We start from the raw sequence: 66,781 nt of genomic DNA on the forward strand, positions 1-66,781 counted from the left end.
GAGGGGAATCGAGTCCAAGTGCGGAGGTCAGTGAGGGGAATCGAGTCCCAGTGCAGAGGCCATTGAGGGGAATCGAGTCCCAGTGCAGAGGCCAGTGAGGAGAACCAAGTTCGAGAGCAGAGGCCAGTGAGGGGAATCGAGTTCCAGTGCAGAAGCCAGTGAGGGGAATCGAGTTACAGTGCAGAAGCCAGTGAGGGGAATCGAGTCCCAGTGCGGAGGTCAGTGAGGGGAATCGAGTCCCAGTGTGAAGGCCATTGAGGAGAATCGAGTCCCAGTGCAGAGGCCAGTGAGGGGAATTGGGTCCCAGTGCGGAGGCCAGTGAGGGGAAACAAGTCCTGGTGCAGAGGCCAGTGAGGGGAATCGAGTCCCAGTGCGGAGACCAGTGAGGGGAATTGAGTCCCAGTGCGGAGGCCATTGAGGGGAATCGAGTCCCAGTGCAGAGGTCAGTGAGTGGAATTGAGTCCCAGTGCGGAGGCCAGTGAGCGGAATCGAGTCCAAGTGCAGAGGTCAGTGTGGGGAATCAAGTCCCAGTGCGGAGGCCAGTGAGGGGAATCGAGTCCCAGTGCAGAAGCCAGTGAGGGGAATCAAGTTCCAGTGCAGAGGCCAGTGAGGGGAATCGAATCCTGGTGCAGAGGCCAGTGAGGGGAATCAAGTTCCAGTGTGGACGTCAGTGTGGGGAATCAAGTCCCAGTGTGGAGGCCAGTGAGGGGAATCGAGTCCCAGTGTGAAGGCCATTGAGGGGAATTGAGTCCCAGTGCAGAGGCCAGTGAGGGGAATTGAGTCCCAGTGCAGAGGCCAGTGAGGGCAATCGAGTCCCAGTACGGAGGCCAGTGAGGGGAATTGTGTCCGAGTGCGGAGGCCAGTGAGGGGAATCGAGTCCCAGTGCAGAGGTCAGTGAGGGGAATCGAGTCCCAGTGCAGAGGCCAGTGAGGGAATCGAGTCCCAGTGCAGAGGCCAGTGAGGGGAATCGAGTCCCAGTGCAGAGGCCAGTGAGGGGAATCGAGTTCCAGTGCAGAAGCCAGTGAGGGGAATCGAGTTACAGTGCAGAAGCCAGTGAGGGGAATCGAGTCCCAGTGCGGAGGTCAGTGAGGGGAATCGAGTCCCAGTGTGAAGGCCATTGAGGAGAATCGAGTCCCAGTGCAGAGGCCTGTGAGGGGAATTGGGTCCCAGTGCGGAGGCCAGTGAGGGGAAACAAGTCCTGGTGCAGAGGCCAGTGAGGGGAATCGAGTCCCAGTGCGGAGACCAGTGAGGGGAATTGAGTCCCAGTGCGGAGGCCATTGAGGGGAATCGAGTCCCAGTGCAGAGGTCAGTGAGGGGAATTGAGTCCCAGTGCGGAGGCCAGTGAGCGGAATCGAGTCCAAGTGCAGAGGTCAGTGTGGGGAATCAAGTCCCAGTGCGGAGGCCAGTGAGGGGAATCGAGTCCCAGTGCAGAAGCCAGTGAGGGGAATCAAGTTCCAGTGCAGAGGCCAGTGAGGGGAATCGAATCCTGGTGCAGAGGCCAGTGAGGGGAATCAAGTTCCAGTGTGGACGTCAGTGTGGGGAATCAAGTCCCAGTGTGGAGGCCAGTGAGGGGAATCGAGTCCCAGTGTGAAGGCCATTGAGGGGAATTGAGTCCCAGTGCAGAGGCCAGTGAGGGGAATTGAGTCCCAGTGCAGAGGCCAGTGAGGGCAATCGAGTCCCAGTACGGAGGCCAGTGAGGGGAATTGTGTGCGAGTGCGGAGGCCAGTGAGGGGAATCGAGTCCCAGTGCAGAGGTCAGTGAGGGGAATCGAGTCCCAGTGCAGAGGCCAGTGAGGGAATCGAGTCCCAGTGCAGAGGCCAGTGAGGGGAATCGAGTCCCAGTGCAGAGGCCAGTGAGGGGAATCGAGTCCCAGTGCAGAGGCCAGTGAGGGGAATCGAGTCCTGGTGCAGGGGCCAGTGAGGGGAATCAAGATCCAGTGTGGACGTCAGTGTGGGGAATCAAGTCCCAGTGTGGAGGCCAGTGAGGGGAATCGAGTCCCAGTGTGAAGGCCATTGAGGGGAATTGAGTCCCAGTGCAGAGGCCAGTCAGGGGAATCAAGTTCCAGTGCAGAGGCCAGTGAGGGGAATCAAGTCCCAGTGCGGAGGCGAGTGAAGGGAATCGGGTCCCAGTGCGGAGGCCATTGAGGGGAATTGAGTCCCAGTGCAGAGGCCAGTGAGGGGAATTGAGTCCCAGTGCAGAGGCCAGTGAGGGCAATCGAGTCCCAGTGCGGAGGCCAGTGAGGGGAATCGAGTCCCAGTGCGGAGGCCAGTGAAGGGAATCGGGTCCCAGTGCGGAGGCCAGTGAGGGGAATCGAGTCCCAGTGCAGAAGCCAGTGAGGGGAATCGAGTCCCAGTGGGGAGGCCAGTGAGGGGATTCGAGACCCAGTGCAGAGGCCAGTGAGGGGAATCGAGTCCCAGTGCAGAAGCCAGTGAGGGGAATCGAGTCCCAGTGGGGAGGCCAGTGAGGGGAATCGAGTACCAGTGCAGAGGCCAGTGAGGGGAATCGAGTCCCAGTGCAGAGGCCAGTGAGGGGAATCGAGTCCCAGTGCGGAGGCCAGTGAGGGGAATCGAGTCCCAGTGCGGAGGTCAGTGTTGGGAATCGAGTCCCAGTGCGGAGGCCAGTGAGGGGAATTGAGTCCCACTGCGGAGGTCAGTTAGGGGAATCGAGTCCCAGTGTGAAGGCCATTGAGGGGAATCGAGTCCCAGTGCAGAGGCCAGTGAGGGGAATCGAGTCCCAGTGTGAAGGCCATTGAGGAGAATCGAGACCCAGTGCAGAGGCCAGTGAGGGGAATTGGGTCCCAGTGCGGAGGCCAGTGAGGGGAAACAAGTCCTGGTGCAGAGGCCAGTGAGGGGAATCGAGTCCCAGTGCAGAGGCCATTGAGGGGAATCGAGTCCCAGTGCAGAGGTCAGTGAGGGGAATTGAGTCCCAGTGCGGAGGCCAGTGAGCGGAATCGAGTCCAAGTGCAGAGGTCAGTGTGGGGAATCAAGTCCCAGTGCGGAGGCCAGTGAGGGGAATCGAGTCCCAGTGCAGAAGCCAGTGAGGGGAATCAAGTTCCAGTGCAGAGGCCAGTGAGGGGAATCGAATCCTGGTGCAGAGGCCAGTGAGGGGAATCAAGTTCCAGTGTGGACGTCAGTGTGGGGAATCAAGTCCCAGTGTGGAGGCCAGTGAGGGGAATCGAGTCCCAGTGTGAAGGCCATTGAGGGGAATTGAGTCCCAGTGCAGAGGCCAGTGAGGGGAATTGAGTCCCAGTGCAGAGGCCAGTGAGGGCAATCGAGTCCCAGTACGGAGGCCAGTGAGGGGAATTGTGTCCGAGTGCGGAGGCCAGTGAGGGGAATCGAGTCCCAGTGCAGAGGTCAGTGAGGGGAATCGAGTCCCAGTGGAGAGGCCAGTGAGGGAATCGAGTCCCAGTGCAGAGGCCAGTGAGGGGAATCGAGTCCCAGTGGAGAGGCCAGTGAGGGAATCGAGTCCCAGTGCAGAGGCCAGTGAGGGGAATCGAGTCCCAGTGCAGAGGCCAGTGAGGGGAATCGAGTCCCAGTGCAGAGGCCAGTGAGGGGAATCGAGTCCTGGTGCAGAGGCCAGTGAGGGGAATCAAGTTCCAGTGTGGACGTCAGTGTGGGGAATCAAGTCCCAGTGTGGAGGCCAGTGAGGGGAATCGAGTCCCACTGCGGAGGTCAGTTAGGGGAATCGAGTCCCAGTGTGAAGGCCATTGAGGGGAATCGAGTCCCAGTGCAGAGGCCAGTGAGGGGAATCGAGTCCCAGTGTGAAGGCCATTGAGGAGAATCGAGTCCCAGTGCAGAGGCCAGTGAGGGGAATTGGGTCCCAGTGCGGAGGCCAGTGAGGGGAAACAAGTCCTGGTGCAGAGGCCAGTGAGGGGAATCGAGTCCCAGTGCAGAGGCCATTGAGGGGAATCGAGTCCCAGTGCAGAGGTCAGTGTGGGGAATCAAGTCCCAGTGCGGAGGCCAGTGAGGGGAATCGAGTCCCAGTGCAGAAGCCAGTGAGGGGAATCAAGTTCCAGTGCAGAGGCCAGTGAGGGGAATCGAATCCTGGTGCAGAGGCCAGTGAGGGGAATCAAGTTCCAGTGTGGACGTCAGTGTGGTGAATCAAGTCCCAGTGTGGAGGCCAGTGAGGGGAATCGAGTCCCAGTGTGAAGGCCATTGAGGGGAATTGAGTCCCAGTGCAGAGGCCAGTGAGGGGAATTGAGTCCCAGTGCAGAGGCCAGTGAGGGCAATCGAGTCCCAGTACGGAGGCCAGTGAGGGGAATTGTGTCCGAGTGCGGAGGCCAGTGAGGGGAATCGAGTCCCAGTGCAGAGGTCAGTGAGGGGAATCGAGTCCCAGTGCAGAGGCCAGTGAGGGAATCGAGTCCCAGTGCAGAGGCCAGTGAGGGGAATCGAGTCCCAGTGCAGAGGCCAGTGAGGGGAATCGAGTCCCAGTGCAGAGGCCAGTGAGGGGAATCGAGTCCTGGTGCAGAGGCCAGTGAGGGGAATCAAGTTCCAGTGTGGACGTCAGTGTGGGGAATCAAGTCCCAGTGTGGAGGCCAGTGAGGGGAATCGAGTCCCAGTGTGAAGGCCATTGAGGGGAATTGAGTCCCAGTGCAGAGGCCAGTGAGGGGAATCAAGTTCCATTGCAGAGGCCAGTGAGGGGAATCAAGTCCCAGTGCGGAGGCGAGTGAAGTGAATCGGGTCCCAGTGCGGAGGCCAGTGAGCGGAATCGAGTCCCAGTGCGGAGGCCAGTGAGGGGAATTGAGTCCCAGTGCGGAGGCTAGTGAGGGGAATCGAGTCCCAGTGCGGAGGCCAGTGAGCGGAATCGAGTCCAAGTGCGGAGGTCAGTGTGGGGAATCGAGTCCCAGTGCGGAGGTCAGTGAGGGGAATCGAGTCCCAGTGCAGAGGCCAGTGAGGGGAATCAAGTTCCAGTGCAGAGGCCAGTGAGGGGAATCGAGTCCAAGTGCGGAGGTCAGTGAGGGGAATCGAGTCCCAGTGCAGAGGCCAGTGAGGGGAATCAAGTTCCAGTGCAGAGGCCAGTGAGGGGAATCGAGTTCCAGTGCAGAAGCCAGTGAGGGGAATCGAGTCCCAGTGCGGAGGTCAGTGAGGGGAATCGAGTCCCAGTGCAGAGGCCAGTGAGGGGAATCGAGTCCCACTGCGGAGGTCAATGTGGGGAATCAAGTCCAAGTGTGGAGGCCAGTGAGCGGAATTGAGTCCCAGTGCAGAAGCCAGTGAGGGGAATCGAGTCCAAGTGCGGAGGTCAGTGAGGGGAATCGAGTCCCAGTGCAGAGGCCAGTGAGGGGAATCGAGTCCCAGTGCAGAGGCCAGTGAGGAGAACCAAGTTCGAGAGCAGAGGCCAGTGAGGGGAATCGAGTTCCAGTGCAGAAGCCAGTGAGGGGAATCGAGTTACAGTGCAGAAGCCAGTGAGGGGAATCGAGTCCCAGTGCGGAGGTCAGTGAGGGGAATCGAGTCCCAGTGTGAAGGCCATTGAGGAGAATCGAGTCCCAGTGCAGAGGCCAGTGAGGGGAATTGGGTCCCAGTGCGGAGGCCAGTGAGGGGAAACAAGTCCTGGTGCAGAGGCCAGTGAGGGGAATCGAGTCCCAGTGCGGAGACCAGTGAGGGGAATTGAGTCCCAGTGCGGAGGCCATTGAGGGGAATCGAGTCCCAGTGCAGAGGTCAGTGAGTGGAATTGAGTCCCAGTGCGGAGGCCAGTGAGCGGAATCGAGTCCAAGTGCAGAGGTCAGTGTGGGGAATCAAGTCCCAGTGCGGAGGCCAGTGAGGGGAATCGAGTCCCAGTGCAGAAGCCAGTGAGGGGAATCAAGTTCCAGTGCAGAGGCCAGTGAGGGGAATCGAATCCTGGTGCAGAGGCCAGTGAGGGGAATCAAGTTCCAGTGTGGACGTCAGTGTGGGGAATCAAGTCCCAGTGTGGAGGCCAGTGAGGGGAATCGAGTCCCAGTGTGAAGGCCATTGAGGGGAATTGAGTCCCAGTGCAGAGGCCAGTGAGGGGAATTGAGTCCCAGTGCAGAGGCCAGTGAGGGCAATCGAGTCCCAGTACGGAGGCCAGTGAGGGGAATTGTGTCCGAGTGCGGAGGCCAGTGAGGGGAATCGAGTCCCAGTGCAGAGGTCAGTGAGGGGAATCGAGTCCCAGTGCAGAGGCCAGTGAGGGAATCGAGTCCCAGTGCAGAGGCCAGTGAGGGGAATCGAGTCCCAGTGCAGAGGCCAGTGAGGGGAATCGAGTCCCAGTGCAGAGGCCAGTGAGGGGAATCGAGTCCTGGTGCAGAGGCCAGTGAGGGGAATCAAGTTCCAGTGTGGACGTCAGTGTGGGGAATCAAGTCCCAGTGTGGAGGCCAGTGAGGGGAATCGAGTCCCAGTGTGAAGGCCATTGAGGGGAATTGAGTTCCAGTGCAGAGGCCAGTGAGGGGAATCAAGTCCCAGTGCGGAGGCGAGTGAAGGGAATCGGGTCCCAGTGCGGAGGCCATTGAGGGGAATTGAGTCCCAGTGCAGAGGCCAGTGAGGGGAATTGAGTCCCAGTGCAGAGGCCAGTGAGGGCAATCGAGTCCCAGTGCGGAGGCCAGTGAGGGGAATCGAGTCCCAGTGCGGAGGCCAGTGAAGGGAATCGGGTCCCAGTGCGGAGGCCAGTGAGGGGAATCGAGTCCCAGTGCAGAAGCCAGTGAGGGGAATCGAGTCCCAGTGGGGAGGCCAGAGAGGGGATTCGAGACCCAGTGCAGAGGCCAGTGAGGGGAATCGAGTCCCAGTGCAGAAGCCAGTGAGGGGAATCGAGTCCCAGTGGGGAGGCCAGTGAGGGGAATCGAGTACCAGTGCAGAGGCCAGTGAGGGGAATCGAGTCCCAGTGCAGAGGCCAGTGAGGGGAATCGAGTCCCAGTGCGGAGGCCAGTGAGGGGAATCGAGTCCCAGTGCGGAGGTCAGTGTTGGGAATCGAGTCCCAGTGCGGAGGCCAGTGAGGGGAATTGAGTCCCACTGCGGAGGTCAGTGTTGGGAATCGAGTCCCAGTGTGAAGGCCATTGAGGGGAATCGAGTCCCAGTGCAGAGGCCAGTGAGGGGAATCGAGTCCCAGTGTGAAGGCCATTGAGGAGAATCGAGTCCCAGTGCAGAGGCCAGTGAGGGGAATTGGGTCCCAGTGCGGAGGCCAGTGAGGGGAAACAAGTCCTGGTGCAGAGGCCAGTGAGGGGAATCGAGTCCCAGTGCAGAGGCCATTGAGGGGAATCGAGTCCCAGTGCAGAGGTCAGTGAGGGGAATCGAGTCCCAGTGCAGAGGTCAGTGAGGGGAATCGAGTCCCAGTGCAGAGGTCAGTGAGGGGAATCGAGTCCCAGTGCGGAGGCCAGTGAGCGGAATCGAGTCCAAGTGCAGAGGTCAGTGTGGGGAATCAAGTCCCAGTGCGGAGGCCAGTGAGGGGAATCGAGTCCCAGTGCAGAAGCCAGTGAGGGGAATCAAGTTCCAGTGCAGAGGCCAGTGAGGGGAATCGAATCCTGGTGCAGAGGCCAGTGAGGGGAATCAAGTTCCAGTGTGGACGTCAGTGTGGGGAATCAAGTCCCAGTGTGGAGGCCAGTGAGGGGAATCGAGTCCCAGTGTGAAGGCCATTGAGGGGAATTGAGTCCCAGTGCAGAGGCCAGTGAGGGGAATTGAGTCCCAGTGCAGAGGCCAGTGAGGGCAATCGAGTCCCAGTACGGAGGCCAGTGAGGGGAATTGTGTCCGAGTGCGGAGGCCAGTGAGGGGAATCGAGTCCCAGTGCAGAGGTCAGTGAGGGGAATCGAGTCCCAGTGCAGAGGCCAGTGAGGGAATCGAGTCCCAGTGCAGAGGCCAGTGAGGGGAATCGAGTCCCAGTGCAGAGGCCAGTGAGGGGAATCGAGTCCCAGTGCAGAGGCCAGTGAGGGGAATCGAGTCCTGGTGCAGAGGCCAGTGAGGGGAATCAAGTTCCAGTGTGGACGTCAGTGTGGGGAATCAAGTCCCAGTGTGGAGGCCAGTGAGGGGAATCGAGTCCCAGTGTGAAGGCCATTGAGGGGAATTGAGTCCCAGTGCAGAGGCCAGTGAGGGGAATCAAGTTCCATTGCAGAGGCCAGTGAGGGGAATCAAGTCCCAGTGCGGAGGCGAGTGAAGGGAATCGGGTACCAGTGCGGAGGCCAGTGAGCGGAATCGAGTCCCAGTGCGGAGGCCAGTGAGGGGAATTGAGTCCCAGTGCGGAGGCTAGTGAGGGGAATCGAGTCCCAGTGCGGAGGCCAGTGAGCGGAATCGAGTCCAAGTGCGGAGGTCAGTGTGGGGAATCGAGTCCCAGTGCGGCTGTCAGTGAGGGGAATCGAGTCCCAGTGCAGAGGCCAGTGAGGGGAATCAAGTTCCAGTGCAGAGGCCAGTGAGGGGAATCGAGTCCAAGTGCGGAGGTCAGTGAGGGGAATCGAGTCCCAGTGCAGAGGCCAGTGAGGGGAATCAAGTTCCAGTGCAGAGGCCAGTGAGGGGAATCGAGTTCCAGTGCAGAAGCCAGTGAGGGGAATCGAGTCCCAGTGCGGAGGTCAGTGAGGGGAATCGAGTCCCAGTGCAGAGGCCAGTGAGGGGAATCGAGTCCCACTGCGGAGGTCAATGTGGGGAATCAAGTCCAAGTGTGGAGGCCAGTGAGCGGAATTGAGTCCCAGTGCAGAAGCCAGTGAGGGGAATCGAGTCCAAGTGCGGAGGTCAGTGAGGGGAATCGAGTCCCAGTGCAGAGGCCAGTGAGGGGAATCGAGTCCCAGTGCAGAGGCCAGTGAGGAGAACCAAGTTCCAGAGCAGAGGCCAGTGAGGGGAATCGAGTTCCAGTGCAGAAGCCAGTGAGGGGAATCGAGTTACAGTGCAGAAGCCAGTGAGGGGAATCGAGTCCCAGTGCGGAGGTCAGTGAGGGGAATCGAGTCCCAGTGTGAAGGCCATTGAGGAGAATCGAGTCCCAGTGCAGAGGCCAGTGAGGGGAATTGGGTCCCAGTGCGGAGGCCAGTGAGGGGAAACAAGTCCTGGTGCAGAGGCCAGTGAGGGGAATCGAGTCCCAGTGCGGAGACCAGTGAGGGGAATTGAGTCCCAGTGCGGAGGCCATTGAGGGGAATCGAGTCCCAGTGCAGAGGTCAGTGAGTGGAATTGAGTCCCAGTGCGGAGGCCAGTGAGCGGAATCGAGTCCAAGTGCAGAGGTCAGTGTGGGGAATCAAGTCCCAGTGCGGAGGCCAGTGAGGGGAATCGAGTCCCAGTGCAGAAGCCAGTGAGGGGAATCAAGTTCCAGTGCAGAGGCCAGTGAGGGGAATCGAATCCTGGTGCAGAGGCCAGTGAGGGGAATCAAGTTCCAGTGTGGACGTCAGTGTGGGGAATCAAGTCCCAGTGTGGAGGCCAGTGAGGGGAATCGAGTCCCAGTGTGAAGGCCATTGAGGGGAATTGAGTCCCAGTGCAGAGGCCAGTGAGGGGAATTGAGTCCCAGTGCAGAGGCCAGTGAGGGCAATCGAGTCCCAGTACGGAGGCCAGTGAGGGGAATTGTGTCCGAGTGCGGAGGCCAGTGAGGGGAATCGAGTCCCAGTGCAGAGGTCAGTGAGGGGAATCGAGTCCCAGTGCAGAGGCCAGTGAGGGAATCGAGTCCCAGTGCAGAGGCCAGTGAGGGGAATCGAGTCCCAGTGCAGAGGCCAGTGAGGGGAATCGAGTCCCAGTGCAGAGGCCAGTGAGGGGAATCGAGTCCTGGTGCAGAGGCCAGTGAGGGGAATCAAGTTCCAGTGTGGACGTCAGTGTGGGGAATCAAGTCCCAGTGTGGAGGCCAGTGAGGGGAATCGAGTCCCAGTGTGAAGGCCATTGAGGGGAATTGAGTCCCAGTGCAGAGGCCAGTCAGGGGAATCAAGTTCCAGTGCAGAGGCCAGTGAGGGGAATCAAGTCCCAGTGCGGAGGCGAGTGAAGGGAATCGGGTCCCAGTGCGGAGGCCATTGAGGGGAATTGAGTCCCAGTGCAGAGGCCAGTGAGGGGAATTGAGTCCCAGTGCAGAGGCCAGTGAGGGCAATCGAGTCCCAGTGCGGAGGCCAGTGAGGGGAATCGAGTCCCAGTGCGGAGGCCAGTGAAGGGAATCGGGTCCCAGTGCGGAGGCCAGTGAGGGGAATCGAGTCCCAGTGCAGAAGCCAGTGAGGGGAATCGAGTCCCAGTGGGGAGGCCAGTGAGGGGATTCGAGACCCAGTGCAGAGGCCAGTGAGGGGAATCGAGTCCCAGTGCAGAAGCCAGTGAGGGGAATCGAGTCCCAGTGGGGAGGCCAGTGAGGGGAATCGAGTACCAGTGCAGAGGCCAGTGAGGGGAATCGAGTCCCAGTGCAGAGGCCAGTGAGGGGAATCGAGTCCCAGTGCGGAGGCCAGTGAGGGGAATCGAGTCCCAGTGCGGAGGTCAGTGTTGGGAATCGAGTCCCAGTGCGGAGGCCAGTGAGGGGAATTGAGTCCCACTGCGGAGGTCAGTTAGGGGAATCGAGTCCCAGTGTGAAGGCCATTGAGGGGAATCGAGTCCCAGTGCAGAGGCCAGTGAGGGGAATCAAGTCCCAGTGTGAAGGCCATTGAGGAGAATCGAGTCCCAGTGCAGAGGCCAGTGAGGGGAATTGGGTCCCAGTGCGGAGGCCAGTGAGGGGAAACAAGTCCTGGTGCAGAGGCCAGTGAGGGGAATCGAGTCCCAGTGCAGAGGCCATTGAGGGGAATCGAGTCCCAGTGCAGAGGTCAGTGAGGGGAATCGAGTCCCAGTGCAGAGGTCAGTGAGGGGAATCGAGTCCCAGTGCGGAGGCCAGTGAGCGGAATCGAGTCCAAGTGCAGAGGTCAGTGTGGGGAATCAAGTCCCAGTGCGGAGGCCAGTGAGGGGAATCGAGTCCCAGTGCAGAAGCCAGTGAGGGGAATCAAGTTCCAGTGCAGAGGCCAGTGAGGGGAATCGAATCCTGGTGCAGAGGCCAGTGAGGGGAATCAAGTTCCAGTGTGGACGTCAGTGTGGGGAATCAAGTCCCAGTGTGGAGGCCAGTGAGGGGAATCGAGTCCCAGTGTGAAGGCCATTGAGGGGAATTGAGTCCCAGTGCAGAGGCCAGTGAGGGGAATTGAGTCCCAGTGCAGAGGCCAGTGAGGGCAATCGAGTCCCAGTACGGAGGCCAGTGAGGGGAATTGTGTCCGAGTGCGGAGGCCAGTGAGGGGAATCGAGTCCCAGTGCAGAGGTCAGTGAGGGGAATCGAGTCCCAGTGCAGAGGCCAGTGAGGGAATCGAGTCCCAGTGCAGAGGCCAGTGAGGGGAATCGAGTCCCAGTGCAGAGGCCAGTGAGGGGAATCGAGTCCCAGTGCAGAGGCCAGTGAGGGGAATCGAGTCCTGGTGCAGAGGCCAGTGAGGGGAATCAAGTTCCAGTGTGGACGTCAGTGTGGGGAATCAAGTCCCAGTGTGGAGGCCAGTGAGGGGAATCGAGTCCCAGTGTGAAGGCCATTGAGGGGAATTGAGTCCCAGTGCAGAGGCCAGTGAGGGGAATCAAGTTCCATTGCAGAGGCCAGTGAGGGGAATCAAGTCCCAGTGCGGAGGCGAGTGAAGGGAATCGGGTCCCAGTGCGGAGGCCAGTGAGCGGAATCGAGTCCCAGTGCGGAGGCCAGTGAGGGGAATTGAGTCCCAGTGCGGAGGCTAGTGAGGGGAATCGAGTCCCAGTGCGGAGGCCAGTGAGCGGAATCGAGTCCAAGTGCGGAGGTCAGTGTGGGGAATCGAGTCCCAGTGCGGAGGTCAGTGAGGGGAATCGAGTCCCAGTGCAGAGGCCAGTGAGGGGAATCGAGTCCCAGTGCAGAGGCCAGTGAGGGGAATCGAGTCCAAGTGCGGAGGCCAGTGAGGGGAATCGAGTCCCAGTGCGGAGGTCAGTGAGGGGAATCGAGTCCCAGTGCGGAGGTCAGTGAGGAGAATCGAGTCCCAGTGCGGAGGCCAGTGAGGGGAATCGAGTCACAGTGCAGAGGTCAGTGAGGGGAATCGAGTCCCAGTGCGGAGGCCAGTGAGCGGAATCGAGTCCCAGTGCGGAGGTCAGTTTGGGGAATCGAGTCCCAGTGCGGTGGCCAGTGAGGGGAATCGAGTCCCAGTGCAGAGCCAGTGAGGGGAATTGAGTCCCAGTGCGGAGGCCAGTGAGGGGAATCGAGTCCCAGTGCAGAGGCCAGTGAGGGGAATCGAGTCCCAGTACGGAGGCCAGTGAGGGGAATTGTGTCCGAGTGCGGAGGCCAGTGAGGGGAATCGAGTCCCAGTGCAGAGGTCAGTGAGGGGAATCGAGTCCCAGTGCAGAGGCCAGTGAGGGAATCGAGTCCCAATGCAGAGGCTAGTGAGGGGAATCGAGTCCCAGTGCAGAGGCCAGTGAGGGGAATCGAGTCCCTGTGCAGAGGCCAGTGAGGGGAATAGAGTCCCAGTGCGGAGGCCAGTGAGGGGAATCGAGTCCCAGTGCGGAGGCCAGTGAAGGGAATCGGGTCCCAGTGCGGAGGCCAGTGAGGGGAATCGAGTCCCAGTGCAGAAGCCAGTGAGGGGAATCGAGTCCCAGTGGGGAGGCCAGTGAGGGGAATCGAGTCCCAGTGCAGAAGCCAGTGAGGGGAATCGAGTCCCAGTGGGGAGGCCAGTGAGGGGAATCGAGTCCCAGTGCGGAGGCCAGTGAGGGGAATCGAGTCCCAGTTCGGAGGCCAGTGAAGGGAATCGGGTCCCAGTGCGGAGGCCAGTGAGGGGAATCGAGTCCCAGTGCAGAAGCCAGTGAGGGGAATCGAGTCCCAGTGGGGAGGCCAGTGAGGGGAATCGAGTCCCAGTGCAGAGGCCAGTGAGGGGAATCGAGTCCCAGTACGGAGGCCAGTGAGGGGAATTGTGTTCGAGTGCGGAGGCCAGTGAGGGGAATCGAGTCCCAGTGCAGAGGTCAGTGAGGGGAATCGAGTCCCAGTGCAGAGGCCAGTGAGGGAATCGAGTCCCAGTGTAGAGGCCAGTGAGGGGAATCGAGTCCCAGTGCAGAGGTCAGTGAGGGGAATCGAGTCCCTGTGCAGAGGCCAGTGAGGGGAATCGAGTCCCAGTGCAGAGGCCAGTGAGGGAAATCGAGTCCCAGTGCGGAGGCCAGTGAGGGGAATCGAGTCCCATTGCGGAGGCCAGTGAAGGGAATCGGGTCCCAGTGCGGAGGCCAGTGAGGGGAATTGAGTCCCAGTGCAGAAGCCAGTGAGGGCAATCGAGTCCCAGTGGGGAGGCCAGTGAGGGGAATCGAGTACCAGTGCAGAGGCCAGTGAGGGGAATCGAGTCCCAGTGCAGAAGCCAGTGAGGGGAATCGAGTCCCAGTGGGGAGGCCAGTGAGGGGAATCGAGTCCCTGTGCAGAGGCCAGTGAGGGGAATCGAGTCCCAGTGCAGAGGCCAGTGAGGGGAATCGAGTCCCAGTGCGGAGGCCAGTGAGGGGAATCGAGTCCCAGTTCGGAGGCCAGTGAAGGGAATCGGGTCCCAGTGCGGAGGCCAGTGAGGGGAATCGAGTCCCAGTGCAGAAGCCAGTGAGGGGAATCGAGTACCAGTGCAGAGGCCAGTGAGGGGAATCGAGTCCCATTGCAGAAGCCAGTGAAGGGAATCGGGTCCCAGTGCGGAGGCCAGTGAGGGGAATCGAGTCCCAGTGCAGAAGCCAGTGAGGGGAATCGAGTCCCAGTGGGGAGGCCAGTGAGGGGAATCGAGTACCAGTGCAGAGGCCAGTGAGGGGAATCGAGTACCAGTGCAGAGGCCAGGGAGGGGAATCGAGTCCCAGTGCAGAGGCCAGTGAGGGGAATCGAGTCCCAGTGCGGAGGCCAGTGAGGGGAATCGAGTCCCAGTGCGGAGGTCAGTGTGGGGAATCGAGTCCCAGTGCGGAGGCCAGTGAGGAGAACCAAGTTCCAGAGCAGAGGCCAGTGAGGGGAATCGAGTTCCAGTGCAGAAGCCAGTGAGGGGAATCGAGTTACAGTGCAGAAGCCAGTGAGGGGAATCGAGTCCCAGTGCGGAGGTCAGTGAGGGGAATCGAGTCCCAGTGTGAAGGCCATTGAGGAGAATCGAGTCCCAGTGCAGAGGCCAGTGAGGGGAATTGGGTCCCAGTGCGGAAGCCAGTGAGGGGAAACAAGTCCTGGTGCAGAGGCCAGTGAGGGGAATCGAGTCCCAGTGCGGAGACCAGTGAGGGGAATTGAGTCCCAGTGCGGAGGCCATTGAGGGGAATCGAGTCCCAGTGCAGAGGTCAGTGAGGGGAATTGAGTCCCAGTGCGGAGGCCAGTGAGCGGAATCGAGTCCAAGTGCAGAGGTCAGTGTGGGGAATCAAGTCCCAGTGCGGAGGCCAGTGAGGGGAATCGAGTCCCAGTGCAGAAGCCAGTGAGGGGAATCAAGTTCCAGTGCAGAGGCCAGTGAGGGGAATCGAATCCTGGTGCAGAGGCCAGTGAGGGGAATCAAGTTCCAGTGTGGACGTCAGTGTGGGGAATCAAGTCCCAGTGTGGAGGCCAGTGAGGGGAATCGAGTCCCAGTGTGAAGGCCATTGAGGGGAATTGAGTCCCAGTGCAGAGGCCAGTGAGGGGAATTGAGTCCCAGTGCAGAGGCCAGTGAGGGCAATCGAGTCCCAGTACGGAGGCCAGTGAGGGGAATTGTGTCCGAGTGCGGAGGTCAGTGAGGGGAATCGAGTCCCAGTGCAGAGGTCAGTGAGGGGAATCGAGTCCCAGTGCAGAGGCCAGTGAGGGAATCGAGTCCCAGTGCAGAGGCCAGTGAGGGGAATCGAGTCCCAGTGCAGAGGCCAGTGAGGGGAATCGAGTCCCAGTGCAGAGGCCAGTGAGGGGAATCGAGTCCTGGTGCAGGGGCCAGTGAGGGGAATCGAGTCCCACTGCAGAGGTCAGTTAGGGGAATCGAGTCCCAGTGTGAAGGCCATTGAGGGGAATCGAGTCCCAGTGCAGAGGCCAGTGAGGGGAATCGAGTCCCAGTGTGAAGGCCATTGAGGAGAATCGAGTCCCAGTGCAGAGGCCAGTGAGGGGAATTGGGTCCCAGTGCGGAGGCCAGTGAGGGGAAACAAGTCCTGGTGCAGAGGCCAGTGAGGGGAATCGAGTCCCAGTGCAGAGGCCATTGAGGGGAATCGAGTCCCAGTGCAGAGGTCAGTGAGGGGAATCGAGTCCCAGTGCAGAGGTCAGTGAGGGGAATTGAGTCCCAGTGCGGAGGCCAGTGAGCGGAATCGAGTCCAAGTGCAGAGGTCAGTGTGGGGAATCAAGTCCCAGTGCGGAGGCCAGTGAGGGGAATCGAGTCCCAGTGCAGAAGCCAGTGAGGGGAATCAAGTTCCAGTGCAGAGGCCAGTGAGGGGAATCGAATCCTGGTGCAGAGGCCAGTGAGGGGAATCAAGTTCCAGTGTGGACGTCAGTGTGGGGAATCAAGTCCCAGTGTGGAGGCCAGTGAGGGGAATCGAGTCCCAGTGTGAAGGCCATTGAGGGGAATTGAGTCCCAGTGCAGAGGCCAGTGAGGGGAATTGAGTCCCAGTGCAGAGGCCATTGAGGGGAATTGAGTCCCAGTGCAGAGGTCAGTGAGGGGAATTGAGTCCCAGTGCGGAGGCCAGTGAGCGGAATCGAGTCCAAGTGCAGAGGTCAGTGTGGGGAATCAAGTCCCAGTGCGGAGGCCAGTGAGGGGAATCGAGTCCCAGTGCAGAAGCCAGTGAGGGGAATCAAGTTCCAGTGCAGAGGCCAGTGAGGGGAATCGAATCCTGGTGCAGAGGCCAGTGAGGGGAATCAAGTTCCAGTGTGGACGTCAGTGTGGGGAATCAAGTCCCAGTGTGGAGGCCAGTGAGGGGAATCGAGTCCCAGTGTGAAGGCCATTGAGGGGAATTGAGTCCCAGTGCAGAGGCCAGTGAGGGGAATTGAGTCCCAGTGCAGAGGCCAGTGAGGGCAATCGAGTCCCAGTACGGAGGCCAGTGAGGGGAATTGTGTCCGAGTGCGGAGGCCAGTGAGGGGAATCGAGTCCCAGTGCAGAGGTCAGTGAGGGGAATCGAGTCCCAGTGCAGAGGCCAGTGAGGGAATCGAATCCCAGTGCAGAGGCCAGTGAGGGGAATCGAGTCCCAGTGCAGAGGCCAGTGAGGGGAATCGAGTCCCAGTGCAGAGGCCAGTGAGGGGAATCGAGTCCTGGTGCAGAGGCCAGTGAGGGGAATCAAGTTCCAGTGTGGACGTCAGTGTGGGGAATCAAGTCCCAGTGTGGAGGCCAGTGAGGGGAATCGAGTCCCAGTGTGAAGGCCATTGAGGGGAATTGAGTCCCAGTGCAGAGGCCAGTGAGGGGAATCAAGTTCCATTGCAGAGGCCAGTGAGGGGAATCAAGTCCCAGTGCGGAGGCGAGTGAAGGGAATCGGGTCCCAGTGCGGAGGCCAGTGAGCGGAATCGAGTCCCAGTGCGGAGGCCAGTGAGGGGAATTGAGTCCCAGTGCGGAGGCTAGTGAGGGGAATCGAGTCCCAGTGCGGAGGCCAGTGAGCGGAATCGAGTCCAAGTGCGGAGGTCAGTGTGGGGAATCGAGTCCCAGTGCGGAGGTCAGTGAGGGGAATCGAGTCCCAGTGCAGAGGCCAGTGAGGGGAATCAAGTTCCAGTGCAGAGGCCAGTGAGGGGAATCGAGTCCAAGTGCGGAGGTCAGTGAGGGGAATCGAGTCCCAGTGCAGAGGCCAGTGAGGGGAATCAAGTTCCAGTGCAGAGGCCAGTGAGGGGAATCGAGTTCCAGTGCAGAAGCCAGTGAGGGGAATCGAGTCCCAGTGCGGAGGTCAGTGAGGGGAATCGAGTCCCAGTGCAGAGGCCAGTGAGGGGAATCGAGTCCCACTGCGGAGGTCAATGTGGGGAATCAAGTCCAAGTGTGGAGGCCAGTGAGCGGAATTGAGTCCCAGTGCAGAAGCCAGTGAGGGGAATCGAGTCCAAGTGCGGAGGTCAGTGAGGGGAATCGAGTCCCAGTGCAGAGGCCAGTGAGGGGAATCGAGTCCCAGTGCAGAGGCCAGTGAGGAGAACCAAGTTCCAGAGCAGAGGCCAGTGAGGGGAATCGAGTTCCAGTGCAGAAGCCAGTGAGGGGAATCGAGTTACAGTGCGGAGGTCAGTGAGGGGAATCGAGTCCCAGTGTGAAGGCCATTGAGGAGAATCGAGTCCCAGTGCAGAGGCCAGTGAGGGGAATTGGGTCCCAGTGCGGAGGCCAGTGAGGGGAAACAAGTCCTGGTGCAGAGGCCAGTGAGGGGAATCGAGTCCCAGTGCGGAGACCAGTGAGGGGAATTGAGTCCCAGTGCGGAGGCCATTGAGGGGAATCGAGTCCCAGTGCAGAGGTCAGTGAGTGGAATTGAGTCCCAGTGCGGAGGCCAGTGAGCGGAATCGAGTCCAAGTGCAGAGGTCAGTGTGGGGAATCAAGTCCCAGTGCGGAGGCCAGTGAGGGGAATCGAGTCCCAGTGCAGAAGCCAGTGAGGGGAATCAAGTTCCAGTGCAGAGGCCAGTGAGGGGAATCGAATCCTGGTGCAGAGGCCAGTGAGGGGAATCAAGTTCCAGTGTGGACGTCAGTGTGGGGAATCAAGTCCCAGTGTGGAGGCCAGTGAGGGGAATCGAGTCCCAGTGTGAAGGCCATTGAGGGGAATTGAGTCCCAGTGCAGAGGCCAGTGAGGGGAATCAAGTTCCAGTGCAGAGGCCAGTGAGGGGAATCAAGTCCCAGTGCGGAGGCGAGTGAAGGGAATCGGGTCCCAGTGCGGAGGCCATTGAGGGGAATCGAGTCCCAGTGCAGAAGCCAGTGAGGGGAATCGAGTCCCAGTGGGGAGGCCAGTGAGGGGATTCGAGACCCAGTGCAGAGGCCAGTGAGGGGAATCGAGTCCCAGTGCAGAAGCCAGTGAGGGGAATCGAGTCCCAGTGGGGAGGCCAGTGAGGGGAATCGAGTACCAGTGCAGAGGCCAGTGAGGGGAATCGAGTCCCAGTGCAGAGGCCAGTGAGGGGAATCGAGTCCCAGTGCGGAGGCCAGTGAGGGGAATCGAGTCCCAGTGCGGAGGTCAGTGTTGGGAATCGAGTCCCAGTGCGGAGGCCAGTGAGGGGAATTGAGTCCCACTGCGGAGGTCAGTTAGGGGAATCGAGTCCCAGTGTGAAGGCCATTGAGGGGAATCGAGTCCCAGTGCAGAGGCCAGTGAGGGGAATCGAGTCCCAGTGTGAAGGCCATTGAGGAGAATCGAGTCCCAGTGCAGAGGCCAGTGAGGGGAATTGGGTCCCAGTGCGGAGGCCAGTGAGGGGAAACAAGACCTGGTGCAGAGGCCAGTGAGGGGAATCGAGTCCCAGTGCGGAGGTCAGTGAGGAGAATCGAGTCCCAGTGCGGAGGCCAGTGAGGGGAATCGAGTCACAGTGCAGAGGTCAGTGAGGGGAATCGAGTCCCAGTGCGGAGGCCAGTGAGCGGAATCGAGTCCCAGTGCGGAGGTCAGTTTGGGGAATCGAGTCCCAGTGCGGTGGCCAGTGAGGGGAATCGAGTCCCAGTGCAGAGCCAGTGAGGGGAATTGAGTCCCAGTGCGGAGGCCAGTGAGGGGAATCGAGTCCCAGTGCAGAGGCCAGTGAGGGGAATCGAGTCCCAGTACGGAGGCCAGTGAGGGGAATTGTGTCCGAGTGCGGAGGCCAGTGAGGGGAATCGAGTCCCAGTGCAGAGGTCAGTGAGGGGAATCGACTCCCAGTGCAGAGGCCAGTGAGGGAATCGAGTCCCAATGCAGAGGCTAGTGAGGGGAATCGAGTCCCAGTGCAGAGGCCAGTGAGGGGAATCGAGTCCCTGTGCAGAGGCCAGTGAGGGGAATAGAGTCCCAGTGCGGAGGCCAGTGAGGGGAATCGAGTCCCAGTGCGGAGGCCAGTGAAGGGAATCGGGTCCCAGTGCGGAGGCCAGTGAGGGGAATCGAGTCCCAGTGCAGAGGCCAGTGAGGGGAATCGAGTCCCAGTGGGGAGGCCAGTGAGGGGAATCGAGTACCAGTGCAGAGGCCAGTGAGGGGAATCGATTCCCAGTGCAGAAGCCAGTGAGGGGAATCGAGTCCCAGTGGGGAGGCCAGTGAGGGGAATCGAGTCCCTGTGCAGAGGCCAGTGAGGGGAATCGAGTCCCAGTGCAGAGGCCAGTGAGGGGAATCGAGTCCCAGTGCGGAGGCCAGTGAGGGGAATCGAGTCCCAGTTCGGAGGCCAGTGAAGGGAATCGGGTCCCAGTGCGGAGGCCAGTGAGGGGAATCGAGTCCCAGTGCAGAAGCCAGTGAGGGGAATCGAGTCCCAGTGGGGAGGCCAGTGAGGGGAATCGAGTCCCAGTGCAGAGGCCAGTGAGGGGAATCGAGTCCCAGTACGGAGGCCAGTGAGGGGAATTGTGTCCGAGTGCGGAGGCCAGTGAGGGGAATCGAGTCCCAGTGCAGAGGTCAGTGAGGGGAATCGAGTCCCAGTGCAGAGGCCAGTGAGGGAATCGAGTCCCAGTGCAGAGGCCAGTGAGGGGAATCGAGTCCCAGTGCAGAGGTCAGTGAGGGGAATCGAGTCCCTGTGCAGAGGCCAGTGAGGGGAATCGAGTCCCAGTGCAGAGGCCAGTGAGGGAAATCGAGTCCCAGTGCGGAGGCCAAGGAGGGGAATCGAGTCCCATTGCGGAGGCCAGTGAAGGGAATCGGGTCCCAGTGCGGAGGCCAGTGAGGGGAATTGAGTCCCAGTGCAGAAGCCAGTGAGGGCAATCGAGTCCCAGTGGGGAGGCCAGTGAGGGGAATCGAGTACCAGTGCAGAGGCCAGTGAGGGGAATCGAGTCCCAGTGCAGAAGCCAGTGAGGGGAATCGAGTCCCAGTGGGGAGGCCAGTGAGGGGAATCGAGTCCCTGTGCAGAGGCCAGTGAGGGGAATCGAGTCCCAGTGCAGAGGCCAGTGAGGGGAATCGAGTCCCAGTGCGGAGGCCAGTGAGGGGAATCGAGTCCCAGTTCGGAGGCCAGTGAAGGGAATCGGGTCCCAGTGCGGAGGCCAGTGAGGGGAATCGAGTCCCAGTGCAGAAGCCAGTGAGGGGAATCGAGTACCAGTGCAGAGGCCAGTGAGGGGAATCGAGTCCCATTGCAGAAGCCAGTGAAGGGAATCGGGTCCCAGTGCGGAGGCCAGTGAGGGGAATCGAGTCCCAGTGCAGAAGCCAGTGAGGGGAATCGAGTCCCAGTGGGGAGGCCAGTGAGGGGAATCGAGTACCAGTGCAGAGGCCAGTGAGGGGAATCGAGTACCAGTGCAGAGGCCAGGGAGGGGAATCGAGTCCCAGTGCAGAGGCCAGTGAGGGGAATCGAGTCCCAGTGCGGAGGCCAGTGAGGGGAATCGAGTCCCAGTGCGGAGGTCAGTGTGGGGAATCGAGTCCCAGTGCGGAGGCCAGTGAGGAGAACCAAGTTCCAGAGCAGAGGCCAGTGAGGGGAATCGAGTTCCAGTGCAGAAGCCAGTGAGGGGAATCGAGTTACAGTGCAGAAGCCAGTGAGGGGAATCGAGTCCCAGTGCGGAGGTCAGTGAGGGGAATCGAGTCCCAGTGTGAAGGCCATTGAGGAGAATCGAGTCCCAGTGCAGAGGCCTGTGAGGGGAATTGGGTCCCAGTGCGGAGGCCAGTGAGGGGAAACAAGTCCTGGTGCAGAGGCCAGTGAGGGGAATCGAGTCCCAGTGCGGAGACCAGTGAGGGGAATTGAGTCCCAGTGCGGAGGCCATTGAGGGGAATCGAGTCCCAGTGCAGAGGTCAGTGAGGGGAATTGAGTCCCAGTGCGGAGGCCAGTGAGCGGAATCGAGTCCAAGTGCAGAGGTCAGTGTGGGGAATCAAGTCCCAGTGCGGAGGCCAGTGAGGGGAATCGAGTCCCAGTGCAGAAGCCAGTGAGGGGAATCAAGTTCCAGTGCAGAGGCCAGTGAGGGGAATCGAATCCTGGTGCAGAGGCCAGTGAGGGGAATCAAGTTCCAGTGTGGACGTCAGTGTGGGGAATCAAGTCCCAGTGTGGAGGCCAGTGAGGGGAATCGAGTCCCAGTGTGAAGGCCATTGAGGGGAATTGAGTCCCAGTGCAGAGGCCAGTGAGGGGAATTGAGTCCCAGTGCAGAGGCCAGTGAGGGCAATCGAGTCCCAGTACGGAGGCCAGGGAGGGGAATTGTGTCCGAGTGCGGAGGCCAGTGAGGGGAATCGAGTCCCAGTGCAGAGGTCAGTGAGGGGAATCGAGTCCCAGTGGAGAGGCCAGTGAGGGAATCGAGTCCCAGTGCAGAGGCCAGTGAGGGGAATCGAGTCCCAGTGCAGAGGCCAGTGAGGGGAATCGAGTCCCAGTGCAGAGGCCAGTGAGGGGAATCGAGTCCTGGTGCAGAGGCCAGTGAGGGGAATCAAGTTCCAGTGTGGACGTCAGTGTGGGGAATCAAGTCCCAGTGTGGAGGCCAGTGAGGGGAATCGAGTCCCAGTGTGAAGGCCATTGAGGGGAATTGAGTCCCAGTGCAGAGGCCAGTGAGGGGAATCAAGTTCCATTGCAGAGGCCAGTGAGGGGAATCAAGTCCCAGTGCGGAGGCGAGTGAAGGGAATCGGGTCCCAGTGCGGAGGCCAGTGAGCGGAATCGAGTCCCAGTGCGGAGGCCAGTGAGGGGAATTGAGTCCCAGTGCAGAGGTCAGTGAGGGGAATCGAGTCCCAGTGCAGAGGCCAGTGAGGGAATCGAGTCCCAGTGCAGAGGCCAGTGAGGGGAATCGAGTCCCAGTGCAGAGGCCAGTGAGGGGAATCGAGTCCCTGTGCAGAGGCCAGTGAGGGGAATAGAGTCCCAGTGCGGAGGCCAGTGAGGGGAATCGAGTCCCAGTGCGGAGGCCAGTGAAGGGAATCGGGTCCCAGTGCGGAGGCCAGTGAGGGGAATCGAGTCCCAGTGCAGAAGCCAGTGAGGGGAATCGAGTCCCAGTGGGGAGGCCAGTGAGGGGAATCGAGTACCAGTGCAGAGGCCAGTGAGGGGAATCGAGTCCCAGTGCAGAAGCCAGTGAGGGGAATCGAGTCCCAGTGGGGAGGCCAGTGAGGGGAATCGAGTCCCTGTGCAGAGGCCAGTGAGGGGAATCGAGTCCCAGTGCAGAGGCCAGTGAGGGGAATCGAGTCCCAGTGCGGAGGCCAGTGAGGGGAATCGAGTCCCAGTTCGGAGGCCAGTGAAGGGAATCGGGTCCCAGTGCGGAGGCCAGTGAGGGGAATCGAGTCCCAGTGCAGAAGCCAGTGAGGGGAATCGAGTCCCAGTGGGGAGGCCAGTGAGGGGAATCGAGTCCCAGTGCAGAGGCCAGTGAGGGGAATCGAGTCCCAGTACGGAGGCCAGTGAGGGGAATTGTGTCCGAGTGCGGAGGCCAGTGAGGGGAATCGAGTCCCAGTGCAGAGGTCAGTGAGGGGAATCGAGTCCCAGTGCAGAGGCCAGTGAGGGAATCGAGTCCCAGTGCAGAGGCCAGTGAGGGGAATCGAGTCCCAGTGCAGAGGTCAGTGAGGGGAATCGAGTCCCTGTGCAGAGGCCAGTGAAGGGAATCGGGTCCCAGTGCGGAGGCCAGTGAGGGGAATTGAGTCCCAGTGCAGAAGCCAGTGAGGGCAATCGAGTCCCAGTGGGGAGGCCAGTGAGGGGAATCGAGTACCAGTGCAGAGGCCAGTGAGGGGAATCGAGTCCCAGTGCAGAAGCCAGTGAGGGGAATCGAGTCCCAGTGGGGAGGCCAGTGAGGGGAATCGAGTCCCTGTGCAGAGGCCAGTGAGGGGAATCGAGTCCCAGTGCGGAGGCCAGTGAAGGGAATCGGGTCCCAGTGCGGAGGCCAGTGAGGGGAATCGAGTCCCAGTGCAGAAGCCAGTGAGGGGAATCGAGTCCCAGTGGGGAGGCCAGTGAGGGGAATCGAGTACCAGTGCAGAGGCCAGTGAGGGGAATCGATTCCCAGTGCAGAAGCCAGTGAGGGGAATCGAGTCCCAGTGGGGAGGCCAGTGAGGGGAATCGAGTCCCTGTGCAGAGGCCAGTGAGGGGAATCGAGTCCCAGTGCAGAGGCCAGTGAGGGGAATCGAGTCCCAGTGCGGAGGCCAGTGAGGGGAATCGAGTCCCAGTTCGGAGGCCAGTGAAGGGAATCGGGTCCCAGTGCGGAGGCCAGTGAGGGGAATCGAGTCCCAGTGCAGAAGCCAGTGAGGGGAATCGAGTCCCAGTGGGGAGGCCAGTGAGGGGAATCGAGTCCCAGTGCAGAGGCCAGTGAGGGGAATCGAGTCCCAGTACGGAGGCCAGTGAGGGGAATTGTGTCCGAGTGCGGAGGCCAGTGAGGGGAATCGAGTCCCAGTGCAGAGGTCAGTGAGGGGAATCGAGTCCCAGTGCAGAGGCCAGTGAGGGAATCGAGTCCCAGTGCAGAGGCCAGTGAGGGGAATCGAGTCCCAGTGCAGAGGTCAGTGAGGGGAATCGAGTCCCTGTGCAGAGGCCAGTGAGGGGAATCGAGTCCCAGTGCAGAGGCCAGTGAGGGAAATCGAGTCCCAGTGCGGAGGCCAAGGAGGGGAATCGAGTCCCATTGCGGAGGCCAGTGAAGGGAATCGGGTCCCAGTGCGGAGGCCAGTGAGGGGAATTGAGTCCCAGTGCAGAAGCCAGTGAGGGCAATCGAGTCCCAGTGGGGAGGCCAGTGAGGGGAATCGAGTACCAGTGCAGAGGCCAGTGAGGGGAATCGAGTCCCAGTGCAGAAGCCAGTGAGGGGAATCGAGTCCCAGTGGGGAGGCCAGTGAGGGGAATCGAGTCCCTGTGCAGAGGCCAGTGAGGGGAATCGAGTCCCAGTGCAGAGGCCAGTGAGGGGAATCGAGTCCCAGTGCGGAGGCCAGTGAGGGGAATCGAGTCCCAGTTCGGAGGCCAGTGAAGGGAATCGGGTCCCAGTGCGGAGGCCAGTGAGGGGAATCGAGTCCCAGTGCAGAAGCCAGTGAGGGGAATCGAGTACCAGTGCAGAGGCCAGTGAGGGGAATCGAGTCCCATTGCAGAAGCCAGTGAAGGGAATCGGGTCCCAGTGCGGAGGCCAGTGAGGGGAATCGAGTCCCAGTGCAGAAGCCAGTGAGGGGAATCGAGTCCCAGTGGGGAGGCCAGTGAGGGGAATCGAGTACCAGTGCAGAGGCCAGTGAGGGGAATCGAGTACCAGTGCAGAGGCCAGGGAGGGGAATCGAGTCCCAGTGCAGAGGCCAGTGAGGGGAATCGAGTCCCAGTGCGGAGGCCAGTGAGGGGAATCGAGTCCCAGTGCGGAGGTCAGTGTGGGGAATCGAGTCCCAGTGCGGAGGCCAGTGAGGAGAACCAAGTTCCAGAGCAGAGGCCAGTGAGGGGAATCGAGTTCCAGTGCAGAAGCCAGTGAGGGGAATCGAGTTACAGTGCAGAAGCCAGTGAGGGGAATCGAGTCCCAGTGCGGAGGTCAGTGAGGGGAATCGAGTCCCAGTGTGAAGGCCATTGAGGAGAATCGAGTCCCAGTGCAGAGGCCTGTGAGGGGAATTGGGTCCCAGTGCGGAGGCCAGTGAGGGGAAACAAGTCCTGGTGCAGAGGCCAGTGAGGGGAATCGAGTCCCAGTGCGGAGACCAGTGAGGGGAATTGAGTCCCAGTGCGGAGGCCATTGAGGGGAATCGAGTCCCAGTGCAGAGGTCAGTGAGGGGAATTGAGTCCCAGTGCGGAGGCCAGTGAGCGGAATCGAGTCCAAGTGCAGAGGTCAGTGTGGGGAATCAAGTCCCAGTGCGGAGGCCAGTGAGGGGAATCGAGTCCCAGTGCAGAAGCCAGTGAGGGGAATCAAGTTCCAGTGCAGAGGCCAGTGAGGGGAATCGAATCCTGGTGCAGAGGCCAGTGAGGGGAATCAAGTTCCAGTGTGGACGTCAGTGTGGGGAATCAAGTCCCAGTGTGGAGGCCAGTGAGGGGAATCGAGTCCCAGTGTGAAGGCCATTGAGGGGAATTGAGTCCCAGTGCAGAGGCCAGTGAGGGGAATTGAGTCCCAGTGCAGAGGCCAGTGAGGGCAATCGAGTCCCAGTACGGAGGCCAGGGAGGGGAATTGTGTCCGAGTGCGGAGGCCAGTGAGGGGAATCGAGTCCCAGTGCAGAGGTCAGTGAGGGGAATCGAGTCCCAGTGGAGAGGCCAGTGAGGGAATCGAGTCCCAGTGCAGAGGCCAGTGAGGGGAATCGAGTCCCAGTGCAGAGGCCAGTGAGGGGAATCGAGTCCCAGTGCAGAGGCCAGTGAGGGGAATCGAGTCCTGGTGCAGAGGCCAGTGAGGGGAATCAAGTTCCAGTGTGGACGTCAGTGTGGGGAATCAAGTCCCAGTGTGGAGGCCAGTGAGGGGAATCGAGTCCCAGTGTGAAGGCCATTGAGGGGAATTGAGTCCCAGTGCAGAGGCCAGTGAGGGGAATCAAGTTCCATTGCAGAGGCCAGTGAGGGGAATCAAGTCCCAGTGCGGAGGCGAGTGAAGGGAATCGGGTCCCAGTGCGGAGGCCAGTGAGCGGAATCGAGTCCCAGTGCGGAGGCCAGTGAGGGGAATTGAGTCCCAGTGCAGAGGTCAGTGAGGGGAATCGAGTCCCAGTGCAGAGGCCAGTGAGGGAATCGAGTCCCAGTGCAGAGGCCAGTGAGGGGAATCGAGTCCCAGTGCAGAGGCCAGTGAGGGGAATCGAGTCCCTGTGCAGAGGCCAGTGAGGGGAATAGAGTCCCAGTGCGGAGGCCAGTGAGGGGAATCGAGTCCCAGTGCGGAGGCCAGTGAAGGGAATCGGGTCCCAGTGCGGAGGCCAGTGAGGGGAATCGAGTCCCAGTGCAGAAGCCAGTGAGGGGAATCGAGTCCCAGTGGGGAGGCCAGTGAGGGGAATCGAGTACCAGTGCAGAGGCCAGTGAGGGGAATCGAGTCCCAGTGCAGAAGCCAGTGAGGGGAATCGAGTCCCAGTGGGGAGGCCAGTGAGGGGAATCGAGTCCCTGTGCAGAGGCCAGTGAGGGGAATCGAGTCCCAGTGCAGAGGCCAGTGAGGGGAATCGAGTCCCAGTGCGGAGGCCAGTGAGGGGAATCGAGTCCCAGTTCGGAGGCCAGTGAAGGGAATCGGGTCCCAGTGCGGAGGCCAGTGAGGGGAATCGAGTCCCAGTGCAGAAGCCAGTGAGGGGAATCGAGTCCCAGTGGGGAGGCCAGTGAGGGGAATCGAGTCCCAGTGCAGAGGCCAGTGAGGGGAATCGAGTCCCAGTACGGAGGCCAGTGAGGGGAATTGTGTCCGAGTGCGGAGGCCAGTGAGGGGAATCGAGTCCCAGTGCAGAGGTCAGTGAGGGGAATCGAGTCCCAGTGCAGAGGCCAGTGAGGGAATCGAGTCCCAGTGCAGAGGCCAGTGAGGGGAATCGAGTCCCAGTGCAGAGGTCAGTGAGGGGAATCGAGTCCCTGTGCAGAGGCCAGTGAAGGGAATCGGGTCCCAGTGCGGAGGCCAGTGAGGGGAATTGAGTCCCAGTGCAGAAGCCAGTGAGGGCAATCGAGTCCCAGTGGGGAGGCCAGTGAGGGGAATCGAGTACCAGTGCAGAGGCCAGTGAGGGGAATCGAGTCCCAGTGCAGAAGCCAGTGAGGGGAATCGAGTCCCAGTGGGGAGGCCAGTGAGGGGAATCGAGTCCCTGTGCAGAGGCCAGTGAGGGGAATCGAGTCCCAGTGCAGAGGCCAGTGAGGGGAATCGAGTCCCAGTGCGGAGGCCAGTGAGGGGAATCGAGTCCCAGTTCGGAGGCCAGTGAAGGGAATCGGGTCCCAGTGCGGAGGCCAGTGAGGGGAATCGAGTCCCAGTGCAGAAGCCAGTGAGGGGAATCGAGTACCAGTGCAGAGGCCAGTGAGGGGAATCGAGTCCCATTGCAGAAGCCAGTGAAGGGAATCGGGTCCCAGTGCGGAGGCCAGTGAGGGGAATCGAGTCCCAGTGCAGAAGCCAGTGAGGGGAATCGAGTCCCAGTGGGGAGGCCAGTGAGGGGAATCGAGTACCAGTGCAGAGGCCAGTGAGGGGAATCGAGTACCAGTGCAGAGGCCAGGGAGGGGAATCGAGTCCCAGTGCAGAGGCCAGTGAGGGGAATCGAGTCCCAGTGCGGAGGCCAGTGAGGGGAATCGAGTCCCAGTGCGGAGGTCAGTGTGGGGAATCGAGTCCCAGTGCGGAGGCCAGTGAGGAGAACCAAGTTCCAGAGCAGAGGCCAGTGAGGGGAATCGAGTTCCAGTGCAGAAGCCAGTGAGGGGAATCGAGTTACAGTGCAGAAGCCAGTGAGGGGAATCGAGTCCCAGTGCGGAGGTCAGTGAGGGGAATCGAGTCCCAGTGTGAAGGCCATTGAGGAGAATCGAGTCCCAGTGCAGAGGCCTGTGAGGGGAATTGGGTCCCAGTGCGGAGGCCAGTGAGGGGAAACAAGTCCTGGTGCAGAGGCTAGTGAGGGGAATCGAGTCCCAGTGCGGAGACCAGTGAGGGGAATTGAGTCCCAGTGCGGAGGCCATTGAGGGGAATCGAGTCCCAGTGCAGAGGTCAGTGAGGGGAATTGAGTCCCAGTGCGGAGGCCAGTGAGCGGAATCGAGTCCAAGTGCAGAGGTCAGTGTGGGGAATCAAGTCCCAGTGCGGAGGCCAGTGAGGGGAATCGAGTCCCAGTGCAGAAGCCAGTGAGGGGAATCAAGTTCCAGTGCAGAGGCCAGTGAGGGGAATCGAATCCTGGTGCAGAGGCCAGTGAGGGGAATCAAGTTCCAGTGTGGACGTCAGTGTGGGGAATCAAGTCCCAGTGTGGAGGCCAGTGAGGGGAATCGAGTCCCAGTGTGAAGGCCATTGAGGGGAATTGAGTCCCAGTGCAGAGGCCAGTGAGGGGAATTGAGTCCCAGTGCAGAGGCCAGTGAGGGCAATCGAGTCCCAGTACGGAGGCCAGTGAGGGGAATTGTGTCCGAGTGCGGAGGCCAGTGAGGGGAATCGAGTCCCAGTGCAGAGGTCAGTGAGGGGAATCGAGTCCCAGTGCAGAGGCCAGTGAGGGAATCGAGTCCCAGTGCAGAGGCCAGTGAGGGGAATCGAGTCCCAGTGCAGAGGCCAGTGAGGGGAATCGAGTCCCAGTGCAGAGGCCAGTGAGGGGAATCGAGTCCTGGTGCAGGGGCCAGTGAGGGGAATCGAGTCCCACTGCGGAGGTCAGTTAGGGGAATCGAGTCCCAGTGTGAAGGCCATTGAGGGGAATCGAGTCCCAGTGCAGAGGCCAGTGAGGGGAATCGAGTCCCAGTGTGAAGGCCATTGACGAGAATCGAGTCCCAGTGCAGAGGCCAGTGAGGGGAATTGGGTCCCAGTGCGGAGGCCAGTGAGGGGAAACAAGTCCTGGTGCAGAGGCCAGTGAGGGGAATCGAGTCCCAGTGCAGAGGCCATTGAGGGGAATCGAGTCCCAGTGCAGAGGTCAGTGAGGGGAATCGAGTCCCAGTGCAGAGGTCAGTGAGGGGAATTGAGTCCCAGTGCGGAGGCCAGTGAGCGGAATCGAGTCCAAGTGCAGAGGTCAGTGTGGGGAATCAAGTCCCAGTGCGGAGGCCAGTGAGGGGAATCGAGTCCCAGTGCAGAAGCCAGTGAGGGGAATCAAGTTCCAGTGCAGAGGCCAGTGAGGGGAATCGAATCCTGGTGCAGAGGCCAGTGAGGGGAATCAAGTTCCAGTGTGGACGTCAGTGTGGGGAATCAAGTCCCAGTGTGGAGGCCAGTGAGGGGAATCGAGTCCCAGTGTGAAGGCCATTGAGGGGAATTGAGTCCCAGTGCAGAGGCCAGTGAGGGGAATTGAGTCCCAGTGCAGAGGCCAGTGAGGGCAATCGAGTCCCAGTACGGAGGCCAGTGAGGGGAATTGTGTCCGAGTGCGGAGGCCAGTGAGGGGAATCGAGTCCCAGTGCAGAGGTCAGTGAGGGGAATCGAGTCCCAGTGCAGAGGCCAGTGAGGGAATCGAATCCCAGTGCAGAGGCCAGTGAGGGGAATCGAGTCCCAGTGCAGAGGCCAGTGAGGGGAATCGAGTCCCAGTGCAGAGGCCAGTGAGGGGAATCGAGTCCCAGTGCAGAGGCCAGTGAGGGGAATCAAGTTCCAGTGTGGACGTCAGTGTGGGGAATCAAGTCCCAGTGTGGAGGCCAGTGAGGGGAATCGAGTCCCAGTGTGAAGGCCATTGAGGGGAATTGAGTCCCAGTGCAGAGGCCAGTGAGGGGAATCAAGTTCCATTGCAGAGGCCAGTGAGGGGAATCAAGTCCCAGTGCGGAGGCGAGTGAAGGGAATCGGGTCCCAGTGCGGAGGCCAGTGAGCGGAATCGAGTCCCAGTGCGGAGGCCAGTGAGGGGAATTGAGTCCCAGTGCGGAGGCTAGTGAGGGGAATCGAGTCCCAGTGCGGAGGCCAGTGAGCGGAATCGAGTCCAAGTGCGGAGGTCAGTGTGGGGAATCGAGTCCCAGTGCGGAGGTCAGTGAGGGGAATCGAGTCCCAGTGCAGAGGCCAGTGAGGGGAATCAAGTTCCAGTGCAGAGGCCAGTGAGGGGAATCGAGTCCAAGTGCGGAGGTCAGTGAGGGGAATCGAGTCCCAGTGCAGAGGCCAGTGAGGGGAATCAAGTTCCAGTGCAGAGGCCAGTGAGGGGAATCGAGTTCCAGTGCAGAAGCCAGTGAGGGGAATCGAGTCCCAGTGCGGAGGTCAGTGAGGGGAATCGAGTCCCAGTGCAGAGGCCAGTGAGGGGAATCGAGTCCCACTGCGGAGGTCAATGTGGGGAATCAAGTCCAAGTGTGGAGGCCAGTGAGCGGAATTGAGTCCCAGTGCAGAAGCCAGTGAGGGGAATCGAGTCCAAGTGCGGAGGTCAGTGAGGGGAATCGAGTCCCAGTGCAGAGGCCAGTGAGGGGAATCGAGTCCCAGTGCAGAGGCCAGTGAGGAGAACCAAGTTCCAGAGCAGAGGCCAGTGAGGGGAATCGAGTTCCAGTGCAGAAGCCAGTGAGGGGAATCGAGTTACAGTGCAGAAGCCAGTGAGGGGAATCGAGTCCCAGTGCGGAGGTCAGTGAGGGGAATCGAGTCCCAGTGTGAAGGCCATTGAGGAGAATCGAGTCCCAGTGCAGAGGCCAGTGAGGGGAATTGGGTCCCAGTGCGGAGGCCAGTGAGGGGAAACAAGTCCTGGTGCAGAGGCCAGTGAGGGGAATCGAGTCCCAGTGCGGAGACCAGTGAGGGGAATTGAGTCCCAGTGCGGAGGCCATTGAGGGGAATCGAGTCCCAGTGCAGAGGTCAGTGAGTGGAATTGAGTCCCAGTGCGGAGGCCAGTGAGCGGAATCGAGTCCAAGTGCAGAGGTCAGTGTGGGGAATCAAGTCCCAGTGCGGAGGCCAGTGAGGGGAATCGAGTCCCAGTGCAGAAGCCAGTGAGGGGAATCAAGTTCCAGTACAGAGGCCAGTGAGGGGAATCGAATCCTGGTGCAGAGGCCAGTGAGGGGAATCAAGTTCCAGTGTGGACGTCAGTGTGGGGAATCAAGTCCCAGTGTGGAGGCCAGTGAGGGGAATCGAGTCCCAGTGTGAAGGCCATTGAGGGGAATTGAGTCCCAGTGCAGAGGCCAGTGAGGGGAATCAAGTTCCAGTGCAGAGGCCAGTGAGGGGAATCAAGTCCCAGTGCGGAGGCGAGTGAAGGGAATCGGGTCCCAGTGCGGAGGCCATTGAGGGGAATCGAGTCCCAGTGCAGAAGCCAGTGAGGGGAATCGAGTCCCAGTGGGGAGGCCAGTGAGGGGATTCGAGACCCAGTGCAGAGGCCAGTGAGGGGAATCGAGTCCCAGTGCAGAAGCCAGTGAGGGGAATCGAGTCCCAGTGGGGAGGCCAGTGAGGGGAATCGAGTACCAGTGCAGAGGCCAGTGAGGGGAATCGAGTCCCAGTGCAGAGGCCAGTGAGGGGAATCGAGTCCCAGTGCGGAGGCCAGTGAGGGGAATCGAGTCCCAGTGCGGAGGTCAGTGTTGGGAATCGAGTCCCAGTGCGGAGGCCAGTGAGGGGAATTGAGTCCCACTGCGGAGGTCAGTTAGGGGAATCGAGTCCCAGTGTGAAGGCCATTGAGGGGAATCGAGTCCCAGTGCAGAGGCCAGTGAGGGGAATCGAGTCCCAGTGTGAAGGCCATTGAGGAGAATCGAGTCCCAGTGCAGAGGCCAGTGAGGGGAATTGGGTCCCAGTGCGGAGGCCAGTGAGGGGAAACAAGACCTGGTGCAGAGGCCAGTGAGGGGAATCGAGTCCCAGTGCAGAGGCCATTGAGGGGAATCGAGTCCCAGTGCGGAGGCCAGTGAGCGGAATCGAGTCCAAGTGCAGAGGTCAGTGTGGGGAATCAAGTCCCAGTGCGGAGGCCAGTGAGGGGAATCGAGTCCCAGTGCAGAAGCCAGTGAGGGGAATCAAGTTCCAGTGCAGAGGCCAGTGAGGGGAATCGAATCCTGGTGCAGAGGCCAGTGAGGGGAATCAAGTTCCAGTGTGGACGTCAGTGTGGGGAATCAAGTCCCAGTGTGGAGGCCAGTGAGGGGAATCGAGTCCCAGTGTGAAGGCCATTGAGGGGAATTGAGTCCCAGTGCAGAGGCCAGTGAGGGGAATTGAGTCCCAGTGCAGAGGCCAGTGAGGGCAATCGAGTCCCAGTACGGAGGCCAGGGAGGGGAATTGTGTCCGAGTGCGGAGGCCAGTGAGGGGAATCGAGTCCCAGTGCAGAGGTCAGTGAGGGGAATCGAGTCCCAGTGGAGAGGCCAGTGAGGGAATCGAGTCCCAGTGCAGAGGCCAGTGAGGGGAATCGAGTCCCAGTGCAGAGGCCAGTGAGGGGAATCGAGTCCCAGTGCAGAGGCCAGTGAGGGGAATCGAGTCCTGGTGCAGAGGCCAGTGAGGGGAATCAAGTTCCAGTGTGGACGTCAGTGTGGGGAATCGAGTCCCAGTTCGGAGGCCAGTGAAGGGAATCGGGTCCCAGTGCGGAGGCCAGTGAGGGGAATTGAGTCCCAGTGCAGAAGCCAGTGAGGGCAATCGAGTCCCAGTGGGGAGGCCAGTGAGGGGAATCGAGTACCAGTGCAGAGGCCAGTGAGGGGAATCGAGTCCCAGTGCAGAAGCCAGTGAGGGGAATCGAGTCCCAGTGGGGAGGCCAGTGAGGGGAATCGAGTCCCTGTGCAGAGGCCAGTGAGGGGAATCGAGTCCCAGTGCAGAGGCCAGTGAGGGGAATCGAGTCCCAGTGCGGAGGCCAGTGAGGGGAATCGAGTCCCAGTTCGGAGGCCAGTGAAGGGAATCGGGTCCCAGTGCGGAGGCCAGTGAGGGGAATCGAGTCCCAGTGCAGAAGCCAGTGAGGGGAATCGAGTACCAGTGCAGAGGCCAGTGAGGGGAATCGAGTCCCATTGCAGAAGCCAGTGAAGGGAATCGGGTCCCAGTGCGGAGGCCAGTGAGGGGAATCGAGTCCCAGTGCAGAAGCCAGTGAGGGGAATCGAGTCCCAGTGGGGAGGCCAGTGAGGGGAATCGAGTACCAGTGCAGAGGGCAGTGAGGGGAATCGAGTACCAGTGCAGAGGCCAGGGAGGGGAATCGAGTCCCAGTGCAGAGGCCAGTGAGGGGAATCGAGTCCCAGTGCGGAGGCCAGTGAGGGGAATCGAGTCCCAGTGCGGAGGTCAGTGTGGGGAATCGAGTCCCAGTGCGGAGGCCAGTGAGGAGAACCAAGTTCCAGAGCAGAGGCCAGTGAGGGGAATCGAGTTCCAGTGCAGAAGCCAGTGAGGGGAATCGAGTTACAGTGCAGAAGCCAGTGAGGGGAATCGAGTCCCAGTGCGGAGGTCAGTGAGGGGAATCGAGTCCCAGTGTGAAGGCCATTGAGGAGAATCGAGTCCCAGTGCAGAGGCCTGTGAGGGGAATTGGGTCCCAGTGCGGAGGCCAGTGAGGGGAAACAAGTCCTGGTGCAGAGGCCAGTGAGGGGAATCGAGTCCCAGTGCGGAGACCAGTGAGGGGAATTGAGTCCCAGTGCGGAGGCCATTGAGGGGAATCGAGTCCCAGTGCAGAGGTCAGTGAGGGGAATTGAGTCCCAGTGCGGAGGCCAGTGAGCGGAATCGAGTCCAAGTGCAGAGGTCAGTGTGGGGAATCAAGTCCCAGTGCGGAGGCCAGTGAGGGGAATCGAGTCCCAGTGCAGAAGCCAGTGAGGGGAATCAAGTTCCAGTGCAGAGGCCAGTGAGGGGAATCGAATCCTGGTGCAGAGGCCAGTGAGGGGAATCAAGTTCCAGTGTGGACGTCAGTGTGGGGAATCAAGTCCCAGTGTGGAGGCCAGTGAGGGGAATCGAGTCCCAGTGTGAAGGCCATTGAGGGGAATTGAGTCCCAGTGCAGAGGCCAGTGAGGGGAATTGAGTCCCAGTGCAGAGGCCAGTGAGGGCAATCGAGTCCCAGTACGGAGGCCAGTGAGGGGAATTGTGTCCGAGTGCGGAGGCCAGTGAGGGGAATCGAGTCCCAGTGCAGAGGTCAGTGAGGGGAATCGAGTCCCAGTGGAGAGGCCAGTGAGGGAATCGAGTCCCAGTGCAGAGGCCAGTGAGGGGAATCGAGTCCCAGTGCAGAGGCCAGTGAGGGGAATCGAGTCCCAGTGCAGAGGCCAGTGAGGGGAATCGAGTCCTGGTGCAGAGGCCAGTGAGGGGAATCAAGTTCCAGTGTGGACGTCAGTGTGGGGAATCAAGTCCCAGTGTGGAGGCCAGTGAGGGGAATCGAGTCCCAGTGTGAAGGCCATTGAGGGGAATTGAGTCCCAGTGCAGAGGCCAGTGAGGGGAATCAAGTTCCATTGCAGAGGCCAGTGAGGGGAATCAAGTCCCAGTGCGGAGGCGAGTGAAGGGAATCGGGTCCCAGTGCGGAGGCCAGTGAGCGGAATCGAGTCCCAGTGCGGAGGCCAGTGAGGGGAATTGAGTCCCAGTGCAGAGGTCAGTGAGGGGAATCGAGTCCCAGTGCAGAGGCCAGTGAGGGAATCGAGTCCCAGTGCAGAGGCCAGTGAGGGGAATCGAGTCCCAGTGCAGAGGCCAGTGAGGGGAATCGAGTCCCAGTGGGGAGGCCAGTGAGGGGAATCGAGTACCAGTGCAGAGGCCAGTGAGGGGAATCGAGTCCCAGTGCAGAGGCCAGTGAGGGGAATCGAGTCCCAGTGGGGAGGCCAGTGAGGGGAATCGAGTCCCTGTGCAGAGGCAAGTGAGGGGAATCGAGTCCCAGTGCAGAGGCCAGTGAGGGGAATCGAGTCCCAGTGCGGAGGCCAGTGAGGGGAATCGAGTCCCAGTTCGGAGGCCAGTGAAGGGAATCGGGTCCCAGTGCGGAGGCCAGTGAGGGGAATCGAGTCCCAGTGCAGAAGCCAGTGAGGGGAATCGAGTCCCAGTGGGGAGGCCAGTGAGGGGAATCGAGTCCCAGTGCAGAGGCCAGTGAGGGGAATCGAGTCCCAGTACGGAGGCCAGTGAGGGGAATTGTGTCCGAGTGCGGAGGCCAGTGAGGGGAATCGAGTCCCAGTGCAGAGGTCAGTGAGGGGAATCGAGTCCCTGTGCAGAGGCAAGTGAGGGGAATCGAGTCCCAGTGCAGAGGCCAGTGAGGGGAATCGAGTCCCAGTGGAGAGGCCAGTGAGGGGAATCGAGTCCCAGTGGGGAGGCCAGTGAGGGGAATCGAGTCCCTGTGCAGAGGCAAGTGAGGGGAATCGAGTCCCAGTGCAGAGGCCAGTGAGGGGAATCGAGTCCCAGTGCGGAGGCCAGTGAGGGGAATCGAGTCCCAGTTCGGAGGCCAGTGAAGGGAATCGGGTCCCAGTGCGGAGGCCAGTGAGGGGAATCGAGTCCCAGTGCAGAAGCCAGTGAGGGGAATCGAGTCCCAGTGGGGAGGCCAGTGAGGGGAATCGAGTCCCAGTGCAGAGGCCAGTGAGGGGAATCGAGTCCCAGTACGGAGGCCAGGGAGGGGAATTGTGTCCGAGTGCGGAGGCCAGTGAGGGGAATCGAGTCCCAGTGCAGAGGTCAGTGAGGGGAATCGAGTCCCAGTGGAGAGGCCAGTGAGGGAATCGAGTCCCAGTGCAGAGGCCAGTGAGGGGAATCGAGTCCCAGTGCAGAGGCCAGTGAGGGGAATCGAGTCCCAGTGCAGAGGCCAGTGAGGGGAATCGAGTCCTGGTGCAGAGGCCAGTGAGGGGAATCAAGTTCCAGTGTGGACGTCAGTGTGGGGAATCGAGTCCCAGTTCGGAGGCCAGTGAAGGGAATCGGGTCCCAGTGCGGAGGCCAGTGAGGGGAATTGAGTCCCAGTGCAGAAGCCAGTGAGGGCAATCGAGTCCCAGTGGGGAGGCCAGTGAGGGGAATCGAGTACCAGTGCAGAGGCCAGTGAGGGGAATCGAGTCCCAGTGCAGAAGCCAGTGAGGGGAATCGAGTCCCAGTGGGGAGGCCAGTGAGGGGAATCGAGTCCCTGTGCAGAGGCCAGTGAGGGGAATCGAGTCCCAGTGCAGAGGCCAGTGAGGGGAATCGAGTCCCAGTGCGGAGGCCAGTGAGGGGAATCGAGTCCCAGTTCGGAGGCCAGTGAAGGGAATCGGGTCCCAGTGCGGAGGCCAGTGAGGGGAATCGAGTCCCAGTGCAGAAGCCAGTGAGGGGAATCGAGTACCAGTGCAGAGGCCAGTGAGGGGAATCGAGTCCCATTGCAGAAGCCAGTGAAGGGAATCGGGTCCCAGTGCGGAGGCCAGTGAGGGGAATCGAGTCCCAGTGCAGAAGCCAGTGAGGGGAATCGAGTCCCAGTGGGGAGGCCAGTGAGGGGAATCGAGTACCAGTGCAGAGGGCAGTGAGGGGAATCGAGTACCAGTGCAGAGGCCAGGGAGGGGAATCGAGTCCCAGTGCAGAGGCCAGTGAGGGGAATCGAGTCCCAGTGCGGAGGCCAGTGAGGGGAATCGAGTCCCAGTGCGGAGGTCAGTGTGGGGAATCGAGTCCCAGTGCGGAGGCCAGTGAGGAGAACCAAGTTCCAGAGCAGAGGCCAGTGAGGGGAATCGAGTTCCAGTGCAGAAGCCAGTGAGGGGAATCGAGTTACAGTGCAGAAGCCAGTGAGGGGAATCGAGTCCCAGTGCGGAGGTCAGTGAGGGGAATCGAGTCCCAGTGTGAAGGCCATTGAGGAGAATCGAGTCCCAGTGCAGAGGCCTGTGAGGGGAATTGGGTCCCAGTGCGGAGGCCAGTGAGGGGAAACAAGTCCTGGTGCAGAGGCCAGTGAGGGGAATCGAGTCCCAGTGCGGAGACCAGTGAGGGGAATTGAGTCCCAGTGCGGAGGCCATTGAGGGGAATCGAGTCCCAGTGCAGAGGTCAGTGAGGGGAATTGAGTCCCAGTGCGGAGGCCAGTGAGCGGAATCGAGTCCAAGTGCAGAGGTCAGTGTGGGGAATCAAGTCCCAGTGCGGAGGCCAGTGAGGGGAATCGAGTCCCAGTGCAGAAGCCAGTGAGGGGAATCAAGTTCCAGTGCAGAGGCCAGTGAGGGGAATCGAATCCTGGTGCAGAGGCCAGTGAGGGGAATCAAGTTCCAGTGTGGACGTCAGTGTGGGGAATCAAGTCCCAGTGTGGAGGCCAGTGAGGGGAATCGAGTCCCAGTGTGAAGGCCATTGAGGGGAATTGAGTCCCAGTGCAGAGGCCAGTGAGGGGAATTGAGTCCCAGTGCAGAGGCCAGTGAGGGCAATCGAGTCCCAGTACGGAGGCCAGGGAGGGGAATTGTGTCCGAGTGCGGAGGCCAGTGAGGGGAATCGAGTCCCAGTGCAGAGGTCAGTGAGGGGAATCGAGTCCCAGTGGAGAGGCCAGTGAGGGAATCGAGTCCCAGTGCAGAGGCCAGTGAGGGGAATCGAGTCCCAGTGCAGAGGCCAGTGAGGGGAATCGAGTCCCAGTGCAGAGGCCAGTGAGGGGAATCGAGTCCTGGTGCAGAGGCCAGTGAGGGGAATCAAGTTCCAGTGTGGACGTCAGTGTGGGGAATCAAGTCCCAGTGTGGAGGCCAGTGAGGGGAATCGAGTCCCAGTGTGAAGGCCATTGAGGGGAATTGAGTCCCAGTGCAGAGGCCAGTGAGGGGAATCAAGTTCCATTGCAGAGGCCAGTGAGGGGAATCAAGTCCCAGTGCGGAGGCGAGTGAAGGGAATCGGGTCCCAGTGCGGAGGCCAGTGAGCGGAATCGAGTCCCAGTGCGGAGGCCAGTGAGGGGAATTGAGTCCCAGTGCAGAGGTCAGTGAGGGGAATCGAGTCCCAGTGCAGAGGCCAGTGAGGGAATCGAGTCCCAGTGCAGAGGCCAGTGAGGGGAATCGAGTCCCAGTGCAGAGGCCAGTGAGGGGAATCGAGTCCCAGTGGGGAGGCCAGTGAGGGGAATCGAGTACCAGTGCAGAGGCCAGTGAGGGGAATCGAGTCCCAGTGCAGAGGCCAGTGAGGGGAATCGAGTCCCAGTGGGGAGGCCAGTGAGGGGAATCGAGTCCCTGTGCAGAGGCAAGTGAGGGGAATCGAGTCCCAGTGCAGAGGCCAGTGAGGGGAATCGAGTCCCAGTGCGGAGGCCAGTGAGGGGAATCGAGTCCCAGTTCGGAGGCCAGTGAAGGGAATCGGGTCCCAGTGCGGAGGCCAGTGAGGGGAATCGAGTCCCAGTGCAGAAGCCAGTGAGGGGAATCGAGTCCCAGTGGGGAGGCCAGTGAGGGGAATCGAGTCCCAGTGCAGAGGCCAGTGAGGGGAATCGAGTCCCAGTACGGAGGCCAGTGAGGGGAATTGTGTCCGAGTGCGGAGGCCAGTGAGGGGAATCGAGTCCCAGTGCAGAGGTCAGTGAGGGGAATCGAGTCCCAGTGCAGAGGCCAGTGAGGGGAATCGAGTCCCAGTGCAGAGGTCAGTGAGGGGAATCGAGTCCCTGTGCAGAGGCCAGTGAGGGGAATCGAGTCCCAGTGCAGAGGCCAGTGAGGGAAATCGAGTCCCAGTGCGGAGGCCAGTGAGGGGAATCGAGTCCCATTGCGGAGGCCAGTGAAGGGAATCGGGTCCCAGTGCGGAGGCCAGTGAGGGGAATTGAGTCCCAGTGCAGAAGCCAGTGAGGGCAATCGAGTCCCAGTGGGGAGGCCAGTGAGGGGAATCGAGTACCAGTGCAGAGGCCAGTGAGGGGAATCGAGTCCCAGTGCAGAAGCCAGTGAGGGGAATCGAGTCCCAGTGGGGAGGCCAGTGAGGGGAATCGAGTCCCTGTGCAGAGGCCAGTGAGGGGAATCGAGTCCCAGTGCGGAGGCCAGTGAGGGGAATCGAGTCCCAGTTCGGAGGCCAGTGAAGGGAATCGGGTCCCAGTGCGGAGGCCAGTGAGGGGAATCGAGTCCCAGTGCAGAAGCCAGTGAGGGGAATCGAGTACCAGTGCAGAGGCCAGTGAGGGGAATCGAGTCCCATTGCAGAAGCCAGTGAAGGGAATCGGGTCCCAGTGCGGAGGCCAGTGAGGGGAATCGAGTCCCAGTGCAGAAGCCAGTGAGGGGAATCGAGTCCCAGTGGGGAGGCCAGTGAGGGGAATCGAGTACCAGTGCAGAGGCCAGTGAGGGGAATCGAGTACCAGTGCAGAGGCCAGGGAGGGGAATCGAGTCCCAGTGCAGAGGCCAGTGAGGGGAATCGAGTCCCAGTGCGGAGGCCAGTGAGGGGAATCGAGTCCCAGTGCGGAGGTCAGTGTGGGGAATCGAGTCCCAGTGCGGAGGCCAGTGAGGAGAACCAAGTTCCAGAGCAGAGGCCAGTGAGGGGAATCGAGTTACAGTGCAGAAGCCAGTGAGGGGAATCGAGTTACAGTGCAGAAGCCAGTGAGGGGAATCGAGTCCCAGTGCGGAGGTCAGTGAGGGGAATCGAGTCCCAGTGTGAAGGCCATTGAGGAGAATCGAGTCCCAGTGCAGAGGCCTGTGAGGGGAATTGGGTCCCAGTGCGGAGGCCAGTGAGGGGAAACAAGTCCTGGTGCAGAGGCCAGTGAGGGGAATCGAGTCCCAGTGCGGAGACCAGTGAGGGGAATTGAGTCCCAGTGCGGAGACCATTGAGGGGAATCGAGTCCCAGTGCAGAGGTCAGTGAGGGGAATTGAGTCCCAGTGCGGAGGCCAGTGAGCGGAATCGAGTCCAAGTGCAGAGGTCAGTGTGGGGAATCAAGTCCCAGTGCGGAGGCCAGTGAGGGGAATCGAGTCCCAGTGCAGAAGCCAGTGAGGGGAATCAAGTTCCAGTGCAGAGGCCAGTGAGGGGAATCGAATCCTGGTGCAGAGGCCAGTGAGGGGAATCAAGTTCCAGTGTGGACGTCAGTGTGGGGAATCAAGTCCCAGTGTGGAGGCCAGTGAGGGGAATCGAGTCCCAGTGTGAAGGCCATTGAGGGGAATTGAGTCCCAGTGCAGAGGCCAGTGAGGGGAATTGAGTCCCAGTGCAGAGGCCAGTGAGGGCAATCGAGTCCCAGTACGGAGGCCAGTGAGGGGAATTGTGTCCGAGTGCGGAGGCCAGTGAGGGGAATCGAGTCCCAGTGCAGAGGTCAGTGAGGGGAATCGAGTCCCAGTGCAGAGGCCAGTGAGGGAATCGAGTCCCAGTGCAGAGGCCAGTGAGGGGAATCGAGTCCCAGTGCAGAGGCCAGTGAGGGGAATCGAGTCCCAGTGCAGAGGCCAGTGAGGGGAATCGAGTCCTGGTGCAGGGGCCAGTGAGGGGAATCGAGTCCCACTGCGGAGGTCAGTTAGGGGAATCGAGTCCCAGTGTGAAGGCCATTGAGGGGAATCGAGTCCCAGTGCAGAGGCCAGTGAGGGGAATCGAGTCCCAGTGTGAAGGCCATTGAGGAGAATCGAGTCCCAGTGCAGAGGCCAGTGAGGGGAATTGGGTCCCAGTGCGGAGGCCAGTGAGGGGAAACAAGTCCTGGTGCAGAGGCCAGTGAGGGGAATCGAGTCCCAGTGCAGAGGCCATTGAGGGGAATCGAGTCCCAGTGCAGAGGTCAGTGAGGGGAATCGAGTCCCAGTGCAGAGGTCAGTGAGGGGAATTGAGTCCCAGTGCGGAGGCCAGTGAGCGGAATCGAGTCCAAGTGCAGAGGTCAGTGTGGGGAATCAAGTCCCAGTGCGGAGGCCAGTGAGGGGAATCGAGTCCCAGTGCAGAAGCCAGTGAGGGGAATCAAGTTCCAGTGCAGAGGCCAGTGAGGGGAATCGAATCCTGGTGCAGAGGCCAGTGAGGGGAATCAAGTTCCAGTGTGGACGTCAGTGTGGGGAATCAAGTCCCAGTGTGGAGGCCAGTGAGGGGAATCGAGTCCCAGTGTGAAGGCCATTGAGGGGAATTGAGTCCCAGTGCAGAGGCCAGTGAGGGGAATTGAGTCCCAGTGCAGAGGCCAGTGAGGGCAATCGAGTCCCAGTACGGAGGCCAGTGAGGGGAATTGTGTCCGAGTGCGGAGGCCAGTGAGGGGAATCGAGTCCCAGTGCAGAGGTCAGTGAGGGGAATCGAGTCCCAGTGCAGAGGCCAGTGAGGGAATCGAATCCCAGTGCAGAGGCCAGTGAGGGGAATCGAGTCCCAGTGCAGAGGCCAGTGAGGGGAATCGAGTCCCAGTGCAGAGGCCAGTGAGGGGAATCGAGTCCTGGTGCAGAGGCCAGTGAGGGGAATCAAGTTCCAGTGTGGACGTCAGTGTGGGGAATCAAGTCCCAGTGTGGAGGCCAGTGAGGGGAATCGAGTCCCAGTGTGAAGGCCATTGAGGGGAATTGAGTCCCAGTGCAGAGGCCAGTGAGGGGAATCAAGTTCCATTGCAGAGGCCAGTGAGGGGAATCAAGTCCCAGTGTGGAGGCGAGTGAAGGGAATCGGGTCCCAGTGCGGAGGCCAGTGAGCGGAATCGAGTCCCAGTGCGGAGGCCAGTGAGGGGAATTGAGTCCCAGTGCGGAGGCTAGTGAGGGGAATCGAGTCCCAGTGCGGAGGCCAGTGAGCGGAATCGAGTCCAAGTGCGGAGGTCAGTGTGGGGAATCGAGTCCCAGTGCGGAGGTCAGTGAGGAGAATCGAGTCCCAGTGCAGAGGCCAGTGAGGGGAATCAAGTTCCAGTGCAGAGGCCAGTGAGGGGAATCGAGTCCAAGTGCGGAGGTCAGTGAGGGGAATCGAGTCCCAGTGCAGAGGCCAGTGAGGGGAATCAAGTTCCAGTGCAGAGGCCAGTGAGGGGAATCGAGTTCCAGTGCAGAAGCCAGTGAGGGGAATCGAGTCCCAGTGCGGAGGTCAGCGAGGGGAATCGAGTCCCAGTGCAGAGGCCAGTGAGGGGAATCGAGTCCCACTGCGGAGGTCAATGTGGGGAATCAAGTCCAAGTGTGGAGGCCAGTGAGCGGAATTGAGTCCCAGTGCAGAAGCCAGTGAGGGGAATCGAGTCCAAGTGCGGAGGTCAGTGAGGGGAATCGAGTCCCAGTGCAGAGGCCAGTGAGGGGAATCGAGTCCCAGTGCAGAGGCCAGTGAGGAGAACCAAGTTCCAGAGCAGAGGCCAGTGAGGGGAATCGAGTTCCAGTGCAGAAGCCAGTGAGGGGAATCGAGTTACAGTGCAGAAGCCAGTGAGGGGAATCGAGTCCCAGTGCGGAGGTCAGTGAGGGGAATCGAGTCCCAGTGTGAAGGCCATTGAGGAGAATCGAGTCCCAGTGCAGAGGCCAGTGAGGGGAATTGGGTCCCAGTGCGGAGGCCAGTGAGGGGAAACAAGTCCTGGTGCAGAGGCCAGTGAGGGGAATCGAGTCCCAGTGCGGAGACCAGTGAGGGGAATTGAGTCCCAGTGCGGAGGCCATTGAGGGGAATCGAGTCCCAGTGCAGAGGTCAGTGAGTGGAATTGAGTCCCAGTGCGGAGGCCAGTGAGCGGAATCGAGTCCCAGTGCAGAGGCCAGTGAGGGGAATCGAGTCCTGGTGCAGAGGCCAGTGAGGGGAATCAAGTTCCAGTGTGGACGTCAGTGTGGGGAATCGAGTCCCAGTTCGGAGGCCAGTGAAGGGAATCGGGTCCCAGTGCGGAGGCCAGTGAGGGGAATTGAGTCCCAGTGCAGAAGCCAGTGAGGGCAATCGAGTCCCAGTGGGGAGGCCAGTGAGGGGAATCGAGTACCAGTGCAGAGGCCAGTGAGGGGAATCGAGTCCCAGTGCAGAAGCCAGTGAGGGGAATCGAGTCCCAGTGGGGAGGCCAGTGAGGGGAATCGAGTCCCTGTGCAGAGGCCAGTGAGGGGAATCGAGTCCCAGTGCAGAGGCCAGTGAGGGGAATCGAGTCCCAGTGCGGAGGCCAGTGAGGGGAATCGAGTCCCAGTTCGGAGGCCAGTGAAGGGAATCGGGTCCCAGTGCGGAGGCCAGTGAGGGGAATCGAGTCCCAGTGCAGAAGCCAGTGAGGGGAATCGAGTACCAGTGCAGAGGCCAGTGAGGGGAATCGAGTCCCATTGCAGAAGCCAGTGAAGGGAATCGGGTCCCAGTGCGGAGGCCAGTGAGGGGAATCGAGTCCCAGTGCAGAAGCCAGTGAGGGGAATCGAGTCCCAGTGGGGAGGCCAGTGAGGGGAATCGAGTACCAGTGCAGAGGGCAGTGAGGGGAATCGAGTACCAGTGCAGAGGCCAGGGAGGGGAATCGAGTCCCAGTGCAGAGGCCAGTGAGGGGAATCGAGTCCCAGTGCGGAGGCCAGTGAGGGGAATCGAGTCCCAGTGCGGAGGTCAGTGTGGGGAATCGAGTCCCAGTGCGGAGGCCAGTGAGGAGAACCAAGTTCCAGAGCAGAGGCCAGTGAGGGGAATCGAGTTCCAGTGCAGAAGCCAGTGAGGGGAATCGAGTTACAGTGCAGAAGCCAGTGAGGGGAATCGAGTCCCAGTGCGGAGGTCAGTGAGGGGAATCGAGTCCCAGTGTGAAGGCCATTGAGGAGAATCGAGTCCCAGTGCAGAGGCCTGTGAGGGGAATTGGGTCCCAGTGCGGAGGCCAGTGAGGGGAAACAAGTCCTGGTGCAGAGGCCAGTGAGGGGAATCGAGTCCCAGTGCGGAGACCAGTGAGGGGAATTGAGTCCCAGTGCGGAGGCCATTGAGGGGAATCGAGTCCCAGTGCAGAGGTCAGTGAGGGGAATTGAGTCCCAGTGTGGAGGCCAGTGAGCGGAATCGAGTCCAAGTGCAGAGGTCAGTGTGGGGAATCAAGTCCCAGTGCGGAGGCCAGTGAGGGGAATCGAGTCCCAGTGCAGAAGCCAGTGAGGGGAATCAAGTTCCAGTGCAGAGGCCAGTGAGGGGAATCGAATCCTGGTGCAGAGGCCAGTGAGGGGAATCAAGTTCTAGTGTGGACGTCAGTGTGGGGAATCAAGTCCCAGTGTGGAGGCCAGTGAGGGGAATCGAGTCCCAGTGTGAAGGCCATTGAGGGGAATTGAGTCCCAGTGCAGAGGCCAGTGAGGGGAATTGAGTCCCAGTGCAGAGGCCAGTGAGGGCAATCGAGTCCCAGTACGGAGGCCAGGGAGGGGAATTGTGTCCGAGTGCGGAGGCCAGTGAGGGGAATCGAGTCCCAGTGCAGAGGTCAGTGAGGGGAATCGAGTCCCAGTGGAGAGGCCAGTGAGGGAATCGAGTCCCAGTGCAGAGGCCAGTGAGGGGAATCGAGTCCCAGTGCAGAGGCCAGTGAGGGGAATCGAGTCCCAGTGCAGAGGCCAGTGAGGGGAATCGAGTCCTGGTGCAGAGGCCAGTGAGGGGAATCAAGTTCCAGTGTGGACGTCAGTGTGGGGAATCAAGTCCCAGTGTGGAGGCCAGTGAGGGGAATCGAGTCCCAGTGTGAAGGCCATTGAGGGGAATTGAGTCCCAGTGCAGAGGTCAGTGAGGGGAATCGAGTCCCAGTGCAGAGGCCAGTGAGGGAATCGAGTCCCAGTGCAGAGGTCAGTGAGGGGAATCGAGTCCCAGTGCAGAGGCCAGTGAGGGAATCGAGTCCCAGTGCAGAGGCCAGTGAGGGGAATCGAGTCCCAGTGCAGAGGCCAGTGAGGGGAATCGAGTCCCAGTGGGGAGGCCAGTGAGGGGAATCGAGTACCAGTGCAGAGGCCAGTGAGGGGAATCGAGTCCCAGTGCAGAGGCCAGTGAGGGGAATCGAGTCCCAGTGGGGAGGCCAGTGAGGGGAATCGAGTCCCTGTGCAGAGGCAAGTGAGGGGAATCGAGTCCCAGTGCAGAGGCCAGTGAGGGGAATCGAGTCCCAGTGCGGAGGCCAGTGAGGGGAATCGAGTCCCAGTTCGGAGGCCAGTGAAGGGAATCGGGTCCCAGTGCGGAGGCCAGTGAGGGGAATCGAGTACCAGTGCAGAGGCCAGTGAGGGGAATCGAGTCCCAGTGCAGAAGCCAGTGAGGGGAATCGAGTCCCAGTGGGGAGGCCAGTGAGGGGAATCGAGTCCCTGTGCAGAGGCCAGTGAGGGGAATCGAGTCCCAGTGCGGAGGCCAGTGAGGGGAATCGAGTCCCAGTTCGGAGGCCAGTGAAGGGAATCGGGTCCCAGTGCGGAGGCCAGTGAGGGGAATCGAGTCCCAGTGCAGAAGCCAGTGAGGGGAATCGAGTACCAGTGCAGAGGCCAGTGAGGGGAATCGAGTCCCAGTGCGGAGACCAGTGAGGGGAATTGAGTCCCAGTGCGGAGACCATTGAGGGGAATCGAGTCCCAGTGCAGAGGTCAGTGAGGGGAATTGAGTCCCAGTGCGGAGGCCAGTGAGCGGAATCGAGTCCAAGTGCAGAGGTCAGTGTGGGGAATCAAGTCCCAGTGCGGAGGCCAGTGAGGGGAATCGAGTCCCAGTGCAGAAGCCAGTGAGGGGAATCAAGTTCCAGTGCAGAGGCCAGTGAGGGGAATCGAATCCTGGTGCAGAGGCCAGTGAGGGGAATCAAGTTCCAGTGTGGACGTCAGTGTGGGGAATCAAGTCCCAGTGTGGAGGCCAGTGAGGGGAATCGAGTCCCAGTGTGAAGGCCATTGAGGGGAATTGAGTCCCAGTGCAGAGGCCAGTGAGGGGAATTGAGTCCCAGTGCAGAGGCCAGTGAGGGCAATCGAGTCCCAGTACGGAGGCCAGTGAGGGGAATTGTGTCCGAGTGCGGAGGCCAGTGAGGGGAATCGAGTCCCAGTGCAGAGGTCAGTGAGGGGAATCGAGTCCCAGTGCAGAGGCCAGTGAGGGAATCGAGTCCCAGTGCAGAGGCCAGTGAGGGGAATCGAGTCCCAGTGCAGAGGCCAGTGAGGGGAATCGAGTCCCAGTGCAGAGGCCAGTGAGGGGAATCGAGTCCTGGTGCAGGGGCCAGTGAGGGGAATCGAGTCCCACTGCGGAGGTCAGTTAGGGGAATCGAGTCCCAGTGTGAAGGCCATTGAGGGGAATCGAGTCCCAGTGCAGAGGCCAGTGAGGGGAATCGAGTCCCAGTGTGAAGGCCATTGAGGAGAATCGAGTCCCAGTGCAGAGGCCAGTGAGGGGAATTGGGTCCCAGTGCGGAGGCCAGTGAGGGGAAACAAGTCCTGGTGCAGAGGCCAGTGAGGGGAATCGAGTCCCAGTGCAGAGGCCATTGAGGGGAATCGAGTCCCAGTGCAGAGGTCAGTGAGGGGAATCGAGTCCCAGTGCAGAGGTCAGTGAGGGGAATCGAGTCCCAGTGCGGAGGCCAGTGAGCGGAATCGAGTCCAAGTGCAGAGGTCAGTGTGGGGAATCAAGTCCCAGTGCGGAGGCCAGTGAGGGGAATCGAGTCCCAGTGCAGAAGCCAGTGAGGGGAATCAAGTTCCAGTGCAGAGGCCAGTGAGGGGAATCGAATCCTGGTGCAGAGGCCAGTGAGGGGAATCAAGTTCCAGTGTGGACGTCAGTGTGGGGAATCAAGTCCCAGTGTGGAGGCCAGTGAGGGGAATCGAGTCCCAGTGTGAAGGCCATTGAGGGGAATTGAGTCCCAGTGCAGAGGCCAGTGAGGGGAATTGAGTCCCAGTGCAGAGGCCAGTGAGGGCAATCGAGTCCCAGTACGGAGGCCAGTGAGGGGAATTGTGTCCGAGTGCGGAGGCCAGTGAGGGGAATCGAGTCCCAGTGCAGAGGTCAGTGAGGGGAATCGAGTCCCAGTGCAGAGGCCAGTGAGGGAATCGAATCCCAGTGCAGAGGCCAGTGAGGGGAATCGAGTCCCAGTGCAGAGGCCAGTGAGGGGAATCGAGTCCCAGTGCAGAGGCCAGTGAGGGGAATCGAGTCCTGGTGCAGAGGCCAGTGAGGGGAATCAAGTTCCAGTGTGGACGTCAGTGTGGGGAATCAAGTCCCAGTGTGGAGGCCAGTGAGGGGAATCGAGTCCCAGTGTGAAGGCCATTGAGGGGAATTGAGTCCCAGTGCAGAGGCCAGTGAGGGGAATCAAGTTCCATTGCAGAGGCCAGTGAGGGGAATCAAGTCCCAGTGTGGAGGCGAGTGAAGGGAATCGGGTCCCAGTGCGGAGGCCAGTGAGCGGAATCGAGTCCCAGTGCGGAGGCCAGTGAGGGGAATTGAGTCCCAGTGCGGAGGCTAGTGAGGGGAATCGAGTCCCAGTGCGGAGGCCAGTGAGCGGAATCGAGTCCAAGTGCGGAGGTCAGTGTGGGGAATCGAGTCCCAGTGCGGAGGTCAGTGAGGAGAATCGAGTCCCAGTGCAGAGGCCAGTGAGGGGAATCAAGTTCCAGTGCAGAGGCCAGTGAGGGGAATCGAGTCCAAGTGCGGAGGTCAGTGAGGGGAATCGAGTCCCAGTGCAGAGGCCAGTGAGGGGAATCAAGTTCCAGTGCAGAGGCCAGTGAGGGGAATCGAGTTCCAGTGCAGAAGCCAGTGAGGGGAATCGAGTCCCAGTGCGGAGGTCAGCGAGGGGAATCGAGTCCCAGTGCAGAGGCCAGTGAGGGGAATCGAGTCCCACTGCGGAGGTCAATGTGGGGAATCAAGTCCAAGTGTGGAGGCCAGTGAGCGGAATTGAGTCCCAGTGCAGAAGCCAGTGAGGGGAATCGAGTCCAAGTGCGGAGGTCAGTGAGGGGAATCGAGTCCCAGTGCAGAGGCCAGTGAGGGGAATCGAGTCCCAGTGCAGAGGCCAGTGAGGAGAACCAAGTTCCAGAGCAGAGGCCAGTGAGGGGAATCGAGTTCCAGTGCAGAAGCCAGTGAGGGGAATCGAGTTACAGTGCAGAAGCCAGTGAGGGGAATCGAGTCCCAGTGCGGAGGTCAGTGAGGGGAATCGAGTCCCAGTGTGAAGGCCATTGAGGAGAATCGAGTCCCAGTGCAGAGGCCAGTGAGGGGAATTGGGTCCCAGTGCGGAGGCCAGTGAGGGGAAACAAGTCCTGGTGCAGAGGCCAGTGAGGGGAATCGAGTCCCAGTGCGGAGACCAGTGAGGGGAATTGAGTCCCAGTGCGGAGGCCATTGAGGGGAATCGAGTCCCAGTGCAGAGGTCAGTGAGTGGAATTGAGTCCCAGTGCGGAGGCCAGTGAGCGGAATCGAGTCCCAGTGCAGAGGCCAGTGAGGGGAATCGAGTCCTGGTGCAGAGGCCAGTGAGGGGAATCAAGTTCCAGTGTGGACGTCAGTGTGGGGAATCGAGTCCCAGTTCGGAGGCCAGTGAAGGGAATCGGGTCCCAGTGCGGAGGCCAGTGAGGGGAATTGAGTCCCAGTGCAGAAGCCAGTGAGGGCAATCGAGTCCCAGTGGGGAGGCCAGTGAGGGGAATCGAGTACCAGTGCAGAGGCCAGTGAGGGGAATCGAGTCCCAGTGCAGAAGCCAGTGAGGGGAATCGAGTCCCAGTGGGGAGGCCAGTGAGGGGAATCGAGTCCCTGTGCAGAGGCCAGTGAGGGGAATCGAGTCCCAGTGCAGAGGCCAGTGAGGGGAATCGAGTCCCAGTGCGGAGGCCAGTGAGGGGAATCGAGTCCCAGTTCGGAGGCCAGTGAAGGGAATCGGGTCCCAGTGCGGAGGCCAGTGAGGGGAATCGAGTCCCAGTGCAGAAGCCAGTGAGGGGAATCGAGTACCAGTGCAGAGGCCAGTGAGGGGAATCGAGTCCCATTGCAGAAGCCAGTGAAGGGAATCGGGTCCCAGTGCGGAGGCCAGTGAGGGGAATCGAGTCCCAGTGCAGAAGCCAGTGAGGGGAATCGAGTCCCAGTGGGGAGGCCAGTGAGGGGAATCGAGTACCAGTGCAGAGGGCAGTGAGGGGAATCGAGTACCAGTGCAGAGGCCAGGGAGGGGAATCGAGTCCCAGTGCAGAGGCCAGTGAGGGGAATCGAGTCCCAGTGCGGAGGCCAGTGAGGGGAATCGAGTCCCAGTGCGGAGGTCAGTGTGGGGAATCGAGTCCCAGTGCGGAGGCCAGTGAGGAGAACCAAGTTCCAGAGCAGAGGCCAGTGAGGGGAATCGAGTTCCAGTGCAGAAGCCAGTGAGGGGAATCGAGTTACAGTGCAGAAGCCAGTGAGGGGAATCGAGTCCCAGTGCGGAGGTCAGTGAGGGGAATCGAGTCCCAGTGTGAAGGCCATTGAGGAGAATCGAGTCCCAGTGCAGAGGCCTGTGAGGGGAATTGGGTCCCAGTGCGGAGGCCAGTGAGGGGAAACAAGTCCTGGTGCAGAGGCCAGTGAGGGGAATCGAGTCCCAGTGCGGAGACCAGTGAGGGGAATTGAGTCCCAGTGCGGAGGCCATTGAGGGGAATCGAGTCCCAGTGCAGAGGTCAGTGAGGGGAATTGAGTCCCAGTGTGGAGGCCAGTGAGCGGAATCGAGTCCAAGTGCAGAGGTCAGTGTGGGGAATCAAGTCCCAGTGCGGAGGCCAGTGAGGGGAATCGAGTCCCAGTGCAGAAGCCAGTGAGGGGAATCAAGTTCCAGTGCAGAGGCCAGTGAGGGGAATCGAATCCTGGTGCAGAGGCCAGTGAGGGGAATCAAGTTCCAGTGTGGACGTCAGTGTGGGGAATCAAGTCCCAGTGTGGAGGCCAGTGAGGGGAATCGAGTCCCAGTGTGAAGGCCATTGAGGGGAATTGAGTCCCAGTGCAGAGGCCAGTGAGGGGAATTGAGTCCCAGTGCAGAGGCCAGTGAGGGCAATCGAGTCCCAGTACGGAGGCCAGGGAGGGGAATTGTGTCCGAGTGCGGAGGCCAGTGAGGGGAATCGAGTCCCAGTGCAGAGGTCAGTGAGGGGAATCGAGTCCCAGTGGAGAGGCCAGTGAGGGAATCGAGTCCCAGTGCAGAGGCCAGTGAGGGGAATCGAGTCCCAGTGCAGAGGCCAGTGAGGGGAATCGAGTCCCAGTGCAGAGGCCAGTGAGGGGAATCGAGTCCTGGTGCAGAGGCCAGTGAGGGGAATCAAGTTCCAGTGTGGACGTCAGTGTGGGGAATCAAGTCCCAGTGTGGAGGCCAGTGAGGGGAATCGAGTCCCAGTGTGAAGGCCATTGAGGGGAATTGAGTCCCAGTGCAGAGGTCAGTGAGGGGAATCGAGTCCCAGTGCAGAGGCCAGTGAGGGAATCGAGTCCCAGTGCAGAGGTCAGTGAGGGGAATCGAGTCCCAGTGCAGAGGCCAGTGAGGGAATCGAGTCCCAGTGCAGAGGCCAGTGAGGGGAATCGAGTCCCAGTGCAGAGGCCAGTGAGGGGAATCGAGTCCCAGTGGGGAGGCCAGTGAGGGGAATCGAGTACCAGTGCAGAGGCCAGTGAGGGGAATCGAGTCCCAGTGCAGAGGCCAGTGAGGGGAATCGAGTCCCAGTGGGGAGGCCAGTGAGGGGAATCGAGTCCCTGTGCAGAGGCAAGTGAGGGGAATCGAGTCCCAGTGCAGAGGCCAGTGAGGGGAATCGAGTCCCAGTGCGGAGGCCAGTGAGGGGAATCGAGTCCCAGTTCGGAGGCCAGTGAAGGGAATCGGGTCCCAGTGCGGAGGCCAGTGAGGGGAATCGAGTACCAGTGCAGAGGCCAGTGAGGGGAATCGAGTCCCAGTGCAGAAGCCAGTGAGGGGAATCGAGTCCCAGTGGGGAGGCCAGTGAGGGGAATCGAGTCCCTGTGCAGAGGCCAGTGAGGGGAATCGAGTCCCAGTGCGGAGGCCAGTGAGGGGAATCGAGTCCCAGTTCGGAGGCCAGTGAAGGGAATCGGGTCCCAGTGCGGAGGCCAGTGAGGGGAATCGAGTCCCAGTGCAGAAGCCAGTGAGGGGAATCGAGTACCAGTGCAGAGGCCAGTGAGGGGAATCGAGTCCCATTGCAGAAGCCAGTGAAGGGAATCGGGTCCCAGTGCGGAGGCCAGTGAGGGGAATCGAGTCCCAGTGCAGAAGCCAGTGAGGGGAATCGAGTCCCAGTGGGGAGGCCAGTGAGGGGAATCGAGTACCAGTGCAGAGGCCAGTGAGGGGAATCGAGTACCAGTGCAGAGGCCAGGGAGGGGAATCGAGTCCCAGTGCAGAGGCCAGTGAGGGGAATCGAGTCCCAGTGCGGAGGCCAGTGAGGGGAATCGAGTCCCAGTGCGGAGGTCAGTGTGGGGAATCGAGTCCCAGTGCGGAGGCCAGTGAGGAGAACCAAGTTCCAGAGCAGAGGCCAGTGAGGGGAATCGAGTCCCAGTGCAGAAGCCAGTGAGGGGAATCGAGTACCAGTGCAGAGGCCAGTGAGGGGAATCGAGTCCCATTGCAGAAGCCAGTGAGGGGAATCGAGTCCCAGTGGGGAGGCCAGTGAGGGGAATCGAGTCCCAGTGCAGAGGTCAGTGAGGGGAATCGAGTCCCAGTGGAGAGGCCAGTGAGGGAATCGAGTCCCAGTGCAGAGGCCAGTGAGGGGAATCGAGTCCCAGTGCAGAGGCCAGTGAGGGGAATCGAGTCCCAGTGCAGAGGCCAGTGAGGGGAATCGAGTCCTGGTGCAGAGGCCAGTGAGGGGAATCAAGTTCCAGTGTGGACGTCAGTGTGGGGAATCAAGTCCCAGTGTGGAGGCCAGTGAGGGGAATCGAGTCCCAGTGTGAAGGCCATTGAGGGGAATTGAGTCCCAGTGCAGAGGCCAGTGAGGGGAATCAAGTTCCATTGCAGAGGCCAGTGAGGGGAATCAAGTCCCAGTGCGGAGGCGAGTGAAGGGAATCGGGTCCCAGTGCGGAGGCCAGTGAGCGGAATCGAGTCCCAGTGCGGAGGCCAGTGAGGGGAATTGAGTCCCAGTGCAGAGGTCAGTGAGGGGAATCGAGTCCCAGTGCAGAGGCCAGTGAGGGAATCGAGTCCCAGTGCAGAGGCCAGTGAGGGGAATCGAGTCCCAGTGCAGAGGCCAGTGAGGGGAATCGAGTCCCAGTGGGGAGGCCAGTGAGGGGAATCGAGTACCAGTGCAGAGGCCAGTGAGGGGAATCGAGTCCCAGTGCAGAGGCCAGTGAGGGGAATCGAGTCCCAGTGGGGAGGCCAGTGAGGGGAATCGAGTCCCTGTGCAGAGGCAAGTGAGGGGAATCGAGTCCCAGTGCAGAGGCCAGTGAGGGGAATCGAGTCCCAGTGCGGAGGCCAGTGAGGGGAATCGAGTCCCAGTTCGGAGGCCAGTGAAGGGAATCGGGTCCCAGTGCGGAGGCCAGTGAGGGGAATCGAGTCCCAGTGCAGAAGCCAGTGAGGGGAATCGAGTCCCAGTGGGGAGGCCAGTGAGGGGAATCGAGTCCCAGTGCAGAGGCCAGTGAGGGGAATCGAGTCCCAGTACGGAGGCCAGTGAGGGGAATTGTGTCCGAGTGCGGAGGCCAGTGAGGGGAATCGAGTCCCAGTGCAGAGGTCAGTGAGGGGAATCGAGTCCCTGTGCAGAGGCAAGTGAGGGGAATCGAGTCCCAGTGCAGAGGCCAGTGAGGGGAATCGAGTCCCAGTGGAGAGGCCAGTGAGGGGAATCGAGTCCCAGTGGGGAGGCCAGTGAGGGGAATCGAGTCCCTGTGCAGAGGCAAGTGAGGGGAATCGAGTCCCAGTGCAGAGGCCAGTGAGGGGAATCGAGTCCCAGTGCGGAGGCCAGTGAGGGGAATCGAGTCCCAGTTCGGAGGCCAGTGAAGGGAATCGGGTCCCAGTGCGGAGGCCAGTGAGGGGAATCGAGTCCCAGTGCAGAAGCCAGTGAGGGGAATCGAGTCCCAGTGGGGAGGCCAGTGAGGGGAATCGAGTCCCAGTGCAGAGGCCAGTGAGGGGAATCGAGTCCCAGTACGGAGGCCAGGGAGGGGAATTGTGTCCGAGTGCGGAGGCCAGTGAGGGGAATCGAGTCCCAGTGCAGAGGTCAGTGAGGGGAATCGAGTCCCAGTGGAGAGGCCAGTGAGGGAATCGAGTCCCAGTGCAGAGGCCAGTGAGGGGAATCGAGTCCCAGTGCAGAGGCCAGTGAGGGGAATCGAGTCCCAGTGCAGAGGCCAGTGAGGGGAATCGAGTCCTGGTGCAGAGGCCAGTGAGGGGAATCAAGTTCCAGTGTGGACGTCAGTGTGGGGAATCGAGTCCCAGTTCGGAGGCCAGTGAAGGGAATCGGGTCCCAGTGCGGAGGCCAGTGAGGGGAATTGAGTCCCAGTGCAGAAGCCAGTGAGGGCAATCGAGTCCCAGTGGGGAGGCCAGTGAGGGGAATCGAGTACCAGTGCAGAGGCCAGTGAGGGGAATCGAGTCCCAGTGCAGAAGCCAGTGAGGGGAATCGAGTCCCAGTGGGGAGGCCAGTGAGGGGAATCGAGTCCCTGTGCAGAGGCCAGTGAGGGGAATCGAGTCCCAGTGCAGAGGCCAGTGAGGGGAATCGAGTCCCAGTGCGGAGGCCAGTGAGGGGAATCGAGTCCCAGTTCGGAGGCCAGTGAAGGGAATCGGGTCCCAGTGCGGAGGCCAGTGAGGGGAATCGAGTCCCAGTGCAGAAGCCAGTGAGGGGAATCGAGTACCAGTGCAGAGGCCAGTGAGGGGAATCGAGTCCCATTGCAGAAGCCAGTGAAGGGAATCGGGTCCCAGTGCGGAGGCCAGTGAGGGGAATCGAGTCCCAGTGCAGAAGCCAGTGAGGGGAATCGAGTCCCAGTGGGGAGGCCAGTGAGGGGAATCGAGTACCAGTGCAGAGGGCAGTGAGGGGAATCGAGTACCAGTGCAGAGGCCAGGGAGGGGAATCGAGTCCCAGTGCAGAGGCCAGTGAGGGGAATCGAGTCCCAGTGCGGAGGCCAGTGAGGGGAATCGAGTCCCAGTGCGGAGGTCAGTGTGGGGAATCGAGTCCCAGTGCGGAGGCCAGTGAGGAGAACCAAGTTCCAGAGCAGAGGCCAGTGAGGGGAATCGAGTTCCAGTGCAGAAGCCAGTGAGGGGAATCGAGTTACAGTGCAGAAGCCAGTGAGGGGAATCGAGTCCCAGTGCGGAGGTCAGTGAGGGGAATCGAGTCCCAGTGTGAAGGCCATTGAGGAGAATCGAGTCCCAGTGCAGAGGCCTGTGAGGGGAATTGGGTCCCAGTGCGGAGGCCAGTGAGGGGAAACAAGTCCTGGTGCAGAGGCCAGTGAGGGGAATCGAGTCCCAGTGCGGAGACCAGTGAGGGGAATTGAGTCCCAGTGCGGAGGCCATTGAGGGGAATCGAGTCCCAGTGCAGAGGTCAGTGAGGGGAATTGAGTCCCAGTGCGGAGGCCAGTGAGCGGAATCGAGTCCAAGTGCAGAGGTCAGTGTGGGGAATCAAGTCCCAGTGCGGAGGCCAGTGAGGGGAATCGAGTCCCAGTGCAGAAGCCAGTGAGGGGAATCAAGTTCCAGTGCAGAGGCCAGTGAGGGGAATCGAATCCTGGTGCAGAGGCCAGTGAGGGGAATCAAGTTCCAGTGTGGACGTCAGTGTGGGGAATCAAGTCCCAGTGTGGAGGCCAGTGAGGGGAATCGAGTCCCAGTGTGAAGGCCATTGAGGGGAATTGAGTCCCAGTGCAGAGGCCAGTGAGGGGAATTGAGTCCCAGTGCAGAGGCCAGTGAGGGCAATCGAGTCCCAGTACGGAGGCCAGGGAGGGGAATTGTGTCCGAGTGCGGAGGCCAGTGAGGGGAATCGAGTCCCAGTGCAGAGGTCAGTGAGGGGAATCGAGTCCCAGTGGAGAGGCCAGTGAGGGAATCGAGTCCCAGTGCAGAGGCCAGTGAGGGGAATCGAGTCCCAGTGCAGAGGCCAGTGAGGGGAATCGAGTCCCAGTGCAGAGGCCAGTGAGGGGAATCGAGTCCTGGTGCAGAGGCCAGTGAGGGGAATCAAGTTCCAGTGTGGACGTCAGTGTGGGGAATCAAGTCCCAGTGTGGAGGCCAGTGAGGGGAATCGAGTCCCAGTGTGAAGGCCATTGAGGGGAATTGAGTCCCAGTGCAGAGGCCAGTGAGGGGAATCAAGTTCCATTGCAGAGGCCAGTGAGGGGAATCAAGTCCCAGTGCGGAGGCGAGTGAAGGGAATCGGGTCCCAGTGCGGAGGCCAGTGAGCGGAATCGAGTCCCAGTGCGGAGGCCAGTGAGGGGAATTGAGTCCCAGTGCAGAGGTCAGTGAGGGGAATCGAGTCCCAGTGCAGAGGCCAGTGAGGGAATCGAGTCCCAGTGCAGAGGCCAGTGAGGGGAATCGAGTCCCAGTGCAGAGGCCAGTGAGGGGAATCGAGTCCCAGTGGGGAGGCCAGTGAGGGGAATCGAGTACCAGTGCAGAGGCCAGTGAGGGGAATCGAGTCCCAGTGCAGAGGCCAGTGAGGGGAATCGAGTCCCAGTGGGGAGGCCAGTGAGGGGAATCGAGTCCCTGTGCAGAGGCAAGTGAGGGGAATCGAGTCCCAGTGCAGAGGCCAGTGAGGGGAATCGAGTCCCAGTGCGGAGGCCAGTGAGGGGAATCGAGTCCCAGTTCGGAGGCCAGTGAAGGGAATCGGGTCCCAGTGCGGAGGCCAGTGAGGGGAATCGAGTCCCAGTGCAGAAGCCAGTGAGGGGAATCGAGTCCCAGTGGGGAGGCCAGTGAGGGGAATCGAGTCCCAGTGCAGAGGCCAGTGAGGGGAATCGAGTCCCAGTACGGAGGCCAGTGAGGGGAATTGTGTCCGAGTGCGGAGGCCAGTGAGGGGAATCGAGTCCCAGTGCAGAGGTCAGTGAGGGGAATCGAGTCCCAGTGCAGAGGCCAGTGAGGGGAATCGAGTCCCAGTGCAGAGGTCAGTGAGGGGAATCGAGTCCCTGTGCAGAGGCCAGTGAGGGGAATCGAGTCCCAGTGCAGAGGCCAGTGAGGGAAATCGAGTCCCAGTGCGGAGGCCAGTGAGGGGAATCGAGTCCCATTGCGGAGGCCAGTGAAGGGAATCGGGTCCCAGTGCGGAGGCCAGTGAGGGGAATTGAGTCCCAGTGCAGAAGCCAGTGAGGGCAATCGAGTCCCAGTGGGGAGGCCAGTGAGGGGAATCGAGTACCAGTGCAGAGGCCAGTGAGGGGAATCGAGTCCCAGTGCAGAAGCCAGTGAGGGGAATCGAGTCCCAGTGGGGAGGCCAGTGAGGGGAATCGAGTCCCTGTGCAGAGGCCAGTGAGGGGAATCGAGTCCCAGTGCGGAGGCCAGTGAGGGGAATCGAGTCCCAGTTCGGAGGCCAGTGAAGGGAATCGGGTCCCAGTGCGGAGGCCAGTGAGGGGAATCGAGTCCCAGTGCAGAAGCCAGTGAGGGGAATCGAGTACCAGTGCAGAGGCCAGTGAGGGGAATCGAGTCCCATTGCAGAAGCCAGTGAAGGGAATCGGGTCCCAGTGCGGAGGCCAGTGAGGGGAATCGAGTCCCAGTGCAGAAGCCAGTGAGGGGAATCGAGTCCCAGTGGGGAGGCCAGTGAGGGGAATCGAGTACCAGTGCAGAGGCCAGTGAGGGGAATCGAGTACCAGTGCAGAGGCCAGGGAGGGGAATCGAGTCCCAGTGCAGAGGCCAGTGAGGGGAATCGAGTCCCAGTGCGGAGGCCAGTGAGGGGAATCGAGTCCCAGTGCGGAGGTCAGTGTGGGGAATCGAGTCCCAGTGCGGAGGCCAGTGAGGAGAACCAAGTTCCAGAGCAGAGGCCAGTGAGGGGAATCGAGTTCCAGTGCAGAAGCCAGTGAGGGGAATCGAGTTACAGTGCAGAAGCCAGTGAGGGGAATCGAGTCCCAGTGCGGAGGTCAGTGAGGGGAATCGAGTCCCAGTGTGAAGGCCATTGAGGAGAATCGAGTCCCAGTGCAGAGGCCTGTGAGGGGAATTGGGTCCCAGTGCGGAGGCCAGTGAGGGGAAACAAGTCCTGGTGCAGAGGCCAGTGAGGGGAATCGAGTCCCAGTGCGGAGACCAGTGAGGGGAATTGAGTCCCAGTGCGGAGACCATTGAGGGGAATCGAGTCCCAGTGCAGAGGTCAGTGAGGGGAATTGAGTCCCAGTGCGGAGGCCAGTGAGCGGAATCGAGTCCAAGTGCAGAGGTCAGTGTGGGGAATCAAGTCCCAGTGCGGAGGCCAGTGAGGGGAATCGAGTCCCAGTGCAGAAGCCAGTGAGGGGAATCAAGTTCCAGTGCAGAGGCCAGTGAGGGGAATCGAATCCTGGTGCAGAGGCCAGTGAGGGGAATCAAGTTCCAGTGTGGACGTCAGTGTGGGGAATCAAGTCCCAGTGTGGAGGCCAGTGAGGGGAATCGAGTCCCAGTGTGAAGGCCATTGAGGGGAATTGAGTCCCAGTGCAGAGGCCAGTGAGGGGAATTGAGTCCCAGTGCAGAGGCCAGTGAGGGCAATCGAGTCCCAGTACGGAGGCCAGTGAGGGGAATTGTGTCCGAGTGCGGAGGCCAGTGAGGGGAATCGAGTCCCAGTGCAGAGGTCAGTGAGGGGAATCGAGTCCCAGTGCAGAGGCCAGTGAGGGAATCGAGTCCCAGTGCAGAGGCCAGTGAGGGGAATCGAGTCCCAGTGCAGAGGCCAGTGAGGGGAATCGAGTCCCAGTGCAGAGGCCAGTGAGGGGAATCGAGTCCTGGTGCAGGGGCCAGTGAGGGGAATCGAGTCCCACTGCGGAGGTCAGTTAGGGGAATCGAGTCCCAGTGTGAAGGCCATTGAGGGGAATCGAGTCCCAGTGCAGAGGCCAGTGAGGGGAATCGAGTCCCAGTGTGAAGGCCATTGAGGAGAATCGAGTCCCAGTGCAGAGGCCAGTGAGGGGAATTGGGTCCCAGTGCGGAGGCCAGTGAGGGGAAACAAGTCCTGGTGCAGAGGCCAGTGAGGGGAATCGAGTCCCAGTGCAGAGGCCATTGAGGGGAATCGAGTCCCAGTGCAGAGGTCAGTGAGGGGAATCGAGTCCCAGTGCAGAGGTCAGTGAGGGGAATTGAGTCCCAGTGCGGAGGCCAGTGAGCGGAATCGAGTCCAAGTGCAGAGGTCAGTGTGGGGAATCAAGTCCCAGTGCGGAGGCCAGTGAGGGGAATCGAGTCCCAGTGCAGAAGCCAGTGAGGGGAATCAAGTTCCAGTGCAGAGGCCAGTGAGGGGAATCGAATCCTGGTGCAGAGGCCAGTGAGGGGAATCAAGTTCCAGTGTGGACGTCAGTGTGGGGAATCAAGTCCCAGTGTGGAGGCCAGTGAGGGGAATCGAGTCCCAGTGTGAAGGCCATTGAGGGGAATTGAGTCCCAGTGCAGAGGCCAGTGAGGGGAATTGAGTCCCAGTGCAGAGGCCAGTGAGGGCAATCGAGTCCCAGTACGGAGGCCAGTGAGGGGAATTGTGTCCGAGTGCGGAGGCCAGTGAGGGGAATCGAGTCCCAGTGCAGAGGTCAGTGAGGGGAATCGAGTCCCAGTGCAGAGGCCAGTGAGGGAATCGAATCCCAGTGCAGAGGCCAGTGAGGGGAATCGAGTCCCAGTGCAGAGGCCAGTGAGGGGAATCGAGTCCCAGTGCAGAGGCCAGTGAGGGGAATCGAGTCCTGGTGCAGAGGCCAGTGAGGGGAATCAAGTTCCAGTGTGGACGTCAGTGTGGGGAATCAAGTCCCAGTGTGGAGGCCAGTGAGGGGAATCGAGTCCCAGTGTGAAGGCCATTGAGGGGAATTGAGTCCCAGTGCAGAGGCCAGTGAGGGGAATCAAGTTCCATTGCAGAGGCCAGTGAGGGGAATCAAGTCCCAGTGTGGAGGCGAGTGAAGGGAATCGGGTCCCAGTGCGGAGGCCAGTGAGCGGAATCGAGTCCCAGTGCGGAGGCCAGTGAGGGGAATTGAGTCCCAGTGCGGAGGCTAGTGAGGGGAATCGAGTCCCAGTGCGGAGGCCAGTGAGCGGAATCGAGTCCAAGTGCGGAGGTCAGTGTGGGGAATCGAGTCCCAGTGCGGAGGTCAGTGAGGAGAATCGAGTCCCAGTGCAGAGGCCAGTGAGGGGAATCAAGTTCCAGTGCAGAGGCCAGTGAGGGGAATCGAGTCCAAGTGCGGAGGTCAGTGAGGGGAATCGAGTCCCAGTGCAGAGGCCAGTGAGGGGAATCAAGTTCCAGTGCAGAGGCCAGTGAGGGGAATCGAGTTCCAGTGCAGAAGCCAGTGAGGGGAATCGAGTCCCAGTGCGGAGGTCAGCGAGGGGAATCGAGTCCCAGTGCAGAGGCCAGTGAGGGGAATCGAGTCCCACTGCGGAGGTCAATGTGGGGAATCAAGTCCAAGTGTGGAGGCCAGTGAGCGGAATTGAGTCCCAGTGCAGAAGCCAGTGAGGGGAATCGAGTCCAAGTGCGGAGGTCAGTGAGGGGAATCGAGTCCCAGTGCAGAGGCCAGTGAGGGGAATCGAGTCCCAGTGCAGAGGCCAGTGAGGAGAACCAAGTTCCAGAGCAGAGGCCAGTGAGGGGAATCGAGTTCCAGTGCAGAAGCCAGTGAGGGGAATCGAGTTACAGTGCAGAAGCCAGTGAGGGGAATCGAGTCCCAGTGCGGAGGTCAGTGAGGGGAATCGAGTCCCAGTGTGAAGGCCATTGAGGAGAATCGAGTCCCAGTGCAGAGGCCAGTGAGGGGAATTGGGTCCCAGTGCGGAGGCCAGTGAGGGGAAACAAGTCCTGGTGCAGAGGCCAGTGAGGGGAATCGAGTCCCAGTGCGGAGACCAGTGAGGGGAATTGAGTCCCAGTGCGGAGGCCATTGAGGGGAATCGAGTCCCAGTGCAGAGGTCAGTGAGTGGAATTGAGTCCCAGTGCGGAGGCCAGTGAGCGGAATCGAGTCCCAGTGCAGAGGCCAGTGAGGGGAATCGAGTCCTGGTGCAGAGGCCAGTGAGGGGAATCAAGTTCCAGTGTGGACGTCAGTGTGGGGAATCGAGTCCCAGTTCGGAGGCCAGTGAAGGGAATCGGGTCCCAGTGCGGAGGCCAGTGAGGGGAATTGAGTCCCAGTGCAGAAGCCAGTGAGGGCAATCGAGTCCCAGTGGGGAGGCCAGTGAGGGGAATCGAGTACCAGTGCAGAGGCCAGTGAGGGGAATCGAGTCCCAGTGCAGAAGCCAGTGAGGGGAATCGAGTCCCAGTGGGGAGGCCAGTGAGGGGAATCGAGTCCCTGTGCAGAGGCCAGTGAGGGGAATCGAGTCCCAGTGCAGAGGCCAGTGAGGGGAATCGAGTCCCAGTGCGGAGGCCAGTGAGGGGAATCGAGTCCCAGTTCGGAGGCCAGTGAAGGGAATCGGGTCCCAGTGCGGAGGCCAGTGAGGGGAATCGAGTCCCAGTGCAGAAGCCAGTGAGGGGAATCGAGTACCAGTGCAGAGGCCAGTGAGGGGAATCGAGTCCCATTGCAGAAGCCAGTGAAGGGAATCGGGTCCCAGTGCGGAGGCCAGTGAGGGGAATCGAGTCCCAGTGCAGAAGCCAGTGAGGGGAATCGAGTCCCAGTGGGGAGGCCAGTGAGGGGAATCGAGTACCAGTGCAGAGGCCAGTGAGGGGAATCGAGTACCAGTGCAGAGGCCAGGGAGGGGAATCGAGTCCCAGTGCAGAGGCCAGTGAGGGGAATCGAGTCCCAGTGCGGAGGCCAGTGAGGGGAATCGAGTCCCAGTGCGGAGGTCAGTGTGGGGAATCGAGTCCCAGTGCGGAGGCCAGTGAGGAGAACCAAGTTCCAGAGCAGAGGCCAGTGAGGGGAATCGAGTTCCAGTGCAGAAGCCAGTGAGGGGAATCGAGTTACAGTGCAGAAGCCAGTGAGGGGAATCGAGTCCCAGTGCGGAGGTCAGTGAGGGGAATCGAGTCCCAGTGTGAAGGCCATTGAGGAGAATCGAGTCCCAGTGCAGAGGCCTGTGAGGGGAATTGGGTCCCAGTGCGGAGGCCAGTGAGGGGAAACAAGTCCTGGTGCAGAGGCCAGTGAGGGGAATCGAGTCCCAGTGCGGAGACCAGTGAGGGGAATTGAGTCCCAGTGCGGAGGCCATTGAGGGGAATCGAGTCCCAGTGCAGAGGTCAGTGAGGGGAATTGAGTCCCAGTGTGGAGGCCAGTGAGCGGAATCGAGTCCAAGTGCAGAGGTCAGTGTGGGGAATCAAGTCCCAGTGCGGAGGCCAGTGAGGGGAATCGAGTCCCAGTGCAGAAGCCAGTGAGGGGAATCAAGTTCCAGTGCAGAGGCCAGTGAGGGGAATCGAATCCTGGTGCAGAGGCCAGTGAGGGGAATCAAGTTCCAGTGTGGACGTCAGTGTGGGGAATCAAGTCCCAGTGTGGAGGCCAGTGAGGGGAATCGAGTCCCAGTGTGAAGGCCATTGAGGGGAATTGAGTCCCAGTGCAGAGGCCAGTGAGGGGAATTGAGTCCCAGTGCAGAGGCCAGTGAGGGCAATCGAGTCCCAGTACGGAGGCCAGGGAGGGGAATTGTGTCCGAGTGCGGAGGCCAGTGAGGGGAATCGAGTCCCAGTGCAGAGGTCAGTGAGGGGAATCGAGTCCCAGTGGAGAGGCCAGTGAGGGAATCGAGTCCCAGTGCAGACGCCAGTGAGGGGAATCGAGTCCCAGTGCAGAGGCCAGTGAGGGGAATCGAGTCCCAGTGCAGAGGCCAGTGAGGGGAATCGAGTCCTGGTGCAGAGGCCAGTGAGGGGAATCAAGTTCCAGTGTGGACGTCAGTGTGGGGAATCAAGTCCCAGTGTGGAGGCCAGTGAGGGGAATCGAGTCCCAGTGTGAAGGCCATTGAGGGGAATTGAGTCCCAGTGCAGAGGTCAGTGAGGGGAATCGAGTCCCAGTGCAGAGGCCAGTGAGGGAATCGAGTCCCAGTGCAGAGGTCAGTGAGGGGAATCGAGTCCCAGTGCAGAGGCCAGTGAGGGAATCGAGTCCCAGTGCAGAGGCCAGTGAGGGGAATCGAGTCCCAGTGCAGAGGCCAGTGAGGGGAATCGAGTCCCAGTGGGGAGGCCAGTGAGGGGAATCGAGTACCAGTGCAGAGGCCAGTGAGGGGAATCGAGTCCCAGTGCAGAGGCCAGTGAGGGGAATCGAGTCCCAGTGGGGAGGCCAGTGAGGGGAATCGAGTCCCTGTGCAGAGGCAAGTGAGGGGAATCGAGTCCCAGTGCAGAGGCCAGTGAGGGGAATCGAGTCCCAGTGCGGAGGCCAGTGAGGGGAATCGAGTCCCAGTTCGGAGGCCAGTGAAGGGAATCGGGTCCCAGTGCGGAGGCCAGTGAGGGGAATCGAGTACCAGTGCAGAGGCCAGTGAGGGGAATCGAGTCCCAGTGCAGAAGCCAGTGAGGGGAATCGAGTCCCAGTGGGGAGGCCAGTGAGGGGAATCGAGTCCCTGTGCAGAGGCCAGTGAGGGGAATCGAGTCCCAGTGCGGAGGCCAGTGAGGGGAATCGAGTCCCAGTTCGGAGGCCAGTGAAGGGAATCGGGTCCCAGTGCGGAGGCCAGTGAGGGGAATCGAGTCCCAGTGCAGAAGCCAGTGAGGGGAATCGAGTACCAGTGCAGAGGCCAGTGAGGGGAATCGAGTCCCATTGCAGAAGCCAGTGAAGGGAATCGGGTCCCAGTGCGGAGGCCAGTGAGGGGAATCGAGTCCCAGTGCAGAAGCCAGTGAGGGGAATCGAGTCCCAGTGGGGAGGCCAGTGAGGGGAATCGAGTACCAGTGCAGAGGCCAGTGAGGGGAATCGAGTACCAGTGCAGAGGCCAGGGAGGGGAATCGAGTCCCAGTGCAGAGGCCAGTGAGGGGAATCGAGTCCCAGTGCGGAGGCCAGTGAGGGGAATCGAGTCCCAGTGCGGAGGTCAGTGTGGGGAATCGAGTCCCAGTGCGGAGGCCAGTGAGGAGAACCAAGTTCCAGAGCAGAGGCCAGTGAGGGGAATCGAGTCCCAGTGCAGAAGCCAGTGAGGGGAATCGAGTACCAGTGCAGAGGCCAGTGAGGGGAATCGAGTCCCATTGCAGAAGCCAGTGAAGGGAATCGGGTCCCAGTGCGGAGGCCAGTGAGGGGAATCGAGTCCCAGTGCAGAAGCCAGTGAGGGGAATCGAGTCCCAGTGGGGAGGCCAGTGAGGGGAATCGAGTACCAGTGCAGAGGGCAGTGAGGGGAATCGAGTACCAGTGCAGAGGCCAGGGAGGGGAATCGAGTCCCAGTGCAGAGGCCAGTGAGGGGAATCGAGTCCCAGTGCGGAGGCCAGTGAGGGGAATCGAGTCCCAGTGCGGAGGTCAGTGTGGGGAATCGAGTCCCAGTGCGGAGGCCAGTGAGGAGAACCAAGTTCCAGAGCAGAGGCCAGTGAGGGGAATCGAGTTCCAGTGCAGAAGCCAGTGAGGGGAATCGAGTTACAGTGCAGAAGCCAGTGAGGGGAATCGAGTCCCAGTGCGGAGGTCAGTGAGGGGAATCGAGTCCCAGTGTGAAGGCCATTGAGGAGAATCGAGTCCCAGTGCAGAGGCCTGTGAGGGGAATTGGGTCCCAGTGCGGAGGCCAGTGAGGGGAAACAAGTCCTGGTGCAGAGGCCAGTGAGGGGAATCGAGTCCCAGTGCGGAGACCAGTGAGGGGAATTGAGTCCCAGTGCGGAGGCCATTGAGGGGAATCGAGTCCCAGTGCAGAGGTCAGTGAGGGGAATTGAGTCCCAGTGTGGAGGCCAGTGAGCGGAATCGAGTCCAAGTGCAGAGGTCAGTGTGGGGAATCAAGTCCCAGTGCGGAGGCCAGTGAGGGGAATCGAGTCCCAGTGCAGAAGCCAGTGAGGGGAATCAAGTTCCAGTGCAGAGGCCAGTGAGGGGAATCGAATCCTGGTGCAGAGGCCAGTGAGGGGAATCAAGTTCCAGTGTGGACGTCAGTGTGGGGAATCAAGTCCCAGTGTGGAGGCCAGTGAGGGGAATCGAGTCCCAGTGTGAAGGCCATTGAGGGGAATTGAGTCCCAGTGCAGAGGCCAGTGAGGGGAATTGAGTCCCAGTGCAGAGGCCAGTGAGGGCAATCGAGTCCCAGTACGGAGGCCAGGGAGGGGAATTGTGTCCGAGTGCGGAGGCCAGTGAGGGGAATCGAGTCCCAGTGCAGAGGTCAGTGAGGGGAATCGAGTCCCAGTGGAGAGGCCAGTGAGGGAATCGAGTCCCAGTGCAGAGGCCAGTGAGGGGAATCGAGTCCCAGTGCAGAGGCCAGTGAGGGGAATCGAGTCCCAGTGCAGAGGCCAGTGAGGGGAATCGAGTCCTGGTGCAGAGGCCAGTGAGGGGAATCAAGTTCCAGTGTGGACGTCAGTGTGGGGAATCAAGTCCCAGTGTGGAGGCCAGTGAGGGGAATCGAGTCCCAGTGTGAAGGCCATTGAGGGGAATTGAGTCCCAGTGCAGAGGTCAGTGAGGGGAATCGAGTCCCAGTGCAGAGGCCAGTGAGGGAATCGAGTCCCAGTGCAGAGGTCAGTGAGGGGAATCGAGTCCCAGTGCAGAGGCCAGTGAGGGAATCGAGTCCCAGTGCAGAGGCCAGTGAGGGGAATCGAGTCCCAGTGCAGAGGCCAGTGAGGGGAATCGAGTCCCAGTGGGGAGGCCAGTGAGGGGAATCGAGTACCAGTGCAGAGGCCAGTGAGGGGAATCGAGTCCCAGTGCAGAGGCCAGTGAGGGGAATCGAGTCCCAGTGGGGAGGCCAGTGAGGGGAATCGAGTCCCTGTGCAGAGGCAAGTGAGGGGAATCGAGTCCCAGTGCAGAGGCCAGTGAGGGGAATCGAGTCCCAGTGCGGAGGCCAGTGAGGGGAATCGAGTCCCAGTTCGGAGGCCAGTGAAGGGAATCGGGTCCCAGTGCGGAGGCCAGTGAGGGGAATCGAGTACCAGTGCAGAGGCCAGTGAGGGGAATCGAGTCCCAGTGCAGAAGCCAGTGAGGGGAATCGAGTCCCAGTGGGGAGGCCAGTGAGGGGAATCGAGTCCCTGTGCAGAGGCCAGTGAGGGGAATCGAGTCCCAGTGCGGAGGCCAGTGAGGGGAATCGAGTCCCAGTTCGGAGGCCAGTGAAGGGAATCGGGTCCCAGTGCGGAGGCCAGTGAGGGGAATCGAGTCCCAGTGCAGAAGCCAGTGAGGGGAATCGAGTACCAGTGCAGAGGCCAGTGAGGGGAATCGAGTCCCATTGCAGAAGCCAGTGAAGGGAATCGGGTCCCAGTGCGGAGGCCAGTGAGGGGAATCGAGTCCCAGTGCAGAAGCCAGTGAGGGGAATCGAGTCCCAGTGGGGAGGCCAGTGAGGGGAATCGAGTACCAGTGCAGAGGGCAGTGAGGGGAATCGAGTACCAGTGCAGAGGCCAGGGAGGGGAATCGAGTCCCAGTGCAGAGGCCAGTGAGGGGAATCGAGTCCCAGTGCGGAGGCCAGTGAGGGGAATCGAGTCCCAGTGCGGAGGTCAGTGTGGGGAATCGAGTCCCAGTGCGGAGGCCAGTGAGGAGAACCAAGTTCCAGAGCAGAGGCCAGTGAGGGGAATCGAGTTCCAGTGCAGAAGCCAGTGAGGGGAATCGAGTTACAGTGCAGAAGCCAGTGAGGGGAATCGAGTCCCAGTGCGGAGGTCAGTGAGGGGAATCGAGTCCCAGTGTGAAGGCCATTGAGGAGAATCGAGTCCCAGTGCAGAGGCCTGTGAGGGGAATTGGGTCCCAGTGCGGAGGCCAGTGAGGGGAAACAAGTCCTGGTGCAGAGGCCAGTGAGGGGAATCGAGTCCCAGTGCGGAGACCAGTGAGGGGAATTGAGTCCCAGTGCGGAGACCATTGAGGGGAATCGAGTCCCAGTGCAGAGGTCAGTGAGGGGAATTGAGTCCCAGTGCGGAGGCCAGTGAGCGGAATCGAGTCCAAGTGCAGAGGTCAGTGTGGGGAATCAAGTCCCAGTGCGGAGGCCAGTGAGGGGAATCGAGTCCCAGTGCAGAAGCCAGTGAGGGGAATCAAGTTCCAGTGCAGAGGCCAGTGAGGGGAATCGAATCCTGGTGCAGAGGCCAGTGAGGGGAATCAAGTTCCAGTGTGGACGTCAGTGTGGGGAATCAAGTCCCAGTGTGGAGGCCAGTGAGGGGAATCGAGTCCCAGTGTGAAGGCCATTGAGGGGAATTGAGTCCCAGTGCAGAGGCCAGTGAGGGGAATTGAGTCCCAGTGCAGAGGCCAGTGAGGGCAATCGAGTCCCAGTACGGAGGCCAGTGAGGGGAATTGTGTCCGAGTGCGGAGGCCAGTGAGGGGAATCGAGTCCCAGTGCAGAGGTCAGTGAGGGGAATCGAGTCCCAGTGCAGAGGCCAGTGAGGGAATCGAGTCCCAGTGCAGAGGCCAGTGAGGGGAATCGAGTCCCAGTGCAGAGGCCAGTGAGGGGAATCGAGTCCCAGTGCAGAGGCCAGTGAGGGGAATCGAGTCCTGGTGCAGGGGCCAGTGAGGGGAATCGAGTCCCACTGCGGAGGTCAGTTAGGGGAATCGAGTCCCAGTGTGAAGGCCATTGAGGGGAATCGAGTCCCAGTGCAGAGGCCAGTGAGGGGAATCGAGTCCCAGTGTGAAGGCCATTGAGGAGAATCGAGTCCCAGTGCAGAGGCCAGTGAGGGGAATTGGGTCCCAGTGCAGAGGCCAGTGAGGGGAATTGAGTCCCAGTGCAGAGGCCAGTGAGGGCAATCGAGTCCCAGTACGGAGGCCAGTGAGGGGAATTGTGTCCGAGTGCGGAGGCCAGTGAGGGGAATCGAGTCCCAGTGCAGAGGTCAGTGAGGGGAATCGAGTCCCAGTGCAGAGGCCAGTGAGGGAATCGAGTCCCAGTGCAGAGGCCAGTGAGGGGAATCGAGTCCCAGTGCAGAGGCCAGTGAGGGGAATCGAGTCCCAGTGCAGAGGCCAGTGAGGGGAATCGAGTCCTGGTGCAGGGGCCAGTGAGGGGAATCGAGTCCCACTGCGGAGGTCAGTTAGGGGAATCGAGTCCCAGTGTGAAGGCCATTGAGGGGAATCGAGTCCCAGTGCAGAGGCCAGTGAGGGGAATCGAGTCCCAGTGTGAAGGCCATTGAGGAGAATCGAGTCCCAGTGCAGAGGCCAGTGAGGGGAATTGGGTCCCAGTGCGGAGGCCAGTGAGGGGAAACAAGTCCTGGTGCAGAGGCCAGTGAGGGGAATCGAGTCCCAGTGCAGAGGCCATTGAGGGGAATCGAGTCCCAGTGCAGAGGTCAGTGAGGGGAATCGAGTCCCAGTGCAGAGGTCAGTGAGGGGAATTGAGTCCCAGTGCGGAGGCCAGTGAGCGGAATCGAGTCCAAGTGCAGAGGTCAGTGTGGTGAATCAAGTCCCAGTGCGGAGGCCAGTGAGGGGAATCGAGTCCCAGTGCAGAAGCCAGTGAGGGGAATCAAGTTCCAGTGCAGAGGCCAGTGAGGGGAATCGAATCCTGGTGCAGAGGCCAGTGAGGGGAATCAAGTTCCAGTGTGGACGTCAGTGTGGGGAATCAAGTCCCAGTGTGGAGGCCAGTGAGGGGAATCGAGTCCCAGTGTGAAGGCCATTGAGGGGAATTGAGTCCCAGTGCAGAGGCCAGTGAGGGGAATTGAGTCCCAGTGCAGAGGCCAGTGAGGGCAATCGAGTCCCAGTACGGAGGCCAGTGAGGGGAATTGTGTCCGAGTGCGGAGGCCAGTGAGGGGAATCGAGTCCCAGTGCAGAGGTCAGTGAGGGGAATCGAGTCCCAGTGCAGAGGCCAGTGAGGGAATCGAATCCCAGTGCAGAGGCCAGTGAGGGGAATCGAGTCCCAGTGCAGAGGCCAGTGAGGGGAATCGAGTCCCAGTGCAGAGGCCAGTGAGGGGAATCGAGTCCTGGTGCAGAGGCCAGTGAGGGGAATCAAGTTCCAGTGTGGACGTCAGTGTGGGGAATCAAGTCCCAGTGTGGAGGCCAGTGAGGGGAATCGAGTCCCAGTGTGAAGGCCATTGAGGGGAATTGAGTCCCAGTGCAGAGGCCAGTGAGGGGAATCAAGTTCCATTGCAGAGGCCAGTGAGGGGAATCAAGTCCCAGTGCGGAGGCGAGTGAAGGGAATCGGGTCCCAGTGCGGAGGCCAGTGAGCGGAATCGAGTCCCAGTGCGGAGGCCAGTGAGGGGAATTGAGTCCCAGTGCGGAGGCTAGTGAGGGGAATCGAGTCCCAGTGCG

This window comes from Chiloscyllium punctatum, chromosome 29 (genome assembly GCF_047496795.1).
Source record: "Chiloscyllium punctatum isolate Juve2018m chromosome 29, sChiPun1.3, whole genome shotgun sequence".
Lineage (NCBI taxonomy): Eukaryota > Metazoa > Chordata > Chondrichthyes > Orectolobiformes > Hemiscylliidae > Chiloscyllium > Chiloscyllium punctatum.